Source organism: Coregonus lavaretus, assembly GCF_964263955.1.
Source record: "Coregonus lavaretus genome assembly, contig: HAP1_SCAFFOLD_2215, whole genome shotgun sequence".
In the NCBI taxonomy this organism is placed as follows: Eukaryota; Metazoa; Chordata; class Actinopteri; order Salmoniformes; family Salmonidae; genus Coregonus; species Coregonus lavaretus.
In genome coordinates, this window is record NW_028161118.1 from 7,943 (window position 1) to 80,031 (window position 72,089).

Sequence of the window (72,089 nt, forward strand, 5' to 3'; positions counted from 1 at the left end):
GATTCCGCAGTCGTAGGGTTGGTGCGGCGGAAGTGAAGTGGCCCGGGCCTTACTGAACACCACCAGGAGGTCCTGGTATTCCGCAGGAATGGCCGAGAGGTCCGAGGCAACTTTCGAGCCCCTAGGAAGATGTCCCGGGGCAGGCTGCACTGACTTCAGGCAATGAGTGTGGCAGAACGGGCTCCAGCCCATGATGGCACCAGTAGACCAGTCAATAAAAGGGGTTGTGTCGCTGGAGCCAAGAGATACCCAATACCACGGGAACCTGAGGAGACTTAATTAGCAGGAATTGGATTGTCTTTCTGTGGTTCCCTGATACTCGTAGGTTGATGGGGGTGGTATTGAGGGTGACCCGGCCTATATAGCACCCGTCCGCGCTCTAACGTCCATGGAAATTGAGAGGGGCTGAGTGGCGATGCCCAGCTCGGACGCCAGGGTAGCGTCCATAAAGCTCTCATCGGCCCCAGAGTTGATGAGTACCCAAAGAGATTTCGACTGGTTCCCCCACAGCAAAGATGGAATGGAAGGGGGTGTGAGTAAGGGGAGAGGAAAGCCTGGTCTTTTAGTGGACAGGTGGACACAAAATGACCAGTAGTCCCGCAATACAGGTAACTCTTCGTCTGAAGCCTGTATTGCCGTTCGGCTGGAGACAGCCTAGCTCTGCCCTTGTTGCATCGGCTCGGGAAGAGATGAATCGGCAGACTTCGGAGACTCTCGGGGGAACTCAGGTAGCCTCGGGTTCTCTCGGCAACGGAGCCATCGGGGACTTCCGGGATGCCTCTGAGGTGAGGTGGAATCCTAGGGCGGGCGATTGGAATCGGACTTCCTCTCCTTCCTTCGTTCCCACAGTCGCCCATCGATCCGAATGGTAAAGGCGATGAGTGAATCGATATCCGTCGGTAGTTCCCGGGCTGCAAGCATGTCCTTTACTTCCTCCGATACTCCGTGCAGGAACGTGTCGAACAACGCTTCCGGGCTCCAGGCACACGGAAATCCACTGCATAGTCTGCCACACTGCGGGATTCTTGCCGAAGCTGGAGTAACTTCTGGGCAGCTTCTCTCCCGGACAATGGAGCATCGAAAACCTTCTTTACCTCCTGCATGAACTCCTCCAGACTGAAGCACACAGCCGACTGTTGTTTCCACACTGCCGTAGCCCAGGTGAGAGCCCTCCCGGACAACAGCGTGATGAGGTACGCTATCTTAGAGCGGTCCGAGGGGAAGAAGGAGGGCTGCAGCTCGATGATGAGCGAACACTGAGCGAGAAATGCCCGACAGGTTCCCGACTCTCCAGCGGTAAGCAGGGTTCTCGGGAAACCTTGGTGGCCGGGGAGACCATGCTGCTAACAGCCGGGTTACTGAGGAGCTGGTAGTTTACCGTTGTGGTAGGCTGCCTAACAGTCAACCCGCGGAATTGCTCCAGCAATGTGTTAAACGCTCGGTCATGGCATTCTACCAAGGTCTGGAACCCTTCCATGAAACCATGAAGCAACTCCTCGTGCCTTCCAATGGTGGCTCCTTGGGAGGAGATGACGTTGCGGCACTTGTCCGAGTCTGCTGGGTCAGTCATGGCCATTTCGTACTATCACGTTTCATTAGAAGACCCAGATGCAGACAGTGTCGAAGTAACAAAAGTTTTTTACAAAAACAGGGAGCAGGCAAACGACAGGTCAAGGGCAGGCAGAGGTCAGTAATCCAGATCAGAGTCCAAAAGGTACAGAACGGCAGGCAGTCTCAGGGCAGGCAGAGGTCAATAATCCAGGGTGGTGTGACAAGGTACAGAACGGCAGGCAGTCTCAGGGTCAGGGCAGGCAGAATGGAAACAGGAACTTGAGAAAGACAGGAGCAAGGGGAAAACCGCTGATAGGCTTGACGAAACAAAACGAACTGGCAACAGACAAACAGAGAACACAGGTATAAATACACTGGGGATAACGGGGAAGATGGGCGACACCTGGAGGGGGGTGGAGACAATCGCAAAGACAGGTGAAACAGATCAGGGTGTGACAATTATTAATTTATTTCAACCATTCATCAGTCATTTGTGTCAGTGCAGTACATGTTGAGTGCCCTTTTCTATAAGCATGGTGAAAGTCTGTTGTTAATTTGTTTACAGAGAAGTAGCATTGTATTTGGTCAAACACCATTTTTTTCCAGCAGTTTGCTAAAAGCTGGTAGCAAGCTGATAGGTCTGCTGTTAGAACCAGTAAAGGCCGCTTTACCACTCGAGAATGACTTTGGCTTCCCTCCAGTTCTGAGGACAAAGACTTTCCTCTAAACTCAGATTAAAGATATGACATATAGGAGTGACTATAGAGTCAGCTACCATCCTCAGTAGTTTTCCATCTAAGTTGTCAATGCCAGGTTTGTCATCATTGAACGATAACAATTTTTCCACCTCTCCCTCACTAACTTTACAAAATTCAAACTTGCAATGCTTTTCTTAAATTATAATTTTTTATGCATGAGTACAATGGCTAACTGTTCGTTGATGGCATTTCCTGCCTAAGTTTGCCCACTTTGACAATTAAGTAATCATTAAAATAATTGGCAACATTAAATGGTTTTGTGATGAATAAGCCATCTGATTCAATGACTTTGTCTTACTGCCCATTATTTCATTTAAAGTACTCCATCATTCTTTACATCATTGATCTTGGCTTCATAATACAGTTTCTTCTTTTTTGTTGTTGCGTTTAGTCATAATTTCTCAATTTGCAGTAAGTCAGCCAGTCAGATGTGCAGCCAGACTTATTAGCCACTCCTTTTTCCCCATCTCTTTCAACCATACAGTTTTTCAATTCCTCATCAATCCATGGAGCCTTAACAGTTCTAACAGTCAGTTTGTTAACATGTGCATGTTTATCAATAATTGGAAGAAGCAATTTCATAAAACCATTAAGTGCAGCATCTGGATGCTCCTTATTTATCACATCAGACCAACAACTATTTTTAACATCATACACATAAGATTCACAGCAAAAGCTTTTGTATGATCTCTTATACACTATTTTAGGCCCAGTATTGTATAGCCACTATATTGTGATCACTGCATCCAATGGGTACGGATACAACTTTAGAACAATGTTCTACAGTATTAGTAAAAATGTGGTCAATACATGTGGATGATCTTGTTCCTGTAGTGTTTTGTAAACACCCTGGTAGGTTGATTAATAACCTGAACCAGATTACAGGCACTGGTTACAGTGAGAAGCTTCTTCTTGAGCAGACAGCTTGATGAAAACCAGTCAATATTCAGGTCCCCAAGAAAGTAGACCTCTCTGTTTACATCACATACACTATCAAGCATTTCACACATATTATTTAGATACTGAATGTTAACACTTGGTGGCCTATATTAACACCCCAAAAGAAAAGGCTTTAGATGTGCCAAGTTAACCTGCAACCACAACACTTGGAGAAATCAGCCATCTCCGCCCTCAACTTCCGGACTTGTCTCCATGCTGCTGTGCTGTTTGTTGCTACTTGGCTATCTACCAAACTTTCGGTTTTTACTTTTAATACATTTATCAACGTCTTAATTTTTTCCTCACTCAACTTTTTTCATTCAACTTTTTCACACCGGACGCTTTATCTGGACATGGTTCTACAGGACCTCCACCAGCCTAAAAAGCTAAATAGTAACATTAACATTTTGCCATCCAATTGCAGTTGCTGTACTCATAATATACAGGAGAACTATTGCCTCATGTTGAGGATAGCCGTGTTGCAAGCACAGCTTCAGATGCAATCATTAGGTAAGGGCAATTTAAGTGTAGGAAAGGATGAAACAGCGTCTGTGCCACCAGTAAGTACAGATAGTAATATAAATCCCTTCGCACAGGCCCCGCAGCCGGACAATATTCTGAAGGCTTCTGGAAAGAAATGCTGTCGGCATGTTCAACCAGTGTCGCTCATTCAGCCAACAGAATCTTTCAACCAGTTCTCCTCATTAAGCAACGAGCCGGAGTCAGAGGCCGAACATTCTCAGGTCTCTCCTCTACCCGTTACGGGGTCTGAGCCGCCGAAGCCTCTCACCATTAGCTCTGACAAATTGAAAATCCTAGTCATTGGCGACTCCATTACCTGCAATATTAGACTTAAAATAATCATCCAGCAATCATACACTGTTTACCAGGGGGCAGGAATACCGACGTAAAGGCTAATCTGAAAATGGTGCTGGCTAAGGCTAAAACTGGCGAGTATAAAGAGTATAGGGATATTGTTATCCACGTCGCCACCAACGATATAAGGATGAAACAGTCAGAGGTCACCAAGCGCAACATAGCTTCAGCGTGTAAATTAGCTAGAAAGATGTGTCGGCATCGAGTAATTATCTCTGGGCCCCTCACAGTTAGGGGGAGTGATGAGCTCTACAGCAGAGTCTCACAACTCAATCACTGGTTGAAAACTGTTTTCACCCCTCCCGAAAGATAGAATTTGTAGATAATTGGCCCTCTTTCTGGGACTCACCCAGAAACAGGACCCAGCCTGGCCTGCTGAGGAGTGACGGTCTCCATCCTAGCTGGAGGGGTGCTCTCATCTTATCTATCAACATAGACAGGGCTTTAACTCCTCTAGCTCCACAATGAGATAGGGTGCAGGCCAGGCAGCAGGCTGTTATCCAGCCTGCCAGCTTAGTGGAGTCTGCCACTAGCACAGTCAGTGTAGTCAGCTCAGCTATCCCCATTGAGACCGTGTCTGTGCCTTGATCTAGGTTGAGCAAAACTAAACATGGTGGTGTTCGCTTTAGCAATCTCACTGGAATAAAGACCTCTTCCATTCCTGTCATTATTGAAAGAGATTGTGATATCTCACATCTCAAAATAGGGCTACTTAATGTTAGATCCCTCACTTCCAAGGCAGTCATAGTCAATGAACTAATCACTGATCATCATCTTGATGTGATTGGCCTGACTGAAACATGGCTCAAGCCTGATGAATTTACTATGTTAAATGAGGCCTCTCCTTCTGGTTATACTAGTGACCATATCCCCCACGCATCCGCAAAGGCGGAGGTGTTGCTAACATTTACGACAGCAAATTTAAATTTACAAAAAGAAAAATGACTGTGTTTTCATCTTTTGAGCTTCTAGTCATGAAATCTATGCAGCCTACTCAATCACTTTTTATAGCTACTGTTTACAGGCCTCCTGGGCCGTATACAGCGTTCCTCACGGAGTTCCCTGAATTCCTATTGGACCTTGTAGTCATGGCAGATAATATTCAATTTTTTTGTGACTTTAATATTCTCATGAAAAAGTCCACAGACCCACTCCAAAAGGCTTTCGGAGCCATCATCGACTCAGTGTGTATTTTACAACATGTCTCCGGACCTACTCATTGCCACAGTCATACCCTGGATCTAGTTTTGTCCCCTGGAATAAATATTGTGGATCTAAATGTTTTTCCTCATAATCCTGGACTATCGGACCACCATCTTATTATGTTTGCGATCGCAACAAATAATCTGCTCAGACCCCAACCAAGGATCATAAAAAGCTGTGCTATAAATTCTCGGACAACCCAAAGATTCCTAGAGGCCCTTCCAGACTCCCTCCACCTACTCAAGGACGTCGGAGTACAAAAATTGGTTAACCACCTAACTGAGGATCTAGATGTAACCTTGCGTAATAACCTAGATGCAGTCGCACCCCAAAAAACTAAAAACATTTGTCACAAGAAATTTGCTCCCTGGTATACAGAAAATACCCGAGCCCTGAAACAAGCATCCAGAAAAATTTGAACGGAAATGGCGCTCCACCAAACTGGAAGTCTTCCGACTAGCTTGGAAAGACAGTACCGTGCAATATCGAAGAGCCCTCAGTGCTGCTCGATCATCCTATTTTTCCAACCTAATTGAGGAGAATAAGAACAATCCTAAATGTATTTCTGATACTGTCGCAAAGCTAACTAAAAAGCAGCATTCAACAAGAGAGGATGGCTTTCACTTCAGTGTGATGAATTCATTAACTTCTTAGATGAAAAGATCATGCTCATTAGAAAGCAAATTACGTACTCCTCTTTGAATCTGCGTATTTCTCCAAAGCTCAGTTGTCCTGAGTCTGCGCAGAACTGCCAGGACCTAGGATCAATTGAGACACTCAAGTTTTTTAATCCTGTATCTCTTGACACATTCATAAAAATAGTAATGGCCTCTAAACCCTCATGCTGTTTACTGGACCCTATTCCAACTAAACTACTGAAAGAGCTACTTCCTGTGCTTGGCCCTCCTATGTTGAACATAATAAATGGCTCCATATCCACCTGATGTGTGTCAAACTCACTAAAAGTGGCAGTAATAAAGCCTCTCTTGAAAAAGCCAAACCTTGACCCGGGAAATGTAAAAAACTATTGGCCTATATCGAATCTCCCATTCACTGCCTTCCTGAAGACAGATAATGTATACGAAATGCACTAAGACTGCACTCGTGAAGGTGGTAAATGAACTTTTAATGGCGTCAGACAAAGGCTCTGCATCTGTCCTCGTGCTCCTAGATCTTAGTGCTGCTTTTGACACCATCGATCACCACATTCTTTTGGAAACCCTAATTGATCTACACGGACAAGTTCTTGCCTGGTTTAGATCTTATCTGTCGAAAAGATATCAGTTTCTCTCTGTGGATGGTTTGTCCACTGACAAATCAGTTGTACGTTTCTGCGTTCCTCAAGGTTCTGTTTTAGGACCACTATTGTTTTCAATATATATTCTACCTCTTGGTGATGTCATTCGGAAACACAATGTCAACTTTCACTGCTATGTGGACGACACACACAGCTGTACATTTCGATGAAACATGGTGAAGCCCCAAAATTGCCTACCCTGGAAGCCTGTGTTTCAGACATAAGGAAGTGGATGGCGGCATATTTTTTACTTTTAAACTCAGACAAAACAGAGATGCCAGTTATAGGTCCCAAGAAACAAAGAGATCTGCTGTTGGATCTAACAATTAATATTGATGGTTGTACAGTCGTCTCAAATAAAACTGTGAAGGACCTCAGCGTTACTCTGGACCCTGATCTCTCTTTTGACCAAAATATCAAGAATATTTAAAGGACAGCTTTTTTCCATCTCCGTAACATTGCAAAAATCAGAAACATCTTGTCCAAAAATGATGCAAAAAAGCTAATCCATGCTTTTGTCACTTCTAGATTAGACTACTGCAATGCTCTACTCTCCGGCTACCCGGATAAAGCACAGTTAGTGCTAAACACGGCTGCTAGAATCTTGACTAGAACCAAATAAATGGATCATATTACTCCAGTGCTAGCCTCTGGCTTCCTGTTAAGGCTAGGGCTAATTTCAAGGTTTTACTGCTAACCTACAAAGCATTACATGGGCTTGCTCCTACCTATCTCTCCGATTTGGTCCTGCCATACATACCTACACGTACGCTATGGTAACAAGACGCAGGCCTCCTTATTGTCCCTAGAATTTCTAAGCAAACAGCTGGAGGCAGGGCTTTCTCCTATAGAGCTACATTTTTATGGAATGGTCTTCCTATCCATGTGAGAGACGCAAACTCGGTATTAACCTTTAAGTCTTTACTGAAGACTCATCTCTTCAGTAGGTCCTATGATTGAGTGTAGTCTAGCCCAGGGGTGTGAAGGTGAACGGCAAGGCACTAGAGCGACAAACCACCCTTGCTGTCTCGGCCTGGCCGGCTTCCCTCTTTCCACTGGGATTCTCTGCCTCTGAACCTATTACGGGGGCTGAGTCACTGGCTTACTAGTGCTCTTCCATGCCGTCTCTAGGAGGGGTGCATCACTTGAGTGGGTTGAGTCACAGACGTGATCTTCCTGTCCGGTTTTGCAATCCCAACAGGCTTGTGCGGTGGAGGAGATCTTTGTGAGCTATACTCAGCCTTGTCTCAGGGTAGTAAGTTGGTGGTCTGTTGATATCCCTCTAGTGGTGCGGGGGCTGTGCTTTGGCAAAGTGGATGGGGTTGTCCCGTGTAGCTCAGTTGGTAGAGCATGGCGTTTGCAACGCCAGGGTTGTGGGTTCGTTTCCCACGGGGGGCCAGTATATTTAAAAAAATTATATATATATATATACATAATAATGTATGCACTCACTAACTGTAAGTCGCTCTGGATAAGAGCGTCTGCTAAATGACTAAAATGTACATCTGTTATATATCCTTTTAGGGGGCATCGTCGGACGGGGCCACAGTGTCCCCCGACCCACCCCTGTCTCAGCCTTCAGTATCTATGCTGCAATAGTCTATGTGCCGGGGGGCTAGGGTCAGTCTGTTATATCTGGTGTAATTCTTCTGTCTTATCTAGTGTCCTGTGTGAATTTAAGTATGCTCCCTCTAATTCTCTCTCTCTCCCTCTCTCCCTCCCCTCCCGGAGGACCTGAGCCCTAGGATCATGCCTCAGGACTACCTGGCCTGATGACTCCTGGCTGTCCCCAGTCCACCTGGTCGTGCTGCTGCTCCAGTTTCAACTGTTCTGCCTGCGGCTATGGAATCCTGACCTGTTCACCGGATGTGCTACCTTGTCCCGGATCTGCTGTTTTCGACTCTCTCGCTCTACCGCACCTGTTGTCTCGACCTCTGAATGCTCAGCTATGAAAAGCTAACTGACATTTACTCCTGAAGTACTGACCTGTTGCAGCCTCTACAACAACTGTGATTATTATTTGACCCTGCTGATCATCTATGAATGTTTGAACATCTTGAAGAACAATCTGGCTTTAATGGCCATGCCATCTTATAGTATCCACCCGGCACAGCCAGAAGAGGACTGGCCACCCCTCAGAGCCTGGTTCCTCTCTAGGTTTCTTCCTAGGTTCCTGCCTTTTTAGGGAGTTTGTCCTAGCCAACGTGCTTCTACATCTGCATTGCTTGCGGTTTGGGGTTTTAGGCTGGGATTCTGTATAAGCACTTTGTGACATCTGCTGATGTAAAAAAGGGCTTTGTTGCATTTGATTGATTGAATTTGATTGATACAGTAAGATCTTCTCTAAGCATTACAGGGATATGGCTCTCTCAACACCTTCCCCATAAACATTCCTGTCTCCTCTACAGATGTTATATTCTTGTATTGCTACTGCTGTATCATCAAATGAATTATCTATGTGAGTCTCAGAAATTGCTAATATTTGAATGTTATCTGATTTTAGCAAGTTATTGATTTCATGAACCTTATTTCTAAGGCTACATATATTAATATGGGCTATTTCAGCCCTTTCCTGGGTAGTTTATCAGAGATAGACATAATATGGAAAAGAGCAAACAGAGCAAGATAAAAAAAAATATATATACTGTACATTCAGCAGTCCATTAATCTGTACTCCTGAGTGGCGCAGTGGTCTAAGGCACTGCATCGCAGTGCTAACTGTGCCACTAGAGATCCTGGTTCGAATCCAGGCTCTGTCGCAGCCGGCTGCGACCGGGAGACTCATGGGCGGCGCACAATTGGCCCAGGGTAGGGGAGGGAATGGCCGGCAGGGATGTAGCTCAGTTGATAGAGCATGGTGTTTGCAACGCCAGGGTTGTGGGTTCGATTCCCACGGGGGGCCAGTATGTATTCACTAACTGTAAGTCGCTCTGGATAAGAGCATCTGCTAAATGACTAAAATGTAAATTAATCAGCTGGTGTGTGTGCTGTGGGGTTGAAGCTACAAACCCATAGGCTTGGCTCTCTCATCCATTCCAGGCTTTTGGGAGGGAGGGTGTACAAAGAGCCTGTCATAGTGGATGTAAGGAAGGTCCCCACGCGCTCTGGCAGCTTTCATGGCTGGGATAAGTTCTTTCCTCTTCTGGCACACAGCTTCAGGATAGTCCTTGTGGAGGAAGGTTCAAGTTCCAGAACAGCTACCTTGTCCTTGAAACTCAGGAAAGTGACCACTATCGGCCTGGGCCGGTGGTGGGTTTTCCAGTTCTGTGGGCGAGCGCCATCTAAATATTCCTGTGGTCCATTTTAAGTTTCTCCGAGATCATTTCCCTCACTTTGTCCTCAGACTCCATCCAGGTCTCATGTGGATATTCTGCAATTACGTCCACAAACATGTTGTTCCGTCTTGATTTTCCCTCGAGATAATCTGATTTCTCTGTCATTGTTATCATGGATTTACATACAGAACTGATGTCCTCTCTCAATGTTTTACAGATTGCTGTCATCTTGCCATTCTCCTGTTTAAACTCATCGAGCTGACCCTGGGAGAACTGCAAACTGTTCTTCAGGTCCTGGACCTCTCTGGTCAGGTCGTCCATTCTTTTATTGACTCCACCAGTATTTGGACAAAATACCTGAATGTATTTTCTTATTGTTGTAACAACTGCTTTTAGAATTATTTTTGTTCGTTTAAAAGATAATTAACCTGTGATAGAGAGACTCTACTGTCCTCAACGGTACGTAACATAGGTTACGCTGTTACTCCTCACAGTTCCAGAAAGGGCAGGTCAAAGGGCAGGTCAAAGGGCAGGTCGCAGCAGGGATCTAGACAGCCACAAGCCCGGGACAATCTGCGGTCCCAGCGACAATGGCTAACCGCATCGCGGGCTGCATTCAAGCCCTCAAGAAAACCCTGCTAGCTTGATAGGCAGGCTAGCTGCTATGCCGAACAGCTCCTCAGACCAGGCCTTGGTCGGCAGGATCACAGGACAGATAGTAGCGGTCCCAGCAACTGATGCCAACCGCGTCGCGGGATCCAAACTCAAAAGGTAGAAACTTTTCAATACACTTTCAAAACTTTCCAAAACAACAAACTTTCCAAAACAACAAACCGAGCTCTCCCTCGTTCCGCGTTCAACAGGAAATGACGTGATATCAGCGTCACGAAGGCATGTCTAATGTTTCTGAAGTGGAATAATCTTATTAGGCTGTTGTTTTGGTATCGGCCACAGCAGACTGGAGCAGAGGTTGCTTCTCTCTAAATGAAAACAGACAGTAAGCTGTGCCAGCTCAGTGGTCTGTGGATGTGTGTAAAATGTAGGGATTATTCAAGGGATCCACCATCATTACAACGGCTTCCTTATGACTCCTCTAACTATTCCTGCATGTGTGTGTGTCTGCATAAGCAGGCCAAACTGGTTAATTTACTAGTATTTATTGTTAAACTCAGATAAACATGGTGTGTGTTTACCAGGAGGATGAGTGGAGGCACTCTGTCTCTATTACTTTTGTTTGGGTTAGACCAGGGAGGGAGGGAGGGAGAGGAAGGAGGGAGGGAGGGAGTTACATTCCTGAAGTCTAAGCAGGCTGGCGTGATTCTGCTGTTTAATGTAAACACAGGAGAGGGACCGACTGGCACAATGATTCAAGGGAGAGGTGGAGGAGTAGGGTAGAGATAGACAGAGGGGGAGAGATAGTAGGGAGGGAGAGGAGAGAGAAGGAAGTGAGAGAGAGAGAGAGAGAGAGAGAGAGAGAGAGAGAGAGAGAGAGAGAGAGAGAGAGAGAGAGAGAGAGAGAGAGAGAGAGAGAGAGTTAAAGAGATGTGGTTTCTCCCTAAAGTGTGAGTTGGCTCTGGTCTGTAGGTTTGTGTAAACGGTAAGTGGTGTCAGAGTATCCAGATCAGACTGCAATCTTGTCCCAATACACACTGAAACTGTATCTGCTGAATGGAGACAGTATATATTCTGTTCTGTTCTCCTTCCTCTCCTCACCCATCTTCCCCTCATCTTTTAAATCCTCTCAGAGGCAGTCAGGCAAGTTGATTGCAGTAGAGACAAAGGTGGAAGAGATGGCATTGAACAACACAGTGGATCTACAGATACAGTAAAACTTCCTTAGCATGTATAAGACTGGTGGCTTGGTGATAGCAGAATCACCTGTAATAATATTGGCCTCTTCAGTCAGTAGGGTGGCTGAGCATAAATCTGTGGTGAGGCTGACATCTGCTGGTGAAAACTGATATTGAAATGTGGTGTTGGGGAGTAAGTGATTACATGGAACAATCAGTTACATTACCAGCAAAAAGATTGTGTAATCAGATTACAGATACTTTTGAAAAACTAGATTACTTCTTGGGTTACTTTTAAATTCAGAAAGGATGTTTGCGAAAAAATACATTATGATACCTTGATGTTCTCTCAATGACATTCAATTCAGCATTGAAAAGTGGAGCAAGTGTAAGTGTGTTCCACCTGAGTGAATCTGACCACAAGTCAGAGACCACTATTATGACACACCAAATACATTTGATGGATCCTTTCTGCCTTCTTCTAATGCAAGGGTTCCATGGTGGGCCTAGTGTCTGCAGGTTTTGGTTTTTTCCTTTCAATTAAGACCTGGACAACCAGGTGTGGGGAGTTCCTTTCTAATTAGTGACCTTAATTCATCAATCAAGTACTGTACAAGGGAGGAGAGAAAACCCACAGACATTTGGCCCTCCGTGGAATGAGTTTGACACCTGTGTTCTAATGCCTCTTAAGGGGAAAGTAATCAAAATGTAACTGAAAGTAATCAGATTACATTACTGAGTTTGGGTAATCCAACAATTATGTTAATGTCTTAGAAAATTTGAAACGATTTAGAAAATTCAGATGATTTTGTCAACAGCGCCATCACTTTATATCGAAGCTGAGAAAATAGAATATGCACTAGTACAAAGTCAAAATACATAATTTAACAGAAATAACTTATTCATATCAAAAAATTATAGAAATGTTATGTAGCCTTCAAGATTATCTTACATGAGAACAACTTAATATTTCATAGAAATATGTAGCCTACATACCAAAGCTTCACCTAAAACAATTATCCAAAAACAATCAGTAGAACATTCTTACTCACATTCAGTATATGTCTTTTGGTCTTTCACTGAACATCCAGCACATGTTATGTAGTTCCTTAAAACAAGTTCATACTGGCAGTAATTTGGGACTTACTGGTAGATGCAGGTATAGGAACTGGAATATTTGGTGGCAGGTAGCTTAGTGGTTAAGACAGTAACTGAAAGATCACTGGTTCTAATCCCCGAGCCGACTAGGTGAAAAATCTGTCCATGTACCCTTGAGCAAGGCACTTAACCCTAATTGCTCCTGTAAGTTGCTCTGGATAAGAGCATCTGCTAAATGACAAAACTGAATATAAGATCCACTCCTGACGGACGCATTCACTTCCCCCATTCATCAGCTCACATTTACTTTATAAAGCCCTTTTTGCATCAGCAAAAAGAGCAAGCAATACAGAGGCAGAAACACAGTGGCTAGGAAAAACTCCCCAGAAGGCAGGAACCAAGGAAAAAACATAGAGAGGAACCTGGCCCGAAGGCATGGCCATCCCTCTTCTGGCTGTACTGGGTAAGCTGTGGTTAATACACCGATAGCTTCACAGTTACACAGTTCACAATTGCACATGAGTCAGTTGAATACAGTCAACCCCTGATAAGTGCACAATAAATAAGTGTATACTCTGTTTAAGTGCAGTGCAGGTCACTAGTCCTAATCCAAACGTATGTTGGATTTAAAACATTGCCCTGGATAACTCCATGCCTTACAATAGTGCACACATTGAGTAAAGTCATTGCATTTCTAGTTCTCCATTGGTTCTTCTGTGGAACTCAGTCATTTGAACATACTGGTTAAATATTTATACAACTCACAGTCTTCCTCAACACCATGAAAACACCTCTTAAGTCCAGCTTGTCCTCCGGCGTGGAGAGGAAAGTTAACATGGTTTCCAATGGCGCCAAGTCCAGGCAATGTGTAGGTCACCCAGTGATCCCTTCCCCTTGTCCCATCAGAAGGCAGAACAGTTCAGATTTATAGATAACATATCAATAAAATAACCTTCCATATTCTGGGTTCCAAATGTACAACATTACAGACTCCAAGATCCATTAAGAATGTGTGTTCATACAGGTGAGCTGTACTCTTCTGTGAAGCACAGAGGAAGAAATAGAGGAGAGGATTGAAAAAGAACAGGAATGAAAAAAGAGAGGAATGAAAAAGCAGACTTTAACAAAACAAACATGTTTAACTGTTTGGCCAGGTCAGCTGCAGAGGTTAGCTAAACCAACGTCAAGTTTTTGATTTTGTATTCATCCTCTGAGTTTGAGTGAAACAGTGAAACAGATACTCACTCAGCTGTCCTTGCTGCTTCCTCCCCATCTGTAAAAACAGGATGTATTTATACATGTTTTATTTTTTACCTTTATTTTAACCTTTATATTTATTGAGACCTAGGTCTCTTTTACAAACGCGACCTGTATATACAACATAAATATACACATTATACCTAAACGATATATACAGTACCAGTCAAAAGTTTGGACACACCTACTCATTCAAGGGTTTTTCTTTATTTTTACTATTTTTTACATTGTAGAATAATAGTGAAGACATCAAACTATGAAATAACACATATGGAATCATGTAGTAACCAAAAAAGTGTTAAACAAATAGCCACCCTTTGCCAGCTTTGCACACTCTTGGCATTCTCTCAACCAGCATCATGAGGTAGTCACCTGGAATGCATATCAATTAACAGGTTTGCCTTCATAAATGTTAATTTGTGGAATTTATTTCCTTCTTAATGTGTTTGAGCCAATCAGTTGTGTTGTGACAAGGTAGGGGGGTATACAGGAGATAGCCCTATTTGGTAAAAGACCAAGTCCATATTATGGCAAGAACAGCTCAAATAAGCAAAGAGAAACGATAGTCCATCATTACTTTAAGACATGAAGGTCAGTCAATACGGAACATTTCAAGAACTTTGAAAGTTTCTTTAAGTGCAGTTGCAAAAACCATCAAGCGCTATGATGAAACTGGCTCTCATGAGGACCACCACAGGAATGGAAGACCCAGAGTTACCTCTACTGCAGAGGATAATTTAATTAGAGTTACCAGCCTCAGAAATTGCAGCCCAAATAAATGCTTCACCGGGATGCTGACCTAGGCAGAGTTGCAAAGAAAAAGTCCAGTGTTCTTTTGCCCATCTTAATCTTTTCTTTTTATTGGCCAGTCTGAGACATGGATTTTTCTTTGCAACTCTGCCTAGGTCAGCTTCCCGGAGTCGTCTCTTCACTGTTGACGTTGAGACTGGTGTTTTGCGGGTACTATTTAATGAAGCTGCCAGTTCAGGACCTGTGAGGCGTCGGTTTCTCAAACTAGACAGTCTAATGTATTTGTCCTCTTGCTCAGTTGTGCACCGGGGCCTCCCACTCCTCTTTCTATTCTGGTTAGCCAGAATAGGTTAGAGCCACAAATAGGTCCCCAATCAATACTTGTAATTGCCCGAACGGCACCAGAACATCAAGATGAAATGTATTTAGCTTTTTTTTGTCCGGAAATACGGTGCAATAACACTAAAAGCAGATTGACCAAAGCTCGGTGGAGACCCTAGGAACCTCAAGATTTAACCAATCCTGTGTGCGGGTTAGGCAACTCAGGTGCCTATACTTCAACAGCAAAGTTAGATAAGACGGACGTTTATGAAGTCAGGCCTTGTAAAACAAAAAGGGAGTAATGTAGATCTTAGGGTCTTTAGCGAAGTCCAGCCAACCTTTTGATACAGGTTACAGTGATGAGTATCCAAACTGTCGCCTGTAACAAAACGAAGTGCACTATGATAGATGGCATCCAAAGGTTTAAGAGTAGCTGCAGGCTGCACTTTGATAAAAAAAATATCAACATAATCAAGAACAGATAAAAAGGTTGACTGAATAATCTGCCTCTTACTGCATAGAGAAAGGCACGATCTGTTTCTGTAGAAAAAGCTGACTTTAAATCTTAGCTTACATCTACATGTTTTTTAAACTTCAAATACATATAAATCCAAATGCCTAAGTATTTATATGCGTGAGCACGTTCGGTTGGAGAACCATCAAATAAGTGAACATGTAGTTCCTCTGAAACTTTCTTACGAGAGTTTGAAAACAACATGTATTTTGTTTTGCCCGTATTAAGCACAAGTTTTAAATCAGCAAGGGATTTCTGCATAGCTATACAATTTTACTGTAGTTTTGACACAGCTAGATCAACAGTTGGGGCAATAGCATACATAATAGTATCATCTGCATATAGATGAAGTTTACCATTTTTAACAGATTGACCAATGGTGTTTATATAAAAAGAGAAGAGAACAGGTCCCAAAATCAACCTGTCAAACATCTTTATGTACTTCAAGAAATTCAGACTTAATCCCATCAATCACGATGGCCTGAGTTCTGTCACTAAGATAATCATGAAACCATGAACAGGCGTCAGAGCTCAGGCCTATCGAGGACAACTTATTCAATAAAATTGCATGATCAACAGTATCAAAAGCTTTTGACAGGTCCACAAACAAAGCAGCACATTTCATTTTAGTGTCTAAAGCTTTGACAAGATCATTAACAACTAACGTGGTTGCGGTAATATTGCTATGCCCAGGCCTAAACCCTGATTGGTTTACATTCAAAATACATTTCTCAGATAAAAAAGAGCAATGTCATGATGTACAATAGGTATTTCTCATTTTTATCGGTCCCATTTCCAAGGGACAATAATGGGTGTTTCCACTATTGCAGGTGATGTAATCCTTACCTTGATTAACTCTGGCTGTCCGAGCCTTCCTTTCCTTGAATACAAACAGCCCAATCAGCAGGAAACACAGCAGAGCAACAGCACCAGCCACAACGGCAGAGATCACATAGTAATCAGGAGAGCCTGTCTGAGGCCTGCCTATATTAGATGAAGAGAATAACATGTTGGTTTTCATTTTCAATTGCTTGACAGAAATGTGTAAAGTTACAAATTTAAAGGAAAACTATCTTTTGGTATTTGTTTCATTAGTCCATTGTTGACATAGCCCCAAAATGTTTTGCTTGTCAGCAATCAAGTTTTCAAGATATGTCACTTTCAAAATACAGAAGTCATCCCCATATGATGCATTTTGCATCATACGATGCAAAACACAGCATCATATGAGCAAAATGCATCATACGGGGATTACTTCTGTATTTTAGATAGTTCTTGGGTGGGGTTTTCCTTTAAGGACAAAGTGACAGAGACACACTGTCTCAGCACTCACAGACAGTGTGTTCCTGTGAGAGGGCGCCCCCTACAGCACAGCTGAGGTTCAGCTGGGGTCCGGAGGAGCAGTTGACGGATATGGAACTGAAGACTGAGAACAGCGTGGTGACCGGGTCTCTCCTCCCACTGCTGTTCACTGCTCTCCAGTGGCTCTGGTTCAGAGGAGGGTTCGGGCTCCACTCAACGTCCCTACGAGGGTAACCACTGTCGGAGGAACACGTCACCAAGCAACTGCCATTGTCACAGGCCACCGTTACATTGGGGATGCTGTAGTTGGCTGTAGAGGAGGAGAGATAGAGATAAAGAGAGAGGAGAGTGGAGCGAGAGGAGGAAATGCTGGTAAGGACTGAGGAGGAAAGGATCTTAGTTTTACTTCCTGAAAACACAAAGGGCAAAACAACACACTCGCTCTCTCAGAGCTGAGAGACATATGTCTTAGTGATAGCCATTTTACAGCTTTCTTTTTTTCTTTTTTTTTGTGAATGTATCTATGGTTTGGGCCATTACACGCGCACATCTGACGGCACAAAAATAATGTTCTCTTTCATCCAGAAAGCCATGTTCCACATGTGGGAGAATAAAATAGAAAAATGAATAAAACACAAACATGGAAAGAGAGTTTGAACTGAGGTAATGTTACCTGTCACTTTGAGCTGTATGTTCTCCAGGATAATCTTGGTTTGGTATTGGATGTGGCACACGTACAGCCCCTCATCTGATGGCCGTATACTCCACAGCTTCATTGTTCGCTGTGTGTGGTCTACACGCGTACGGTTTGTGTACTCCGTAAGCTCTATGTGCTTCTTCGTATGGTAGCCGTTAATGAACCGGGAACTGTTTCCATTGGAACCAGGTCTCTGTACATACATGAAGTCCAGAGACTTCTCCTGGAGGTCTGAGGTACAGGGGATGGTCACAGACCCGCCCACCTCTCCTATCACCATGGTGACATCTGAGCAAGAGGGAGAGAGGTCGCGGGAGGGATATGCCAGAGAGTTAGGTGTTGGGGTTGTGTGGGTGTGAGGGTAGACTTTTTTTGGTGACTTCTGTAGTTTTCACTTCCCTATCTGACATGTTTGCCCTTTTCTCTCATTTGTCTGGTAGATTCCCTTCTACTGAATAGATAACATCATGGTTCAGATAGTCTTGATGTAAATTAAATCTCACAGAGCCAACATACACAAATACATACATACACTGAGTGCACAAAACATTAAGGACACCTTCCTAATATTGAGTTGCCCTCAGAATAGCCTCAATTCGTCGGAGCATGGACTCTATAAGGTGTCGAAAGTGTTCCACAGGGATGCTGGCCAATGTTGACTCCAATGCTTCCAACAGTTGTGTCAGGTTGGCTGGATGTCCTTTGGGTGATGGACCATTCTTGATACACACAGGAAACTGTTGAGCATGAATACACAGCAGGGTTGCAGTTCTTGACAAAAACATGCGTCTGGCACCTACTATCATGCCCCGTTCAAAGGCACTTAAATCTTTTGTCTTCTCCATTCACCCTCTGAATGGCACGCATACACAATCCATGTCTCAATCTCACGGGTTAAAATCCTTCTTTAACCTGTCTCCTCCCCTTCATCTACACTGATTGAAGTGGATTTAACAAGTGACATCAATAAGGGATCATAGCTTTCACCTGGATTCACCTGGTCAGTCTATGTCATGGAAAGAGCAGGTGTTCCTAATGTTTTGTACACTCAGTGTACATGTAGACACACATGCAGGCTGGCACACACAAACTCAGCCACACATATTCAAACAGTAAAGGTCTGATAAGATATAGACATGGCAGGTAATGTTTATTTATATTTTTATGATGTCATATTCATTTCACTTGGCTCGCCTCTTACCTTCACTTTGAAGAAACGGCAGCGATACCAGGAAGAAGAGGACATACCTGTTGGAAACCATAACAACAATACAATCAGCTGAGTACTGTTAGGTGAAGTCACTGGCAGTATTATAGTAGCATTCTTATCATATAATTACATATTAGTAATTCAATAGGATCTTTGTGATACTTATTTCCTATTACCAGAAATAGTACTGTCCTTTAGTTAGTGGCACACAATCCTCTAAGTATGAGACTCCAGCTTTCAGGAATGTATACTGTACCTAGAAAGCTATAGCACTCAGAAAACATACATTATTTATATTTAATTGGAGACCAACAGGGACATAATCTCTATCAGATACCATCACCACTCACAAACAAATGTAAACAAGGTGTGAAGAATCCTGACTCTAGATAGTGGATAGCAATACAGGTGTATGTAAATCAAATAGGTTCTATGCAAATAACCAGCATTTAGAGATACCTCAGCCACAATCCCGCCATATGAATCATGATCATACAGTGTGATAAGTGAGCGCTACTTACCGAAGCAGCCAACGCGCACACATCCCATTGTCCTGTAGGAAACACACACACACACACACACACACACACACACACACACACACACACACACACACACACACACACACACACACACACATTAGTTCAAACAGCAGTACTCACAACCAATGCTCAGGTTTCATATGATGATGGACACGTTCATAAATGATGCAGAGTTTACTTATTAATCCTCAGCTAATATGGTGAGATAACAAAAAAGTTACGAAAAATCTTCATTCTATATTTAGCATAATAACCAAGTTAAGGAAATAAATTAGCATTGGGAGAAATTCTGTCTCTGTGGTTACTCTGTTTCCTAATAGTCAGTCAAGAAAACCCTAAGGGAAATCCCAGGACAAGGGAATTGCTTCAGGAAACTCTTTGTTCTCTTTGGGCTACAAGTACAGTAGTCTATAAGCACATAAAGCTACTGTGTGGTAGGCCTATGCTCAAAGCCCAGTTTTTCAAAAGTGATCTATCCGGATTTCAGCTATATGCATAGAAATAGAATGAATAGAACAGGTTTGTGGTGCTGTACCAGTGCCTTGAGATATTTGTGGTTATGGTACATGATTAATCTCAGGGATCGGTGGTTAAGGATAGAAGTTCAGAGTTGTGGGTTTGGCTGACTTAGTGTCAATTTGAAGAGAATCAATCAAACAACAATTCCATTCCTCAGTCGTGTGTCTTTAACACATCCTCTTGCAAGTGAGGATTTGATTATGCGTTAACTACTTGAGAATAAAGACATACAACTATTGCATCGATGGAATATGACAGGCCAGAGGACGGATATGTGCGGGGGGCAGACAGAGGGAACTAGCTTCAGTTGTCAGATAAGTTTCTAAAAATAAGCCAAGGGGATCTCCCCAGAAGTATAGAGCCCCATTGTTATGGTATCAGCTTGTAGGAGAAGTTTCATTACCACATGTTAATGTATCATCAACAGTACAACTGTGTACAGTGCAAGTGCAGTAAACTAAATATATTGCTAGGAGGTTCGAGCCCTGAATGCTGATTGGCTGAAAGCTGTGGAATATCATGGGTATGACAAAACATTTATTTTTACTGCTCTAATTACATTTGTAACCAGTTTATAACAGCAGTAAGGCACCTCAGAGGTTTGTGGTATATTGCCAATATACCACAGCTAAGGGCTGTTTCCAGGCACTCCGCATTGCATCGTGCTTAAGAACAGCCCTTAGCCGTGGTGTATTGGCCATATACCACACCCCCTCCGGCCTTATTGCTTAAATAACACACATGAAAACACTCAAACATAAACATGTGTGCGCATAACATAGGCATGCACGTGTTTACATTCATGGTCCACTGAGCAGGTTGCAGACAGTAGTCTCACACCCACAGTCATTCTGACACAGCCTGATTTATGTTGCAGCAAGTGAGTCAGAAAGGGGTGGTACTAGAAACCTGTGAAGTGAGAAGTTCAACTTCATGTTCAGTGTGTCACTTACATCGCAGTCAACAGAAACTGAAATCAATGGACTTATATATCAAAAGTTGTTGTTTTATCAAAACACAAGAGATTAGAACTTCAGAGTAATCTGACCATATCTAGGTGAAACCCTAGGTGAAATACACTGTGTGTAAATATTTCACTTATCCATGTGATTGACAATGTTTGCAAATAAGCAATTGATACAAATACATAATGCACTGTCCATGCAACAATATTTAATTTTAAGATTTTTTTTTATTTCAACCACTTAGACAGAGATGATTATAAACTTTTATTTCAGATATATAATATGACACTATGGATGTGTTTACACAGGCAGCCCAGTTTTGACAATAATTGGTCTTTTGACCAATCAGATCAGATCTTTTGCCAATACTTGGGCAAAATATCAGAATTGGGCCGCCTGTGTAAAAGCAGCCAATGAACAGTCAGTTTCTGTGGCTCCTTTATCTGTTATCTACATCTCTCCAGATACTACTGTCAACCCAAGAGTAGAAATCAAATCTCTACAGCTATTGCTTAGGTTGAAAATCTGAAACACCAACAGCCTCCATTCATTCAATGATATGATATATAGGCACCGTGTAGCTCAGTTGGTAGAGCATGGCACTTGCTCTACCAACTCACTAACTGTAAACTGACTTAAATGTAAATATACTTACAGTTGTCTGTCTCAGTGAGTAAAACAAACTGAATACCATTCTATTGCATTATTTAATTAAACCGCTTCACCTTAACCAGTGCTGTATTCTCTAAGTAAAGCTACAACAACACTGGTACATCCAATACAAGCCAGTCTGGAAGAGCTGTACATATTTGTAACAGTTATAAATCCTATAAAGGTGAAATAAAGGCATTCTTACCACGTCCATGTTTGCTTTTCTTAACAGCCGTAATCGAGTGTGAAGTCAGAGAGGTTGGTTTGTGAAGTGTTCTCAGCAGCCACAGGCAGTTCCTCATACCTAAGCATTCTGAGGGTGAGGCTTTAGTCAGGGGAAGTCCTTTCGCTTTTGTAGTTTATAAACATTACTCACGTTGCCATAGTAGCTTATCTTATCAGCATTTGGTTCCTCACCACAGGGATGTACACTACCGTTCAAAAGTTTGGGGTTACTTAGAAATTTCATTTTTTGAGAGAAAAGTGATTTTGTTGTCCATTAAAATAACATCAAATTGATCAGAAATACAGCGTAGACATTGTTAATGTTGTAAATGGCTATTGTAGCTGGAAACTGCTGTTTTTAATGGAATATCTACAGTTGAAGTCGGAAATTTACATATACTTAGGTTGGAGTCATTAAAACTCGATTTTCAACCACTTCACACATTTCTTGTTAACAAACTATAGTTTTGGCAAGTCTGTTAGGACATCTACTTTGTTCATGACACTAGTAATTTTTCCAAGAATTGTTTACAGACAGATTATTTCACTTGTAATTCACTGTATCACAATTCCAGTGGGTCAGAAGTTTACGTACACTAAGTTGACTGCCCCTTTAAACAGCTTGGAAAATTCCAGAAAATGATGTCATGGCTTTAGAAGCTTCTGATAGGCTAATTGACATCATTTGAGTCAATTGGAGGTGTACCTGTGGATGTATTTCAAGGCCTACCTTCAAACTCAATGCCTCTTTGCTTGACATCATGGGAAAATCATAATAAATCAGCCAAGACCTGACTGGTCCATCCTTCGGAGCAATTTCCAAACGCCTGAAGGTACCATGTTCATCTGTACAAACAATAGTACGCAAGTATAAACACCATGGGACCACGCAGCCATCATACCGCTCAGGAAGGAGACATGTTCTGTCTCCTAGAGATGAATGTACTTTGGTGCGATAAGTGCAAATCAATCCCAGAACAACAGCAAAGGACCTTGTGAAGATGCTGGAGGAAACAGGTACAAAAGTATCTATATCCACAGTAAAACGAGTCCTATATCGACATAACCTGAAAGGCCACTCAGCAAGGAAGAGGCCACTGCTCCAAAACCGCCATAAAGAAGCCAGACTACGGTTTGCAACTGCACATGGGGACCAAGATCGTACTTTTTGGAGAAATGTCCTCTGGTCTGATTAAACAAAAATGGAACTGTTTGGCCATAATGACCATCGTTATGTTTGGAGGAAAAAGGGGGTGGCTTGCAAGCCGAAGAACACCATCCCAACCGTGAAGCACAGGGGTGGTATGGATGATTTTCAAGTACATATGTTGTAGAATTAAACACCTATATGCCTTAAAATGTTTATGGATTGAGAACCAGTTGAAGGGTTAATACAGAGCAGAGACATTTATGTGTTTTTCATAAACTCCCTGCAGCTGGTCTGGGTATGTCAATGACATGTGATGGCTGTGTGGAGATTGGAGTAACAATGGACCTAGTGTTATCATTTGTTTTGCTTATGACCCTATGACCTGACACATGGCCACATGCACATAACCTCAAGGGCCAGGGAGGATGGTAAATGATAAATGCCTTAATGTATGTACGTGTATTATTTGTAAAGAAAGGGTCTGCAACCATATAATGAGATTAGGGAAAGGGTCTGCTACCAATATAATGAGGTTAGGGAAGAGGCTTCCTGTGGAAAAGCGCCCATGACCTTTTGGAGTAAACCACATGTGACATTTGGACGTTGAAAGATAAGGGTAGAGTGGCACTAAAATAAGTTAATCATTTGCCCTAAGGGGAGGGACTGTATATGCTATGTAACATGATTATGCATTTGTGTGTATAAAAGGGAGCTCTAAGCCAAAGAGAGACAGTTGTTGCTCCATGGAGCAAGCTCGGCTTTGTTATGCAAATAATAAAAGTCTAAATTCACAAGTTCCAGTCTCTTGAGAAATATTTTTAAGTTGACTACTTTTTGAGTCAAATATTTCTACGACAGTGGCAGCATCATGCTGTGGGGGTGCTTTGCTGCAGGAGGGACTGGTGCACTTCACAAAATAGATGGCATCATGAGGAAGGAACATTTTGTGGATATATTGAAGCAACATCTCATGACATCAGTCAGGAAGTTAAAGCTTGGTCGCAAATGGATCTTCCAAATGGACAATGACCCCAAGCATACTTCCAAAGTTGTGGCAAAATGGTTTAAGGACAACAATGTCAAGGTATTGGAGTGGCCATCACAAAGCCCTGACCTCAATCCTATAGAAAATGTGTGGGCAGAACTGAAAGTGTGTGCAAGCAAGGAGGCCTACAAACCTGATTCAGTTACACCAGCTCTGTCAGGAGGAATGGGCCAAAATTAATCCAATTTATTGTGGGAGGCTTGTGGAAGGCTACCCGAAATGTTTGACCCAACTTAAACTATTTAAAGGCAATGCTACCAAATACTAATTGATTGTATGTAAAAGTCTGACCCACTGGGAATGTGATGAAAGAAATAAAAGCTGAAAAAAATCCTTCTCTCTACTATTATTCTGACATTTCACATTCTTAAAATAAAGTGGTGATCCTAACTGACCTAAGACAGGGAATTTAAACTAGGATTAAATGTTAGGAATTGTGAAAAACTGAGTTTAAATGTATTTGGCTAAGGTGTGTGTAAACTTCCGACTTCAACTGTAATTGCAAAAGGGTTTTCTAATGATCAATTAGCCTTTTAAAATGGTAAACTTGGATTAGCAAACACAACGTGCCATTGGAACACAGGACTGATGTTTGCTGATAATGGGCCTCTGTACACCTATGTTGATATTCCATTAAAACTCAGCCATTTCCAGCTACAATAGCCATTTACAACATTAACAATGTCTACACTGTATTTCTGATCAATTTGATGTTATTTGAATGGACAAAAAAATAGCTTTTCTTTCGAAAACAAGGACATTTCTAAGTGACCCCAAACTTTTGAACAGTGGTGTATATAAACCCTGGATTGCTGACGCTATCTATGTATTGGCCATTGAGAGGCTTTGAAGCCACCGGTCGTCCATATTGGCCCTTCCTAGTAGAAACAGTCCTCCATAGGAATGCATGGAATTCTACAGTATTTCAATTAAATGTTTCAAGGACAAACAAACATGTATTTAAGTATGTTTTGTTGGACAGTAACATTAGTAATAAAAAATATATACTTTTTATGTTTAGCTCACATATAATTTAAAAGTATGCATTAAAGTGTCTGTAACCGAATAAATGTCAAAAACAAATGTAGACATTAATAAATGCATTTCTATAGCAAGATGGCTGAATGGTGGCTTCAATACAGCACCCCGTCGGTCACCTAGGGTTTATACACATTATTGGTTTGTGTGCTGAGTTAATGTCACAGACATTTGAGACTCTCACTTCCTTATAAGTATATGTCACCTAAACTCTACAGTACTCAGAACACGAAATGCAATGGTTATCGAGAACACGACAACAATAGTGAGAAATGGAACACTGTATCAATGGTGTCCCTGATGAATGGCGAATCAGAATGGAGAATGTTGTTTGGACCAGTGGTGTTGCAAGGACTGATGCATGCCCCTGGGAATGTCCTGGTGTTTCCTGGTTTCCTGTCCTGATGTCAAAGAGAAATACAGGCTTGGCCTAAACATATCCTACTAATATAGGGAAACACTCTTTTCACTCCACTTCGATACCGAAGTGACTTTTCATAGCAGGTTAGGAGAATTTATGCAGCAGGTTAGGATAATTAATGTAGCAGGTTAGGAGACTGAGGTTAAGGTTAGGAAAAGGGTTAGGGTTAGCGAAAATGCTCTCCTAACCTGCTACGAAAATCACTTTGTATCGATGTGGCGTGTGACCTACCTAATATACTGTACCCACCCTTATCTGGAATAATCAGTGAAGTGGTTGTCCCACTGGCTATCATAAGGTGAATGCACCAATTTGTAAGTCGCTCTGGATAAGAGCGTCTGCTAAATGACGAAAATGTAAATGTAAAAAGTGAGTAATTCACTCTGTGTGCTGAAGAAGTGTGGCTTACTTAGGTGGAAATACTTTTCTGCTTGGTAGAATTTGAGTCATGTAGTTTGTCAGTGTTGCTCCAGCGATAAAACATTCCAAAGACACAATGTCAGGGTGCTGCATACAGCCATACCCCAGCCAGGTGGCTACCAACTGCAGTCTCTGCTGTAAGCACATATACCCAAGTTTTCATACCCCCAAACCAACTAACTAACTACTAAAGAATTGTGTAGGGTGGGACCTCATCCTCTCCTCACAAACAGAGGTGTGGGAAACCTCAGTACAAACTTAGTACAAATATAGTGCAGCAGGCCTGGATTGCAGAAACCCCCCACTAACTCATCCCACCTACTGCCTCGACACACTCACACACACACACACACACAGATACACACACACACACACACACACACACATCCACACACACACACACACACACACACACACACACACACAGATACACACACACACACACACACATCCACACACACACACACACACACACACACACACACATCCACACACACACACACACACACACACACACACACACACACACACACACACACACACATCCACACACACACACACACACACATCCACACACACACACACACACACACACACACACACACACACACACACACACACACACACACACACACACACACACACACACGTTAAAGGAAGTGAGGAGGAGCTCTTACACTGTGGCCGAGGTGTGTGGGAGGATAAAATAACCAGAAGAATAACTTCAAAAGAAAAACAAGCTGTTTACAATAAAAGGAGGGGTTTCTGGCAAAGGGTGTCAATCAATTTTCTTTTATGGGATTCCCTCAACTCTCTACATTTTTTTTAAAGGAGAAACGGCTCTACTGCTGCTCTCTCTTTGAACATACTGTTACAGTTTATTCGGAAAGTATTCAGACCCTTTGACTTTTTCCACATTTTGTTACGTTACAGCCTTATTCTAAAATGGTTTAAATTTTTTAAAATCCTCAATCTACACACAATACCCCATAATGACAAAGCGAAAACAGGTTTTTAGAAATGGTTGCTAATTTATAAAAAATCGTCAGAAATACCTTATTTACATAAGTATTCAGACTCTTTGCTATGAGACCCGAAATTGAGCTCAGGTGCCTCCTTTTTCCATTGATCATCCTTGAGATGTTTCTACAACTTGATTGGAGTACACCTGTGGTAAATTCAATTGATTGGACATGATTTGGAAAGGCACACACCTGTTTATTTAAGGTCCCACAGTTGACAGTGCATGTCCGAGCAAAACCCAAGCCATGAGGTCGAAGGAATTGTCCGTAGAGCTCGGATTGTGTCGAGGCACAGAACTGGGGAACGGTAGCCAAATAAATTCTGCAGCATTGAAGGTCCCCAAGAACACAGTGGCCTCCATCATTCGTAAATGGAAGAAGTTTGGAACCACCAAGACTCTTCCTAGTGCTGGCCGCCCAGCCAAACTGAGCAATCAGGGGAGAAGGGCCTTGGTCAGGGAGGTAAAGGACTCTTTGATGAAACCAAGATTGAACTCTTTGGCCTGAATGCCAAGTGTCACGTTTGGAGGAAACCTGGCACCATCCCTACGTTGAAGCATGGTGGCAGCATCATGCTGTGGGGATGTTTTTTTCAGCGACCGGGAATGGGAGACTAGTCAGGATCGAGGGAAAGATTAACAGAGCAAAATACAGAGAGATCCTTGATGAAAACCTGCTTCAGAACGCGCAGGACCTCAGACTGGGGTGAAGGTTCACCTTCCAACAGGACAATGACCCTAAGCACACAGCCAAGACAATGCAGGAGTGGCTTCGGGACAAGTCTCTGAATGTCTTTGAGTGGCCCAGCGAGAGCCCGGACTTTAATCCGATCTAACATCTCTTTAGAGACCTGAAAATAGCTGGGCAGCGACGCTCCCAATCCAACCTGACAGAGCTTGAGAATCTGCAGAGAAGAATGGGAGAAACTCCCCAAATACAGGTGTGCCAAGCTTGTAGCAACATACCCTAGAAGATTTGAGGCTGTAATCGCTGCTTGAACAAAGTACTGAGTAAAGGGTCTGAATACTTATGTAAATGTAATATATGTGTTTTACATTTTTAATACATTTGCTAAAATTTCTAAAAACGAGTTTTTGCTTTGTCATTATGGGGAATTGTGTGTAGATCGATGAGGGAAAAAAACTATTTAATCAATTTTAGAAATAAGGTTGTAACGTAACAAAATGTGGAAAAAGTCAAGGGGTCTGAATACTTTCCGAATGCACTGTATGCGAGCTTTCTCTGCAGAAGGCAGACTATACTTTCTTCCTAGTTCCTGCTTTAAAACATCATTTACATTTTTTTAACAATAATAAATACCTTAGTCCTGACATGACAGTTTATGAAAGTGATTTGATATTCAATAAACATTTAGTGAAATGTTCCATGAGCAGGACCATTCACACTACACTGGGCTGTGCTGAACCTCTCTAAGGACTTACTGTTACTGCAGTCTGTCATTTAACCTTGATGTGTTCTTCCTCCATAGAGACTGATTCAATAATTCCGAAAACTGTGAACCTGATGGGATATGTTGCACTACTATAAATTACACTGCTACGTTATACATTCCAGAGAGAGAATTGAAACCCAAGCAAAACGATGAAAAAGCCATGCACCCCATGACAAATTCCATTTGCTCTGTCTTCTCCAATAACCATCATGATGCCACCCATGTGATTTTTCTCTGGTCTATAATTTCACACAATCAAGGCCTGTTCTCCTTTGTTCTTCATGGGCCCTGCTGGGTGAACATTCCGAGTCAGAATCCTGCCATTTGAGGCTGTCACGGGGCTAAGCCGTGCCCTAGGAAACTAGGAAACACCAAAGCATCCTCTTGGCCTACATGCTCCCATACATGAATGTCTCAGTTACATCATGCCGGCCGGCACACATCAGATAACATGTTAGTAGGCCTATATTTACTTGTGTTAGCACTGCTCACACAATCCATGCATCCATGCACTTTATTCCATGGTAATTCTATAGCATTGACTTGCAAGCAGTGACTTGTTCCCGTGTCAGTGACTGGAGATGGTGATTGTACTTATTGCTGTTGAACTTTCTGAAATTGGACTTGATATAGCCTCTGCAAATTCCGTGTAGACAATTTTATTTAACTGGAAAAAACAAACATATTTGACAATGCCCATGCTTATGTAATGTGTAGTAATGGAGTGGTTTAGAACTCACTTGACCTGTTTTAGAATTAGAAAAACTTTATTGTCCACGCAATGTGGAAATTTGTCTTTGGCTTCACCACATAAAAAACAGACATTAAACACCATCATATTAAAGATTCTCGGGATCTTTAAATAAACCATATTAAGTACAAATGGGCTTGCCTGATGACTCACCCTGAATTTAATTCCGCTGCTCAATCGATCGCTACATACATTCAATCTGAAACTGCCATCCTAGAAGTGGTTTGTGTGACTTCAAAATGAGGGCTGTTGTAAACATTTTTTAGCGATTGGATCGTCTCAAATAAATCGAACCAATCAGAGTATCAAAGTTACTAACGTCATCATGTAGGCTGGCTCTGCACCAACCCATTGGTTTCTGGGACCAATCAGAACAGTCAGAATGTGTTTTCATTCTATAAATCGTCGGGGAGGGAGGCAAATCCAGACACGTCATGGAGAACAAACATCAGTTTGGCCGGAGTGGTGTGGATGGGTAGCCAGGCTACCGTACCAGCGTAGCTCCAAATTCATAGCTTATATACACTGAGTGTACAAAACAATAAAACATGTTCTTTCCATGACAGACTGACCAGGTGAATCCAGCTGGCCCATCTAGCGGAAACTGCTCAGTTTGTCTCCAGGGCAACCTGCTGCTTCCTTAACCAGCAATGTTTTGCTAATTGGGTGTTGTGGAAAAGAAAGCATAACCTATACATCATGTTATATTCTGAACTAGCATATAGCATATTTCATTGTTAGATCATCCACCACCTTTACTTTCAAAGTAGTATCACCATATCTCAGAATTTCCAAGTAGCACCAGAGATGCCATGTTTTAGCATACATGCTATGCCTTGGGATTCATTCTGTCCTGCTATAATCAAGGCATTGTATATTGTGGATCTTTCTGAGATAATTTATTGAGTATTATATTCTAAACTGAACAAAAATATAAACGCAACATGTAAAGTGTTGGTCCCATGTTTCATGAGCTGAAATTCAAGATCCCAGAAATCTTCCATACGCACAAACAATTATTTTGCTAAAATGTCCACAAATTTGTTTACTTCCCTGTTAGTGAGCATTTCTCCTTTGCCAAGATAATCTATCCACCTGATAGGTGTGGCATATCAAGAAGCTCATTAAACAGCATGGTCATTACACAGGTGCACCTTGTGCTGGGGACAATAAAAGGCCACTCTAAAATGTGCAGTTTTGTCACACAATGCCACAAATGTCTCAAGTTGAGGGAGCGTGCAATTGGAATGCTGACCGCAGGAATTTCCACCAGAGATGTTGCCAGAGAATTGTATGTTAATTTCTCTACCATAAGCCACCTCCAACGTCGTTTTAGAGAATTTGGCAGTATGTCCAACTGGCCTCACAACCGCAGACCACGTGTATGGTGTTGTGTAGGCTTTCGGTTTGCTGATGTCAGCGTTGTGAACAGAGTCACATGGTGGTGGTGGTGGGGTTATAGTATGGGCAGGCATCTTCCATGGCCTGCATACTCACCAGACATGTCACCCATTGAGCATGTTTGGGATGCTCTGGATCGATGTATGTATGTAGGTTTGGCAATGCCACTGTCAGTCAGAGAAACATGCTGAGAAGGATTATTACCACAGCAAGTAAGGTACTTGGAGTCAAACAGACAGGCCTGGATGAGATCTTTAAGGTCAGGGCCCTCCGTAAGGCTCACAAAATCATTTTAGACCCAAGTCACCCCCTGTACCTGGACTTTGAATTACTCCCCTCTGGGCGTAGGTATAGGGCACCCCTCAGCAGGAAAAATAGAACGAGACAATCATTTGTGCCAGGTGTGATATCCCTCTTAAATAGCTCGGGCAAATGTTCCCATTGACCCCGTAAGGCCAGCAGGCTAGTCTTTGTTTTAAATGTTTTAAATGTTTTATTTCTTATTTCTTACTTTTATTGGTGCGTGACTGTTATTGAAAGTTGTATTGTCAATCTTGTTTTGTATTTAACGCCACTTTAAATGTGTACATGACACTGAAACAAAATTTCCCCATGGGGACAATAAAGTAAGTAAGTAAGTAAGTAAGTATACGACAGTGTGTTCCAGTTCCTGCCAATATCCAGCAACTTTGCACAGCCATTGAAGAGGAATGGGATAACATTCCACAGGCCACAATCAATAGCCTGATCAACTCTACGCAAAGGAGATGTGTCCCGCTGCATGAGGCAAATGGTGGTCACACCAGATACTGACTGGCATTCTGATCCAACCCGCACTTTAAAAAAAAAGGGGTCTGTGACCGACAGATGCATATCTGTATTCCCAGTCAGGTGAAATCTATAGATTAGGGCCTAATGAATGAATGATTTCCTTATATGAACTGTAACTCAGTAAATTTGTTGAAATTGTTGCAAGTTGCGATTATATTTTTGTTCAGTATACATTTCCCGGTGGAATAGGTGTTATGTGTCAATGAAGTTGAAATGATGATGAAGTGAAGATTAGCAGGGTTGTTTTGTCTTGGATACTGTTGTGTCTGTTGCATAGCAACATTTGTGGAGAACGTACAGTATCTTTATAGAACAGGTGTTCATCATTATATCCCCTTGGATGACAAATCAATTTTATGTCAGAGTAATATTAAGTAATTAATAAGTAAAGTGTTTTCTAACATAACTTTTCTTTGTCTCATAAGTATAAAAATGCTCAGTTGCCCATTATTTTGGCTACCATGGCTAGAAGAAGAGATCTCAGTGACTTTGAACGAGGGGTCGCAAAGGAGCATAGGGGTGTGTGTGCGTTACCCCAGGTAACTGCCACAATAAAGGAAACGCCAACATAAAGTGTCTTAATAGGGCGTTGGGCCACCCCGAGCCGCCAGAACAGCTTCAATGCGCCTTGGCATAGATTCTAAAATACCAGAGAAATAAAGCAGGCATGATTGGGTAGGCTCATAACAGCCAATATTATTGGTGAGTGTTTGCTGGAGTCCATAAATTGCTCAGAACCCCCTCACCTTGTGGGTGAATTGGGCGTCTCCAGTATGCTGGTTTTAATATGCTGCAATGGCCTTTGGAGTGTAATATGCATTAATATGTTGTATAAACTTACTTCAGTGGTTGTATTGATGATTTTGAAGTAATTAAAATGTGCTACTCTAACTGTAAAGTGTTTCCACTACTGATGAGAACATCTTGTTCCAGCCATGTTGATTGAGGTTTCTGAAACAGATTTTCCTTGTTAAGGTAAAGTGCATGCCATTCAGCATACATAATAGACGTTGTCTTGCTGTAAAGAAAACTTCTGGATTAGTTGTTCTTTTCCCATGGCACTGTAAGGTTATCATGAAAAAGAGCACTTACTGTATCCTACATACAAGGTTGAGGTAAAGGCTTTTCTAATCTGGTATTGATAAAACAATCCTAGATTATAATTGAAATGTCATGTATTTAATTACTGCTTTTGTCCATATGTTTTCCAAAGTGTATGTGTGTGTGTGTGTGTGTGTGTGTGTGTGTGTGTGTGTACAAAATGATGATTGCCATCTTCTATGCTTTCCATGATACAGTAGAATGAGGAATTGCTCTGAAGCCTGAAGCGTGTCCACAGCTATGTTTGATTTATAATGTCTGATAACAAGGGTGATATCACACTACAACCCAAGAGAGTAGACCTAATAGAAATGGAATGCTCAGCTGGTAGAGCACAGCGCTTGTAATGCCAAGGTAGTGGGTTCGATCTCCGGGACAACCCATACACAAAAAACATTTATGCACGCATGACTGTAAATTGCTTTGGATAAAAGCGTCTGCTAAATGGCATATTATTATTAACTGCATACCATCAACTCCCATTCCTCCCAGTCTACCTGTAACCATTCATTTGTTAACATTACTTTGAAGTTAATGCGAACAGTAATGTCTGTTGAATGTGTTGTTTGTATAAAGAGTGTATGTATTGACATGGCCGACTAAACTGCAGAGACCTATTTTCCTGGGGTACATTCATTACGCGGGTTCTGTAACAAAACCGTTTACTCTAGGAACCAAATGGAAGCAAACAGAGCAAACAGAACCAAACGGGGAGGGACCTACATGGATTTGTCCAATTTTTGTTGCAAAACGTTTTCCCGTTTGGAGTATGTGGCCCATGTGACATGCCTGGATATTAACCTTTATTTAAAGTTTTTTCATCCAACTGTCCTCTTTCTTTTTACAGTGGGTAAAAAAAGTATTTAGTCAGCCACCAATTGTACAAGTTCTCCCACTTAAGAAGATGAGAGAGGCCTGTAATTTTCATCATAGGTACACGTCAACTATGACAGACAAATTGAGAAAAGAAATTCCAGAAAATCACATTGTAGGATTTTTAATGAATTTATTTGCAAATTATGGTGGAAAATAAGTATTTGGTCACCTACAAACAAGCAAGATTTTTGGCTCTCACAGACCTGTAACTTCTTCTTTAAGAGGCTCCTCTGTCCTCCACTCGTTACCTGTATTAATGGCACCTGTTTGAACTTGTTATCAGTATAAAAGACACCTGTCCACAACCTCAAACAGTCACACTCCAAACTCCACTATGGCCAAGACCAAAGAGCTGTCAAAGGACACCAGAAACAAAATTGTTGACCTGCACCAGGCTGGGAAGACGGAATATGCAATAGGTAAGCAGCTTGGTTTGAAGAAATCAACTGTGGGAGCAATTATTAGGAAATGGAAGACATACAAGACCACTGATAATCTCCCTCGATCTGGGGCTCCACGCAAGATCTCACCCCGTGGGGTCAAAATGATCACAAGAACGGTGAGCAAAAATCCCAGAACCACACGGGGGGACCTAGTGAATGACCTGCAGAGAGCTGGGACCAAAGTAACAAAGCCTACCATCAGTAACACACTACGCCGCCAGGGACTCAAATCCTGCAGTGCCAGACGTGTCCCCCTGCTTAAGCCAGTACATGTCCAGGCCCGTCTGAAGTTTGCTAGAGTGCATTTGGATGATCCAGAAGAGGATTGGGAGAATGTCATATGGTCAGATGAAACCCAAATATAACTTTTTGGTAAAAACTCAACTCGTCGTGTTTGGAGGACAAAGAATGCTGAGTTGCATCCAAAGAACACCATACCTACTGTGAAGCATGGGGGTGGAAACATCATGCTTTGGGGCAGTTTTTCTGCAAAGGGACCAGGACGACTGATCCGTGTAAAGGAAAGAATGAATGGGGCCATGTATCGTGAGATTTTGAGTGAAAACCTCCTTCCATCAGCAAGGGCATTGAAGATGAAAAGTGGCTGCGTCTTTCAGCATGACAATGATCCCAAACACACCGCCCGGGCAATGAAGGAGTGGCTTCGTAAGAAGCATTTCAAGGTCCTGGAGTGGCCTAGCCAGTCTCCAGATCTCAACCCCATAGAAAATCTTTGGAGGGAGTTGAAAGTCCGTATTGCCCAGCGACAGCCCCAAAACATCACTGCTCTAGAGGAGATCTGCATGGAGAATGGGCCAAAATACCAGCAACAGTGTGTGAAAACCTTGTGAAGACCTACAGAAAATGTTTGACCTGTGTCATTGCCAACAAAGGGTATATAACAAAGTATTGAGAAACGTTTGTTATTGACCAAATACTTATTTTCCACCATCATTTGCAAATAAATTCATTAAAAATCCTACAATGAGATTTTCTTGATTTTTCTTCCTCATTTTGTCTGTCATAGTTGACGTGTACCTATGATGAAAATTACAGGCCTCTCTCATCTTTTTAAGTGGGAGAACCTGCACAATTGGTGGCTGACTAAATACTTTTTTCCCCCACTGTATGTCAGACGATATCAGCGCTATTGATAGATTAATTATTAATGACTAATTATTACACCCTGAAACTGTGTGAAATGTGTTAGAATGTGTGAGTGTAGGACCAGTAAGAGACTATGACATTGAGCTACTATTTAGCAATGTGAGTAAGAGTTAGACCAGACAACAAAGGACAAGGAGAACTGTCTACAGACAACTGAGAAACCAAGATAAAGGGGCCTCCCAATTTATGGAGGAAAGAAACTGTTAGGAGTATGCAGGATATTGTGAGGACGGCGATAACTAAGGAATGCATGTGTGTGTATGTCTCCCGAGTGGCGCAGTGGTCTAAGGCACTGCATCGCTGTGCTACTAGAGATCCTGGTTCGAATCCAGGCTCTGTCGTAGCCGGCCGCGACCGGGAGACCCGTTGGGCGGCGCACAATTGGCCTAGCGTCGTCCAGGGTAAGGGAGGGTGGTAGAGCATGGCATTTGCAACGCCAGGGTTGTGGGTTCGATTCCAGTATGAAAAAATAAAATAAAAAAACATGTATGCACTCACTAACTGTAAGTCGCTCTGGATAAGAGCGTCTGCTAAATGACTAAAGTATGTGTGAACTGATGGTCAGGAGAGCAGTTTTAAAGTGGAAAACTACAGCCCGCCTAAAGAGGGGAGAGATTTTTGTATGAGTATAAAAGATGGACTCTGAAATTGTGATGGCAGAATTCTCAATGAATAAATCTCTGACTATGCAGACTGGGACTCTGTCCGTTCTTTCATTTCGGGAGACGCACAGAGACACTGAAATAGTTTGTTAAATAATTCCCATAACAGCTTGGTCCTTCGAGCTCGGAATCCAATACCTGCCTCTGTCATTCCAGGTAACTCTGAAAACCGTCGACGGGCGAATGATACATTCGTAAATAGAAAGTCCTGCCCTTTGACATTAAGGGTTAAGACAGGCCAGAGGACACCTGATTAATGACAGAGACGGTGACGGAATCCAAACTTACATTGAATCTCGGCTGCAAGGATAAGGTCAGTAGTCTTTATTCATTAATTGGGGCAGTCTGGGATTGCTCAGGGTGGGTCCGTAAAGATTCATGGTAATAGGCCATTACCAAAAGAAACTACCCTGTATTCAGAGAACCTGTAGTAGATTATAGAACAGTAATGTTCAACAGATAATCCGGGATAAAGAAATACAGGGAGGGGTGTACACCAGAAGGAATTAAAATAGCATGTGTGAGAAATAGAATATTAGTCAAGTCAAAAGACACAAACAACTGTAGATTTTGCCGTAACTCTATCCGTTTCATGAAACTGGAGCCTTACAAACTCCGGGTTACCGATGGTGTTAACCAATAATCATGTAAGGTTGTATACGTGTGAGACCTAATATTTGCTCAAAAGTCACATCTATGAATAATTCCAGGTGGTTGTATAGAAAAGAGGGAGAACCCATTCCTGTTGTATGAGACTGTCAGGAGTTATCAAGATTACATTGTGGGGATAAATTACTCCGTAGAGTATGAGATAATTCTGGGGGACTAGTCAAGACTACCTATACATAAAGGGGTGATTCCAGGTGTGTTGTGAAGAGAAGGTTAAGATAGAGTAGGTCTGCTCATCTCGTACGGGTGAATGGTTAGCTTGAGCGGCTGTGAGTCATTCAGTGATTAATTTAAGCACGAGTGGCTGCTTATCTGTGTGGGTGATCGGACAACAAAAATAAATCCTGTAAAAATTAGCTTTTTCTTTGTGGAGAAAGTGTAAAGGAAAGGGACTATATTTAAGGTCGTTTGAAGCTTCTAAAAGCTGGTGGAGAAAGGGCTTTCCCAATCTTGCATTGGGAAGAGGAGAATTAATGGTATGTGGATATTCATTTACCAACTGAGTGGAAAATTCACATTACTAGGAGGGGTATGATAAATCCTGGTGGAGGAACAGGTCACGTGTACGGGGGTGATCATATGACGTCGATACAATACATTTCGGTCAAGCTTTTAGGGGGGTAATTAATGTTGGGAAATGTAGAAGTAATGTAGGATTATGGTCAAATTGACCATAGTGAAATGTCAAATGTTGATAAAGGGGATGTGTTAAATGAGAGAGATTTCATAAAATTATAATTGGAAGAATAATTATATATTGACTTGCTCACCCAAACATAGATATAAGTCATGGGTGAGAAAAGAGATTGTCCTAGCAACACATAGGGTTAGTATAAGACAGTAGTTTAAGTTGCAGCTCTGGGAAAATATGTTTTGTTTGTTTTGACTAAAAGTTAAAAATAATTGGTTATCCGTTAAAGTAATGTTAGATGGAAAGTCAGCAATAGAGGTAGAGGAGACAGACGGGGAGGAGTCAGATGGGGCTGGCAGTGGTAAGGGTAAAATGGGGCAATCCTATCCCTTAATAGCCCTGCCAAACCACAGAGCAGGAGAAGACAACCAGCCTGATACCTTACAAGTATACAGAGCATGGACTCAGAGAGATGGAGTGAGAGCAGTGGAAGGGATACCCCACCCCAAGACGGGGGTAAAACAGTTCAGAAGAGATATGGAAGGGCTGACCGCCAGCTTTAAGCTGAATACAGAGGAACTAGAGAGGGCAGTCAGACAGATAGTGTTAAAGGACTGGGCGGCAGTGAGAGGAGATGGGAATGTGCAGGTCCTAGAGTGGAGATAAATTGGCACAACTCTGTGATAATCTGAGAGAATATTATCACAGACATGCCGACTTCTCCAAAGTCCATGAGTGTAGGCACGGAGACAGTGAGACTATTAGTCAATACCTAGAGAGACTGAGAGATGTGTTCAATGCAAACAGTGGGCTAATAGATCCAGGACCAGGGGCACCATCACCAACAGGGTCCGTATCACCAACAGTTAAAGATTGCCTTCCTAAGTGGAATGAGGCCAGAAATCTCTAAAGCAATAAAAAACTGGGGGACGGCTACCTTAGCTGAAGTTAAGCGTTATGCAATCCTTCATGAGCAGAATGGAAAGGAACGAAACAAGAAAAAGGAAGTGAAGGGAGCTACCTAGTGGCAGCCCTAGAGGAGATACATTTACATTACATTTTAGTCATTTAGCAGACGCTCTTAACCAGAGCGACTTACAGGAGCAATTAGGGTTAAGTGCCTTGCTCAAGGGCACATTAACGTCATTTAGCAGACGCTCTTAGCCAGAGCGACTCACAAATTGGTGCGTTCACCCTATAGCCAGTGGGATAACCACTTTACAATTTGGGGGGGGGGGGGGGGGGGGGGTTAGAAGGAATACTTTATCCTATCCCAGGTATTCCTTAAAGAGGTGGGGTTTCAAATGTCTCCGGAAGGTGGTGAGTGACTCCGCTGTCCTGGCGTCGTGGGGGAGCTTGTTCCACCATTGGGGTGCCAGAGCAGCGAACAGTTTTGACTGGGCTGAGCGGGAGCTATGCTTCCGCAGAGGAAGGGGAGCCAGCAGGCCAGAGGTGGATGAACGCAATGTCCTCGTTTGGGTGTAGGGACTGATCAGAGCCTGAAGGTACAGAGGTGCCGTTCCCCTCACTGCTCCATAGGCAAGCACCATGGTCTTGTAGCGGATGCGAGCTTCAACTGGAAGCCAGTGGAGTGTGCGGAGGAGGGGGGTGACGTGAGAGAACTTGGGAAGGTTGAACACCAGACGGGCTGCGGCATTCTGGATGAGTTGTAGGGGTTTAATGGCACAGGCAGGGAGCCCAGCCAACAGCGAGTTGCAGTAGTCCAGACGGGAGATGACAAGTGCCTGGACCAGGACCTGCGCCGCTTCCTGTGTAAGGCAGGGTCGCACTCTCCGAATGTTGTAGAGCATGAACCTGCAGGAGCGGGTCACCGCCTTGATGTTGGCGGAGAACGACAGGGTGTCGTCCAGGGTCACGCCTAGGCTCTTCGCACTCTGGGAGGAGGACACAGCGGAGTTGTCAACCGTGATGGCGAGATCATGGAACGGGCAGTCCTTCCCCGGGAGGAAGAGCAGCTCCGTCTTGCCAGGGTTCAGCTTGAGGTGGTGATCCGTCATCCATACTGATATGTCTGCCAGACATGCAGAGATGCGATTCGCCACCTGGTTATCAGAAGGGGGAAAGGAGAAGATTAGTTGTGTATCATCAGCGTAGCAATGATAGGAAAGGCCATGTGAGGATATGACAGAGCCAAGTGACTTGGTGTATAGGGAGAAAAGGAGAGGGCCCAGAACCGATCCCTGGGGGACACCAGTGGTGAGAGCACGTGGTGCGGAGACAGCTTCCCGCCACGCCACTTGGTAGGAGCGACCGGTCAGGTAGGACGCAATCCAGGAGTGAGCCGCGCCGGAGATGCCCATCTCGGAGAGGGTGGAGAGGAGGATCTGATGGTTCACAGTATCAAAGGCAGCAGACAGGTCTAGAAGGACAAGAGCAGAGGAGAGAGAGTTAGCTTTAGCAGTGCGGAGAGTCTCCGTGACACAGAGAAGAGCAGTCTCAGTTGAATGACCAGTCCTGAAACCTGATTGGTTTGGATCAAGAAGGTCATTCTGAGAGAGATAGCAGGAGAGTTGGCTAAAGACGGCACGCTCAATAGTTTTGGAAAGAAAAGAAAGAAGGGATACTGGTCTGTAGTTGTTGACATCAGTGGGGTCGAGTGTTGGTTTTTTGAGAAGGGGAGTAACTCTCGCTCTCTTGAAGACGGAAGGGACATGGCCAGCGGTCAAGGATGAGTTGATCAGCGAGGTGAGGTAGGGGAGAAGGTCACCGGAGATGGTCTGGAGAAGGGAGGAGGGGATGGGGTCAAGCGGGCAGGTTGTTGGGCGGCCTGCAGTCACAAGTCGCAGGATTTTATCTGGAGAGAGAGGGGAGAAAGAAGTCAAAGCATAGGGTAGGGCAGTGTGAGCAGGACCAGCAGTGTCATTAGACTTAACAAACGAGGATCGGATGTCGTCAACCTTCTTTTCAAAGTGGTTGACGAAGTCATCCACAGAGAGAGAGGAGGGGGGGGGGGGGGGGGGATTCAGGAGGGAGGAAAATGTGGCAAAGAGCTTCCTAGGGTTAGAGGCAGATGCTTGGAATTTAGAGTGGTAGAAGGTGGCCTTAGCAGCAGAAACAGATGAAGAAAATGTAGAGAGGAGGGAGTGAAAAGATGCCAGGTCGGCAGGGAGTTTAGTTTTCTTCCATTTCCGCTCCGCTGCCCGGAGCTCTGTTCTGTGAGCTCGCAATGAGTCATCAAGCCACGGAGCTGGAGGGAAGGACCGAGCCGGCCGGGAGGATAGGGGACACAGAGAGTCAAAGGATGCAGAAAGGGAGGAGAGGAGGGTTGAGGAGGCAGAATCAGGAGATTGGAGGGAGAAGGATTGAGCAGAGGGAAGAGATGATAGGATGGAGGAGGAGAGAGTAGTGGGAGAGAGAGAGCGAAGGTTGCGGCGGCGCATTACCATCTGTGTAGGGGCAGAGTGAGTAGTGTGGGAGGAGAGTGAGAGAGAAAAGGAAACAAAGTAGTGGTCGGAGACTTGGAGGGGAGTTGCAGTGAGATTAGTAGAGGAGCAGCATCTAGTGAAGATGAGGTCAAGCGTATTGCCTGCCTTGTGAGTAGGGGGGGACGGTGAGAGGGTGAGGTCAAAAGAGGAGAGGAGTGGAAAGAAGGAGGCAGAGAGAAATGAGTCAAATGTGGACATAGGGAGGTTGAAATCCCCCAAAACTGTGAGGGGTGAGCCATCCTCAGGGAAGGAACTTATCAAGGCGTCAAGCTCATTGATGAACTCTCCAAGGGAACCTGGAGGGCGATAGATGACAAGGATATTAAGCTTAAATGGGCTAGTGACTGTGACAGCATGGAATTCAAATGAGGAGATAGACAGATGGGTTAGGGGAAAAATTGAGAATGTCCACTTGGGAGAGATGAGGATTCCTGTACCACCACCCCTCTGACCAGATGCTCTCGGGGTATGCGAGAACACATGGTCAGACGAGGAGAGAGCAGTAGGAGTAGCGGTGTTTTCAGTGGTGATCCATGTTTCCGTCAGCGCCAGGAAGTCGAGGGACTGGAGGTTGGCATAGGCTGGGATGAAGTCAGCTTTGTTGGCAGCAGAACGGCAGTTCCAGAGGCTGCCTGCGACCTGGAACTCCACGTGGGTGGTGCGTGCAGGGACCACCAGGTTGGAGAGGCAGCAGCCACGCGGTGTGGTGCGTTTGTGTAGCCTGTGCAGAGAGGAGAGAACAGGGATAGGCAGAGGCATAGTTGACAGGCTGTAGCAAATGGCTACAAAAATGCAGAGGAGATCGGAATGAAATGGACTAAGCATCTGGGAGCGGAGAGAGCAGGGCCTCCCTTACCAAAAACTTCTACCTCAGAAACTAAAATTGTTTCACTGAACCACCCGAACAAAAAAAAACTCTCCCAACTTCCGCCTTTGGAAATCAGAATTGTTGTGAACCACAGCGGTTCAATGTTTAAAGGAATAGACTCAGCCCACTTTGTTCAGCTAGCCAACTATGACACCATAGCCAGCTAGCAGACTAGCATCCAATAACAATAACACACCGTTTAGCACCAACACTTGGTCACAACAAACCACCAATAATGTGATAACACACTAAACAGATCATTCGTGTCTGTGTCAAGTTCCTTTCATGACGCAGCAATGATTAGACGTTGGCTAGCTAGGACAAGTATATTGTGGTTAGCTACTACAGTACAGCCAGCTGGTCATGTTGGTAGCTAGCAATGGCCACTGTGTTGACTCTGTTTGAAGAACGGCTAGCTAGCTAGCTTCGTGCTACAGCCGGCACGGCCGAGGACACTGCCAAGACACAGTAACTACCCACAACAACCCACGAAGCCTAGCTATGACGCCGTAGCCAACCTGCAAGCTAGCATCCATTAGCACACAACTTAGCATCAACACCTGGCCACAACAAACTGCCAAGAGTGTGTCAGCACACCAAACAGACAATTCAAGTCCGTGTCGAGTTCCCTTCACAACGCAGCAAAATAAAAATAAAAAATTAAACGTTGGAACCAGCTCTCCAGCGTTGCTAATCGTTACCAGTAGCTACCCGCTAGCTAGCTAGCCTCGTGCCTCGATACTAACCTACAACTACCCACGGAAAGCTACAATAACAACAGCACCAACCTACAATAAATACAATACCTAACTACAGCTAACTACCTACCTACGATCTAATACATGGTTAAGCAAAAGTTAAACGTTGGCTAGGACTACATTACCATTGGAACCAGCTCTCCAGCGTTGCTAATCGTTACCTGTAGCTACCCGCTAGCTAGCTAGCCTCGTGCCTCGATACTAACCCACAATTACCCACGGAAACCTATAATAACAACAATACTAACCTACAGTAAATACAATACCTAACTACAGCTAACTACCTACCTACGATCTAATACATGGTTAAGCAAAAGTTAAACGTTGGCTAGGACAACATTACCATTGGAACCAGCTCTCCAGCGTTGTCTCTGATTGGGAACCATATTTAAACAGTCTGTTTTTCCACAGACTTTGTGGGATCTTGTTCCTGTGTAGGTTTGTGTTTTGCACCTTTGGACGTCATGTATCGATTTTGTTATTTTGTTTGTGTAATCATTAAATAAAAAAGCATGTTCGCAAATAACGCTGCGCATTGGTCCTCTGTTCCCGACGATCGTGACAGAAGAAAAACTGGACCAAGCAGCGTGTCCAGGAGCCATCGCCAGGGGAATCTCTAGCGGATCTCCGTTGCAACCTCGACTGGGTCAAGCCAAGTGAAGAGCAGAGAGGTTGGACTTTGGAGCAGTGGAGTAAGAGTCTTGACTGGGCCAAGCCAAGTGAAGAGCAGAGAGGTTGGACTTTGAAGCAGTGGAGTGAGTGTCTGGCTAGAGACATGGAGGCCTGGTCCAAGAGGAGAGCCGCCCAGAACATTTTTAGGGGGGGGCTCACGCCGTGGATGACGGGGCAGCAGGAGGCCGCGATAGAGCGGTCCAGCGGGTTGGCAGAGGAGGCCGCCAGGTTACGGGGGCCGCTGGTCACAAAGGGGAAGGAAAGTGTAGAGGCACGGCGAGAGGTACTGGGGTGTGTTACCAGTCCGGTCCGGCCCGTTCCTGATCCCCGCGTGGGGCCAGTGGTGTGTGTCCCCAGTACGGTCCGGCCTGTTCCTGTCCCTCGCACTGAGCCTGTGGTGCGCGTCGCCAACCCAGTCCGGCCTGTTCCTGCTCCCCGCACCAAGCCTATGGTGCGCGTCGCCAGCCCGGCCCGGCCTGTTCCTGCTCCCCGCACCAAGCCAATGGTGCGCGTCGCCAGCCCGGCCCGGCCTGTTCCTGCTCCCCGCACCAAGCCAATGGTGCGCGTCGCCAGCCCGGCCCGGCCTGTTCCTGCTCCCCGCACCAAGCCTATGGTGCGCGTCGCCAGCCCGGCCCGGCCTGTTCCTGCTCCCCGCGCCAAGCCAATGGTGCGCGTCGCCAGCCCGGCCCGGCCTGTTCCTGCTCCCCGCACCAAGCCAATGGTGCGCGTCGCCAACCCGGCCCGGTCCGTTCCTGCTCCCCGCACCAGGCCAATGGTGCGCGTCACCAGGCCAATGGTGCGCGTCACCAGCCCGGCCCGGCCTGTTCCTGCTCCCCGCACCAAGCCAATGGTGCGTCGCCAGCCCGGCTCGGTCTGTTCCTGCTCCCCACACCAAGCCAGTGGTGTGCGTCGTCAGTCCGGCACAGCTTGTGCCTGTTCCACTGGTGCCTGGTCCGGCACTGGTCAGCTGCTCCATGCCCCGACCTTTCATCACTGTGGGGTGTTTATAGAGGTGTGGGTATGGGGAAGTACAAGGCAGGTGGGTCAGGGACAGGATTGGGATGGCGGTTTTTGGGATTTTGGGGGACTCTGAGCTGCATCATTATGTTAACCATATTATGGATTAATCCAGGTCAACCTAAACAGGGAAATTATGCACTGATTCGATCTCGTAGAAATACTGAAACCAAGAAAGACTATTGGGGGAATGATTATTTTAATAGTTAAAGTCAGTTTAGGACAAGATGGGGGATTCAAGATACCATTCGACTTCTCCCATGAAGAGATAGGAGGTTTTGGGGGCTTTGGTAAGACGGGGGCATGTACAAGAAAGTTAGGTCCTAGAAGGTATGGTAAATACATTTGCACTGGGGAACGCTCATGTCCTTGGGCAAGGGTGTTTAAACATACCTGGGGAACATTCTATGAGAATGGAATGGATGCAGTACACCGATGGGGAATTAAACAAACTGGTGATAACGGTAAAGTCAATTATGCAAGATGACATAGCAAGGAACTATTGGGTCTGTGTTGATGATGTCGGGGCAAATACATGTGTGAGGCTCATTTTTCAGGAGAGAAATGAATCTTCCACCCCGAGACAGAACAGCAGGTAGATCTAATGTTATCTACCTTAGGTACCAAAAACTAGTCTAATACCCCTTGGAAGGCCCTCAGAAGGAATCCTAAATAGCACTAAACCACCAAGGGTAGAATATTTCCTCTTGCAGGAAATGAACCAAGGAGAAGTAGAAGGAATTTCAAATGAGAACTTCTGGGTAAGGTGGATGAACTACACAGCTAGTGTGTTGGGTCAAACTAATTGTTATGCCTGTTCAACAGGTAGGCCAACCCTTCTAACTGCACCTATGCCTCAGACCATGTTCTCTTGTGTGATAGATTTGGGATCAAACCAAACCTCACCTAATTGTTCTGATATTAAAATAACCACTCTTAAAAAGGATAATACTAAGGCACCCCAATTCACCATGAAACCCGGAGATTATCAGTGTTATAGACACCAAAGTAATGCGAATCACAGATCAAATTGGAGAAGGGTTTACAACAAAGTTTTTCTGGTGGGTTACAATTGATAAAAATGTTGACTGGATTAATTACATCTACAAATGTTTGTTAATTACACAAGGGATGCAGTGAAGAGAATCTCAGGCCAACTATCCGCCACCTCACTCATGACCTGCAGAATAGTTTGGTTCTTGAAATGCTTTTAGCAGAGAAGGGCGGATTTGCAAGATGGTGGGAGGTCATTGTTGTATGTTTATCCCCAACAATACAGCCCCAGATGGTACAGTAACTAGAGCACTGGCAGGTCTCACTGCATTAAGTAAAGAATGGGCTGAGAACTGGAATGTGAATACATACAGTGGGGAAAAAAAGTATTTAGTCAGCCACCAATTGTGCAAGTTCTCCCACTTAAAAAGATGAGAGAGGCCTTTAATTTTCATCATAGGTACACGTCAACTATGACAGACAAAATGAGAATTTTTTTTCCAGAAAATCACATTGTAGGATTTTTTATGATTTTATTTGCAAATTATGGTGGAAAATAAGTATTTGGTCAATAACAAAAGTTTCTCAATACTTTGTTATATACCCTTTGTTGGCAATGACACAGGTCAAACGTTTTCTGTAAGTCTTCACAAGGTTTTCACACACTATTTTGGCCCATTCCTCCATGCAGATCTCCTCTAGAGCAGTGATGTTTTGGGGCTGTCGCTGGGCAACACGGACTTTCAACTCCCTCAAAGATTTTCTATGGGGTTGAGATCTGGAGACTGGCTAGGCCACTCCAGGACCTTGAAATGCTTCTTACGAAGCCACTCCTTCGTTGCCCGGGCAGTGTGTTTGGGATCATTGTCATGCTGAAAGACCCAGCCACGTTTCATCTTCAATGCCCTTGCTGATGGAAGGAGGTTTTCACTCAAAATCTCACGATACATGGCCCCAATCATTCTTTCCTTTACACGGATCAGTTGTCCTGGTCCCTTTGCAGAAAAACAGCCCCAAAGCATGATGTTTACACCCCCATGCTTCACAGTAGGTATGGTGTTCTTTGGATGCAACTCAGCATTCTTTGTCCTCCAAACACGACGAGTTGAGTTTTTACCAAAAAGTTCTATTTTGGTTTCATCTGACCATATGACATTCTCCCAATCCTCTTCTGGATCATCCAAATGCACTCTAGCAAACTTCAGACAGGCCTGGACATGTACTGGCTTAAGCAGGGGGACACGTCTGGAACTGCAGGATTTGAGTCCCTGGCGGCGTAGTGTGTTACTGATGGTAGGCTTTGTTACTTTGGTCCCAGCTCTCTGCAGGTCATTCACTAGGTCCCCCTGTGTGGTTCTGGGATTTTTGCTCACCGTTCTTGTGATCATTTTGACCCCACGGGGTGAGATCTTGCGTGGAGCCCCAGATCGAGGGAGATTATCAGTGGACTTGTATGTCTTCCATTTCCTAATAATTGCTCCCACAGTTTATTTCTTCAAACCAAGCTGCTCACCTATTGCAGATTCAGTCTTCCCAGCCTGGTGCAGGTCTACAATTTTGTTTCTGGTGTCCTTTGACAGCTCTTTGGTCTTGGCCATAGTGGAGTTTGGAGTGTGACTGTTTGAGGTTGTGGACAGGTGTCTTTTATACTGATAACAAGTTCAAACAGGTGCTATTAATACAGGTAACGAGTGGAGGACAGAGGAGCCTCTTAAAGAAGAAGTTACAGGTCTGTGAGAGCCAGAAATCTTGCTTGTTTGTAGGTGACCAAATACTTATTTTCCACCATAATCTGCAAATAAATTCATTAAAAATCCTACAGTGTGATTTTCTGGAATTTTTTTTCTTAATTTGTCTGTCATAGTTGACGTGTACCTATGATGAAAATTACAGGCCTCTCTCATCTTTTTAAGTGGGAGAACTTGCACAATTGGTGGCTGACTAAATACTTTTTTTCCCCACTGTAAATGACTGGTTGGTTTGATCAAATGTTTGGTAAATGGAAAACTATTGTTGTAACTATTTTAGGCGCGGCAATCGCGTCTATGGGTATGCTTGTTCTTTGTGGATGTTGTCTTATTCCCTGTGTCCGAGGATTGGTGAACAAGGCGTTGGAGAATGCAATATCACAGCAGATGGTGAGCTACGTCCCAATCCCGGACTCCGACCAACCGAATGAAGAATATGACCCACCAGGCTTGGTGGAGGATGACGACTATTCAGATAGTTTGAGACTGGATGAAACTTTTCTTAGTTCTAATGTGTGAAGGTTGCAGTGAAAATCTGACGAAGAACTGTGACTGGATGTTTTCCTAGAACTATAAATCTCTAGTTTAAAAGTTATTGTAATGATCTTTTGTGTATTAAAGTCTTGTTTTAAGTATGATGTACTAGTTAACCGATGTTGCAGGATGTGATGAAGCAAATGTTCTTCACTATAGGCTTAGATTGTTGTTTCCAGATAGTGGGTAAACAGGTTAGGTACCATTGCTAAAGAGTAACGTTACACTTTTAATCATGGGGTAACCCTGATGAACCTGTATTGAATGAGACCATTTTTAATGTTTTTATATGCAAATCAACTTATATGCTTCAATGTGTGTGATTCATTTCTATAACAACATATATTTTGTGAGTATGTGTGTAATATTTAGTCAAAGGGTGGATTGATAGATTAATTATTAATGACTAATTATTACACCCTGAAACTGTGTGAAATAGGTTAGAATGTGTGAGTGTAGGACCAGTAAAGACTATGACATTGAGCTACTATTTAGCAATGTGAGTAAGAGTTAGACCAGACAACAAAGGACAAGGAGAACTGTCTACAGACAACTGAGAAACCAAGATAAAGGGGCCTCCCAATTTATGGAGGAGAGAAACTGTTAGGCTTTTTAAGGAGTATGCAGGATATTGTGAGGACGGCGATAACTAAGGAATGCATGTGTGTGTGTGTATGTATGTGTGTGTGTATGCATGTGTGTGTGTGTGTATGTATGTGTGTGTGTATGTATGTGTGTGTGTATGCATGTGTGTGTGTGTGTATGTATGTGTGTGTATGTATGTATGTGTGTATGCATGTGTGTTTGTGTGTTTGTGTGTGTGTGTGTGTGTGTGTGTGTGTGTGTGTGTGTGTGTGTGTGTGTGTGTGTGTGAACTGATGGTCAGGAGAGCAGTTTTAAAGTGGAAAACTACAGCCCGCCTAAAGAGGGGAGGGATTTTTGTATGACGTATGAGTATAAAAGATGGACTCTGAAATTGTGATGGCAGAATTCTCAATGAATAAATCTCTGACTACGCAGACCGGGACTCTGTCCGTTCCTTCATTTTGGGAGACGCACAGAGACACTGAAATAGTTTGTTAAATAATTCCCATAACAGCTATCCTCAGACGATATCAGCACTATCCTCAGACAATATCAGCACCATCCTCAGACAATATCAGCACCATCCTCAGACGATATCAGCACTATCCTCAGACAATATCAGCACCATCCTCAGATAATATCAGCACCATCCTCAGATGATATCAGCACTATCCTCAGACGATATCAGCACTATCCTCAGACAATATCAGCACTATCCTCAGACAATATCAGCACCATCCTCAGATGATATCAGCACTATCCTCAGACGATATCAGCACTATCCTCAGACGATATCAGCACTATCCTCAGATAATATCAGCACCATCCTCAGACGATATCAGCACTATCCTCAGATGATATCAGCGCTATCCTCAGACGATATGAGAGTTTGTCAATGGAGCCATGAGCGTACCTTGCCGGGAAATGATGCTGGAGTTAGTATTTTTATTGTAGGCAAGGCCTAAATAATTGAAATCAGAATTGTTTGTTATCATCGCTATTGAACTCACCTGTCCAAGAAGTGGCAAACCTGAATTGGGAGATTCCAAGGACATTAGTAGGCTAGATGGGTTTCTGCTTACCTGCAGGGTTCAAAGTTCAAACCAAGTATGGTGGAGTATGGACTTAGGCCGTGTTTGTAACCAAGTGGGAGATGGCAGTTGGATGCATTCACATGCTTTGAACTCGTTGAGAAACGCCAATTGGCTAATGGCCAACAAGCTGCTTAAACCATGAACTAAAAGTACAGCTATCATGCTTGTAAACAAATTATAGTGTCCAAAAACCATATTAATAGATAGCTTTTTAGAAATAATGTTTTGTTGTTGCATTTAACTGCCGAAAATACTGTTATCGAGGTCATTTCTTTATTAGGTGACGTCAGAGGTCAGCATGTGGGAGAAGTGTGAGCTCAGGATGATAGAGGAGTTTCCCACTAGTAATTACCAGTTGGAGCAGCCAGTTCAATTGGATTTTTCCCAGTCGTATGTGGTAAATTCCCACTTCCCACTTGGTAACAAACGCAGCACATTGCCGCTTTCATGTCATGTCAGAAACTCAGACCTCCGAGTTTAAATTGAACAAAAGTTATTTGAGTATAGCTTCCTATTGGTTGATTCTTCCCAAGTGGGAAACTTCCCAAGTGGGAAACTCAGGTATCATCTTTTTACAACGAGTAAGCAAGTCGGAAATGTAGGGGTTTCTGACATGACCTGAACACGGTAGAACAGTTTGGAACTTATCGTATTTTACTATGAATTATTTTCATAATAATTTAGTTTGATTCATTTATGGTACCTTATATTATGTTTTGGAGTTTGGCTTGTCTTGGTATGAAGAGGCGGAGCTAAGGCTACAAAAGTACTCACGGTAGACCAAACCATGAGAAGAAACCCTGTGTGTGTAACGTCAACGGTTTTGGAATATACTGACAGTAGCATGCTACTGTATGGAAGTGTAATGGGCATAAGCATAGTTTAAGACAAAGTTCATGCCTAGCCTAATGTTTTTCAAGTTTGTAATGTTTCATTTTGTTTCATCCTGTAGTAATACCTGGAACTCCACATTTTTTTGGGGGAAATAAACCAATGGTGACTTGCTTTTAAGCCTCCTACCTACTGGGCCAACCTTGCAGGCAAAAAAAACCCATCAAACTTTACATTTGAAATATTACAGATATTTTCCCCATCAAGTATGCATGCCATTATTGATAATGTATATGTAGGAGAGTTAAAATGGTTATTCCATCAAACTTCAAATTACTAGAATAGTACACAACGCAGAACAGAACATCCAGGTTAAGGGTCAGTGGCCCAAGCCTGCGAACAGGAATGTTCCAAGTTCAGACAGAAGGGGGGGAATCAGATCACTATGATCGGCAGGAACTTTACTTTTGGTTTATATTTTCATTTGTTGCGCTACTACTACTGCCTGTTGATGTTAAGGAGGCAGCTACAGTAGCTGGAAGATATTAACATCTTCAGGTTTTTTTTCATTGAATGTATTTTATTTCATCTGGGTGCTTACATCACCTGCTAACACCCTGGTACTACGCATAGCTCCCGTTCTCCCCAGTCAGTGAAAACACTGAGAGAGAAAGAACAAATTGTCAGATGGTCAAATCAATTTTTATTTGCCACATGCGCCAAATACAACAGGTGTAGACCTGCTTACTTACAAGCCCTTAACCAACAATGCAGTTTTAAGAAAAGAAAAAGAAAGTGTTAAGTAAAAAATAGATAAGTAAAAAATAAAAATAGCAAATAATTAAAGAGCAGCAGTAAAATAAAATAACAGTAGGGAGGCTATATACATGGGGTACCGGTACAGAGTCAATGTGCGGGGGCACTGGTTAGTCGAGGTAATTGAGGTAATATGTACATGTGGGTAGAGTTAAAGTGACTATGCATAGTCAGAGTAGCCATGCAAATAGTCTGGGTAGCCATGATTAGCTGTTCAGGAGTCTTATGGCTTGGGGGTAGAAGCTATTAAGAAGTCTTTTGGACCTAGACTTGGTGCTCCGGTACCGCTTGCCGTGCGGTAGCATAGAGAACAGTCTATGACTAGGGTGGCTGGAGTCTTTGACAATTTTTAGGGCCTTTCTCTGACACCGTCTGGTATAGAGGTCCTGGATGGCAGGAAGCTTGGCCCCAGTGATGTACTGGGCTGTACGCACTACCCTCTGTAGTGCCTTGCGGTCGGAGGCCAAGCAGTTGCCATACCAGGCGGTGATGCAACCAGTTAGGATGCTCTCGATGGTGCAGCTGTATAACTTTTTGAGGATCTGAGGACCCATGCCAAATATTTTCTCCTGAGGGGGAATAGGCTTTGTCCTGCCCTCTTCATGAATGTCTTGGTGTGTTTGGACCATGATAGTTTGTTGGTGATGTGGACACCAAGGAACTTGAAGCTCTCAACCTGTTCCACTACAGCCCAGTCGATGAGAATGGGGGCGTGCTCAGGCCTCTTTTCTTTCCTGTAGTCCACAATCATCTCCTTTGTCTTGATCATGTTGAGGGAGAGGTTGTTATCCTGGCACTACACAGCCAGGTCTCTGACCTCCTCCCTATAGGCTGTATCATCGTTGTCGGTGATCAGGCCTACCACTGTTATGTCGTCGGCAAACTTAATGATGGTGTTGGAGTTGTGCCTGGTCATGCAGTCATGGGTGAACAGGGAGTACAGAACGGGACTGAGCACGCACCCCTGAGGGGCCCCCGTGTTGAGGATCAGCGTGGCAGATGTGTTGTTACCTACCCTTACCACCTGGGGGTGGCCCATCAGGAAGTCCAGGATCCAGTTGCAGAGGGAAGTGTTTAGTCCCAGGGTCCTTAGCTTAGTGATGAGCTTTGTGGCACTATGGTGATGAACGCTGAGCTGTAGTCAATGAACAGCATCCTCACATAGGTGTTCCTTTTGTCCAGGTTGGAAAGGGCAGTGTGGAGTACGATTGAGATTGCGTCATCTGTGGATCTGTTGGGGCGGTATGCGAATTTGAGTTTGTCTAGGGTTTCCGGGATGATGGTGTTGATATGAGCCATGACCAGCCTTTCAAAGCACTTCATGGCTACCGACATGAGTGCAACGGGGCGGTAGTCATTTAGGCAGGTTAACTTCGCTTTCTTGGGCACAGGGACTACGGTGGTGTGCTTGAAACATATAGGTATTACAGACTCGGTCAGGGAGAGGTTGAAAATGTCAGTGAAGACACGTGCCAGTTGCGTCACTGGGCAGCTCGCAGCTGGGTTTCCCTTTGTAGTCCGTAATAGTTTGCAAGCCCTGCCATATCCGACGATCGTCGGAGCACGTGTAGTAGAATTCAATCTTAGTCCTGTATTGACACTTTGCCTTTTTGATGGTTCGTCTGAGGGCATAGCGGGATGTCTTATAAGCATCCAGATTAGTGTCCCGCTCCTTGAAAGCGACAGCTCTAGCCTTTAGCTCGGTGCGGATGTTGCCTGTAATCCATGGCTTCTGATTGGGGTATGTACGTACGGTCACTGTGGAGACGACGTCATCAATGCACTTATTGATGAAGCTAGTGACTGATGTGGTATACTCCTCAATATCATTGGATGAATCCCGGAACATATTCCAGTCTGTGCTAGCAAAACAGTCATGTATCGTAGCATCCACGTCATCTGACCACTTCCGTATTGAGCGTGTCACTGGTACTTCCTGCTTTAGTTTTTGGTTGTAAGCAGGAATCAGGAGGATAGAATTATGGTCAAATTTGACAAATGGAGGGCGAGGGAGAGCTTTGTATGCGTCTCTGTGTGTGGAGTAAATGTGGTCTAGGGTTTTTTTTCCCCCTCTGGCTGCACATATGACATGCTGGTAGAAATGAGGTAAAACGGATTTAAGTTAACCTGCATTAAAGTCCCCTGCCACTAGGAGCGGCGCTTCTGGATGATCATTTTCTTGTTTGCTTATGCAGCTCGTTGAGTGCGGTCTTAGTGCCAGCATCGGTTTGTGGGGGTAATTAGATGGCTTAGAAAAAATATAGATGAAAACATTCTATAGCTAAGTAATTGTAACTTCTTTGAGACAAATTAAACAACACACTAACATAGCATTAACAAAATATTCCAACAACACAAGTCTCACATCAAATAAACTTTTCCACCATCTTGTTCGACCTGTACGGAGCCACCGACGTAGCCCAACTTCTCAAAACCAGTCCAACAATGTGTTTGCTGCCAGCTTGTCTATTTCCAATATTCTCTCATTGATCGAGACAGGTGAGTGTCATCATGACAATAGGCACCTTGGAGTGGACCCACCTGTCTCAATCATTGAGAGAAAATTTGAAATAGACAAGATGGCGGCTTACACATTGTTGGATTACATCATGGAGCAAAACATTTATTTATTTTAATAACGGAGCATTTTCTCAATTTAAACGCACCACCTGCAACTGGACCTGAATCGTGAACGAAGACAGTATCGCCAAGTTAAACTTGGTCGAAAATACTATGTGCTACACCAAACAGTACCTAACCTGTAACTCCCAGTAATGGATAAGTTTGGTCGATATAACCAAAAATCTTTGGTTAAATCACATTATCTGGTGTAACAATCTGTAGCTAGCAAATATTATGATTATTATTACCATTAGTATTTATCCTACTACCAGACACCTTTACCCGTTCTATTAGCCATTTTGATTTTATTACCATTTATCCTGCTACTAGTCACTTTTACCCCTGTTTACATGTACATGCAGTGCAGTATTCACACCCCTTGACTGTGTGACAGCCTCAATATACAATTTATTAAGTTGAGATTTTGTGTCACTGATCTAGACATAATACTCCATAATGTCAAAGTGGAATTTCGTTTTTAGACATTTTTATAAATTAATTAAAAAGTGTTGAACCCCTGTTTTATGGCAATCCTAAGTAAGTTCAGGAGTAAACATTTGCTCAACAAATCACATAATCCATTGCATGGACTCACTCTGTGTGCAATAATATTGCTTAACATGATTTTGCAATGACTACTACCCCATCTTTGTACCCCACACATACACTTATCTGTAAGGTCCCTCAGTCGAGTAGTGAATTTCACGCACAGACTCAACCAAAAAGACCAGGGAAGTTTTCCAATGCCTCACAAAAAAGGGTGCCAATTGGTAGATTGGTAAAAAATAAAAAAAATAAAAAGCAGACATATGCATATCCCTTTGCGCATGGTGAAACTGTTAATTAGGCTTCGGATGGTGTATCAATACACCCAGTCACTACAAAGATACAGGGCCTTGCAAAAGTATTCATCCCCCTTGGTGTTTTTCCTCTTTTGTTACATTACAACCTGTAATTTAAATGGATTTTTTTTTTGGATTTCATGTAACGGACATACACAAAATAGTCCTAATTGGTGAAGTGAAATGAAAAAAATTAATTGTTTCAAAAAATTCAAAAAAATAAATAACGGAAGCCCCTAAATAAGATCTGGTGCAAGCAATTACCTTCAGAAGTCACATAATTAGTTAAATAAAGTCTGCCTGTCTGCAATCTAAGTGTCACATGATCTGTCACATAATCTCAGTATATATACACCTGTTCTGAAAGGCCCCAGAGTCTGCAACACCACTAAGCAAGGGTCACCACCAAGCAAGCGGCACCATGAAGACCAAGGAGCTCTCCAAACAGGTCAAGTACAGATCAGTACAGAGCAGCACTGACGCCTGGGTCTGGAGGAAACAGCTCCGCTTCTACATCAACAACGACAAACGCTGCTCTGTAAAGATGAAATGACAGTTCAACAACATAGTGCACCATAGTGCCCACAAAGCTCATCACTAAGCTAAGGACCCTGGGACTAAACACCTCCCTCTGCAACTGGATCCTGGACTTCCTGACGGGCCGCCCCCAGGTGGTAAGGGTAGGAAACAACACGTCTGTCACGTTGATCTTCAACACTGGGGCCCCTCAGGGGTGAGTGTTCAGTCCCCTCCTTTACTCCCTGTTCACCCACGACTGCGTGGCCAAACACGACTCCAACACCATCATTAAGTTTGCTGACGACACAACAGTGGTAGGCCTGATCACCGACAACGATGAGACAGCCTATAGGGAGGAGGTCAGAGACCTAGCAGTGTGGTGCCAGGACAACAACCTCTCCCTCAATTTGAGCAAGACAAAGGAGCTTATCGTGGACTACAGGTAAAGGCGGGCCAAACAGTCTCCCATTAACATCGACGGGGCTGTAGTGGAACCGGTCGAGAGTTTCAAGCTCCTTGGTGTCCACATCACCAACAAACTATCATGGTCCAAACACACCAAGACAGTCATGAAGAGGGCACGACAACACCTTTGCCCCCTCAGGAGACTGAAAAGATTTGGCATGGGTCCCCAGATCCTTAAAAAGTTATACAGCTGCACAATCGAGAACATCCTGACCGGTTGCATCACCGCCTGGTATGGTAACTGCTCGGCATCTGACCGTAAGGCGCTACAGAGGGTAATGCGTTAGGCCCAGTACATCACTGGGGCCAAGCTTCCTGCCATCCAGGTCCTATGTACTAGGCGGTGTCAGAGGAAAGCCCAAAACATTGTCAAAGACTCCAGTCACCCAAGTCATAGACTGTTCTCTCTGCTACCACACGGCAAGCGGTACAGGAGCGCCAAGTCTAGGACCAATAGGCTCCTTAACAGCTTCTACCCCAAGCCATAAGACTGCTGAACAATTCATCAAATGGCCACCCAGACTATTTACATTTTACATTTACATTTTAGTCATTTAGCAGACGCTCTTATCCAGAGCGACTTACAGTGAGTGAGTGCATACATTATTTATTTTTTCATACTGGCCCCTCGTGGGAAACGAAGCCACAACCCTGGCGTTGCAAACGCCATGCTCTACCAACTGAGCTACATCCCTGCCGGCCATTCCCTCCCCTACCCTGGACTACGCTGCGCCGCCACCCCCCCGCCCCCCCCCCGCCCCCCTCCCTCACACATTTATTTTTACACTGCTGCTACTCGCTGTTTATTATCTATGCATAGTCACTTTACCCCTACCTACATGTACAAATTACCTCGACTAACCTATACCCCCGCACATTGACTCGGTATCGGTACCCCTGTATATAGCCTCGTTATTGTTATTTTATTGTGTTACTTTTAATGATTTTTTACTTTAGATTATTTGGTAAATATTTATTAACTCTTTCTTGAACTGCATTGTTGGTTAAGGGCTTGTAAGTAAGTGTTTCACGATTGTATTTGGCGCATGTGACAAATACAGTTTGATTTGATTGGATTTGATTTGAAGGTCGACGCTCACTTCAGCTACACATACAAGTACCTCTACACAGATAAACTTCTGATCACAGGAACACCTCATCTACACACATACATGTCTAAATGACAGTTCTACAGACTTCAGTACCAGACAACAGTTTAACTACAGCGCTATACAGTACTGCACCATTGGGGGGAGATGTTCACCAAGAGATAAGGACACCTCTCTGAATGACTCAATTAGACCTGCTTCGCTGTGTGTGCTGCAGTCTCTCTGCAAAGTCTGCCTCAACACACTGTCATCCTCTCTCTCTCCCTGTCACTCTCTCCATCCCTCCATCCCCTCCCCTATCTCTCCCAGGGTATTGCATCAAAGCTGGTCCACACCCCATGACTAATAAGTGTTATCTGACCCTGACACTGACCCAGGCCATGATGATGCTCTTGTGTGATTTTGTTGTCAGCACATTCAACTATGTAAAGAAAAAAGTATTTAAGAAGATTATTTCATTCATTCAGATCTAGGATGTGTTATTTTAGTGTTCCCTATATTTTTTTGAGCAGTGTATATACATACATACATACATACATACATACAGTGCCTTGTAAAAGTATTCATCCCCCTTGGTGTTTTTCCTATTTTGTTGCATTTCAACCTGTAATTTAAATTGATTTTTATTTGTATTTCGTGTAATGGACATACACAAAATAGTCCAAATTGGTGAAGAGAAAAAAAATTGTATACTTATTTCAAAAAACTCTAAAAAATAAATAACAGAAAGGTTGTGCATGCATATGTATTCACCCCCTTTGCTATGAAGCCCCTAAATAAGATCTGGTGCAACAAATTACCCTCAGAAGTCACATAATTAGTTAAATAAAGTCCACCTGTGTGCAATCTATGTGTCACATTATCTCAGTATATATACAGTGGGGGAAAAAAGTATTTAGTCAGCCACCAATTGTGCAAGTTCTCCCACTTAAAAAGATGAGAGAGGCCTGTAATTTTCATCATAGGTACACGTCAACTATGACAGACAAATTGAGAAAAGAAAATCCAGAAAATCATATTGTAGGATTTTTAATGAATTTATTTGCAAATTATGGTGGAAAATAAGTATTTGGTCACCTACAAACAAGCAAGATTTCTGGCTCTCACAGACCTGTAACTTCTTCTTTAAGAGGCTCCTCTGTCCTCCACTCGTTACCTGTATTAATGGCACCTGTTTGAACTTGTTATCAGTATAAAAGACACCTGTCCACAACCTCAAACAGTCACACTCCAAATTCCACTATGGCCAAGACCAAAGAGCTGTCAAAGGACACCAGAAACAAAATTGTAGACCTGCACCAGGCTGGGAAGACTGAATCTGCAATAGGTAAGCAGCTTGGTTTGAAGAAATCAACTGTGGGAGCAATTATTAGGAAATGGAAGACATACAAGACCACTGATAATCTCCCTCGATCTGGGGCTCCATGCAAGATCTCACCCCGTTGGGTTAAAATGATCACAAGAACGGTGGGCAAAAATCCCAGAACCACACAGGGGGACCTAGTGAATGACCTGCAGAGAGCTGGGACCAAAGTAACAAAGCCTACCATCAGTAACACACTACGCCGCCAGGGACTCAAATCCTGCAGTGCTAAACGTGTCCCCCTGCTTAAGCCAGTACATGTCCAGGCCCGTCTGAAGTTTGCTAGAGTGCATTTGGATGATCCAGAAGAGGATTGGGATAATGTCATATGGTCAGATGAAACCAAAATATAACTTTTTGGTAAAAACTCAACTCGTCGTGTTTGGAGGACAAAGAATGCTGAGTTGCATCCAAAGAACACCATACCTACTGTGAAGCATGGGGGTGGAAACATCATGCTTTGGGGCTGTTTTTCTGCAAAGGGACCAGGACGACTGATCCGCGTAAAGGAAAGAATGAATGGGGCCATGTATCGTGAGATTTTGAGTGAAAACTTCCTTCCATCAGCAAGGGCATTGAAGATGAAACGTGGCTGGGTCTTTCAGCATTACAATGATCCCAAACACACCGCCTGGGCAACGAAGGAGTGGCTTCGTAAGAAGCATTTCAAGGTCCTGGAGTGGCCTAGCCAGTCTCCAGATCTCAACCCCATAGAAAATCTTTGGAGGGAGTTGAAGGTCTGTGTTGCCCAGCGACAGCCACAAAACATCACTGCTCTAGAGGAGATCTGCATGGAGGAATGGGCCAAAATACCAGCAACAGTGTGTGAAAACCTTGTGAAGACTTACAGAAAACGTTTGACCTGTGTCATTGCCAACAAAGGGTATATAACAAAGTATTGAGAAACTTTTGTTATTGACCAAATACTTATTTTCCACCATAATTTGCAAATAAATTCATTAAAAATCCTACAATGTGATTTTCTGGATTTTTTTCCCTTCATTTTGTCTGTCATAGTTGACGTGTACCTATGATGAAAATTACAGGCCTCTCTCATCTTTTTAAGTGGGAGAACTTGCACAATTGGTGGCTGACTAAATACTTATTTTCCCCACTGTATACTCCTGTTCTGAAAGGCCCCAGAGTCTGCAACACCACTAAGCAAGGGGCACCACCAAGCAAGCGGCACCATGAAGACCAAGGAGCTATCCAAATAGGTCAGGGGACAAAGTTGTGGAGAAGTACAGAACAGGGTTGGGTTATAAACAAATATTTGAAACTTTGAAAGCATTATTAAATCCATTATTAAAAAATGGAAAGAATATGGCACCACAACAAACCTGCCAAGTGAGGGCCGCCCACCAAAACTCAACGGACTAGGCAAGGAGGGCATTAATCAGAGCCCGGCCTGTTCCTGCCACTCGCACCAAGCCTACGGTACGCGTCGCCAGCCCGGTCTGGCCTGTTCCTGCTCCCCGCACCAAGCTAATGGTGCGCGTCTCCAGCCCGGCCCGGCCTGTTCCTGCTACTCGCACCAAGCCTACGGTGCGCGTCGCCAGCCCAGCCCGGCCTGTTCCTGCCCCTCGCACAAGCCTACGGTGCGTGTCGCCAGCCCGGCCCGGCCTTTTCCTGCTCCCCGCACCAAGCTAATTGTGCGCGTCTCCAGCCCGGCCCGGCCCGGCCTGTTCCTGCTACTCGCACCAAGCCTACGGTGCGCGTCGCCAGCCCAGCCCGGCCTGTTCCTGCCACTCGCACCAAGCCTACAGTGCGCGTCGCCAGCCCGGCCCGGCCTGTTCCTGCCACTCGCACCAAGCCTACGGTGCGCGTCGCCAGCCCAGTCCGGCCTGTTCCTGCTCCCCGCACCAAGCCTACGGTGCGCGTCGCCAGCCCAGTCCGGCCTGTTCCTGCTCCCCGCACCAAGCCTACGGTGCGCGTCGCCAGCCCGGCCCGGCCTGTTCCTGCCACTCGCACCAAGCCTACGGTGCGCGTCGCCAGCCCGGCCCGGCCTGTTCCTGCCACTCGCACCAAGCCAGGGGTGCGAGTCGCCAGCCCGGTACGGCCCGTTCCTGCTCCACGCACCAAGCCAGGGGTGCGCATCGTCAGCCCGGTACGGCCCATTCCTGCTCCACGCACCAAGCCAGGGGTGCGCATCGTCAGCCCGGTCCGGCCCGTTGCTGCTCCACGCACCAAGCCAGGGGTGCGCATCGTCAGCCCGGTACGGCCCGGTACGGCCCATTCCTGCTCCACGCACCAAGCCAGGGGTGCGCATCGTCAGCCCGGTCCGGCCCGTTGCTGCTCCACGCACCAGTCCAAGGGTGCGCATCGTCAGTCCGGCACAACCCGTGCCTGTGTTACCGGTGCCTGCTCCACACCGGAGCTTAAGCAATCCGCTCCTACGATGTCCAGTCCAGCTCCAGCCAGCGGGGCCAGACCGGACCAGGGGCGCTACGGGGGGATTATTGGAGGGTGGTGGGCAAGCCCGGAGCCGGAACCACCTCAGCCCTCCCCTGTTTGGTTTATGTTGAGGCGCGGTCGCAGTCCGCGCCTTTGGGGTGGGGTACTGTCACACCCTGGCTCTGGGGACTCTATATGTTGAGCCAGGGTGTGTAGATTCTATGTGTTTGAGTTCTGTGTTGTAGTTCTATGTGTTCTATTTCTATGTTGGCCAGTGTGGTTCTCAATCAGAGGCAACGAGTGTCAGCTGTGGCTGGTTGTCTCTGATTGGGAACCACATTTAAACAGGCTGTTTTCCCACAATAGTGGTTTGATCTGGTTCCGTTTGGTTTGTTCCGTGTTGGTTGTGTTTAGACCTAGGACGTCACGTTATCGTTTATTGTTTTGTTTATCGTGTTATCACTATTGATAATAAAGTATGTTTGCATTTCACGCTGCACCTTGGTCCTCCTCCTTCGACGACCGTGACACTTCTAAAGCAATGACATCATTTTCTGGAATTTTCCAAGCTGTTTAAAGGCACAGTCAACTTAGTGTCTGTAAACAATTATTGGAAAAATTACTTGTGTCATGCACAAAGTAGATGTCATAACCGACTTGCCAAAACTATAGTTTGTGGAGTGGTTGAAAAACTAGTTTTAATGACTCCAACCTAAGTGTATGTCAACTTCCGACTTCAGCTGTATGTATACTGTAGCTAAGAAAGTAATACTAAGTGCATGTTGTGTAGTAAGCTGTTAGTAGCCCATGTGCCTCACCCTAGTAATTTAGTCCTGTTTCCCGTCCTAATTTCGCCTAAATTACTGTTCTGACTTGGTGGTGCAAATGTAGCCTATTGCCTGTTTTAAAGAAATGTCATCATCGAATATTGAAAGAGCTTTCATTGTCTGCTTATATGCCCCCTTTATTTATCCTACGGTTCTGACTTGGTGTACAGGGAGAATACTGTCCATGTACTGAATTATGTCGCTGTACATTTCAAAAGTACTGAACAAATAGTTATATTGACTACGTCGGTCATTAATGTCTCAATCAAAATTACGGATTGCCTCTTATCCGCTCGTTGTCCCCTTATGCCATAGTTTGTACATCTCAATTGTCAGTAAAAACCACATTTGTTTAAGCAAGTCAGCCATATCAGCTTTTAAAAGGCAGTAAATGAGGCCGAATTAACTGTTTCGCTGCCAGACAAGGCTCCGCTGATAGCCAGGTGTAGCAGTGGTAAGGATACACTCCATGGTGAGGAGTACACCACATCAGTCACTGGCTTCATCAATAAGTGCATCGATGATGTCGTCCCCACAGTGACCGTACGTACATACCCCAACCAGAAGCCATGGATTACAGGAAACATCCGCACTGAGCTAAAGGGTAGAGCTGCCGCTTTCAAGGAACGGGACTCTAACCCGGACGCTTATAAGAAATCCCGCTATGACCTCAGACGAACCATCAAACAGGCAAAGAGTCAATACAGGTCTAAGATTGAATCATACTACACTGGCTCTGACGCTCGTCGGATGTGGCAGGGCTTGAAAACTATTACAGACTACAAAGGGAAGCACAGCCGCGAGCTGCCCAGTGACACAAGCCTACCAGACGAGCTAAACCACTTCTATGCTCGCTTCGAGGCAAGCAACACTGAAGTATGCATGAGAGCACCAGCTGTTCCGGATGACTATGTGATCACGCTCTCCGTAGCCGATGTGAGTAAGACTTTTAAGCAGGTCAACATTCACAAGGCCGCAGGGCCAGACGGATTACCAGGACGTGTACTCCGAGCATGTGCTGACCAACTGGCAAGTGTCTTCACTGACATTTTCAACATGTCCCTGACTGAGTCTGTAATACCAACATGTTTCAAGCAGACCACCATAGTCCCCGTGCCCAAGAACTCTAAGATAACCTGCCTAAATGACTACCGACCCGTAGCACTGACGTCTGTAGCCATGAAGTGCTTTGAAAGACTGGTCATGGCTCACATCAACAGCATAATCCCAGAAACCCTAGACCCACTCCAATTTGCATACCGCCCCAACAGATCCACAGATGATGCAATCTCTATCGCACTCCACACTGCCCTTTCCCACCTGGACAAGAGGAACACCTACGTGAGAATGCTATTCATTGACTACAGCTCAGCATTCAACACCATAGTGCCCTCTAAGCTCATCACTAAGCTAAGGATCCTGGGATTAAACACCTCCCTCTGCAACTGGATCCTGGACTTCCTGACGGGCCGCCCCCAGGTGGTAAGGGTAGGTAACAACACATCTGCCACACTGATCCTCAACACGGGGGCCCCTCAGGGGTGCGTGCTCAGTCCCCTCCTGTACTCTCTGTTCACCCATGACTGCATGGCCAGGCACGACTCCAAAACCATCATTAAGTTTGCCGACAACACAACAGTGGTAGGCCTGATCACCGACAACGATGAGACAGCCTATAGGGAGGAGGTCAGAGATCTGGCCGTGTGGTGCCAGGACAACAACCTCTCCCTCAACGTGACCAAGACAAAGGAGATGATTGTGGACTACAGGAAAAAAAAGAGGACTAAGCACGCCCCCATTCTCATCGACGGGGCTGTAGTGGAACAGGTTGAGAGCTTCAAGTTCCTTGGTGTCCACATCACCAACGAACTATCATGGTCCAAACACACCAAGACAGTCGTGAAGAGGGCACGACAAAGCCTATTCCCCCTCAGGAGTCTAAAAAGATTTGGCATGGGTCCTCAGATCCTCAAAAAATTCTACAGCTGCACCATCGAGAGCATTCTGACTGGTTGCATCACCACCTGGTATGGCAACTGCTTGGCCTCTGACCGCAAGGCACTACAGAGGGTAGTGCGTATGGCCCAGTACATCACTGGGGCAAAGCTTCCTGCCATCCAGGACCTCTATACCAGGCGGTGTCAGAGGAAGGCCCTCAAAATTGTCAAAGACTCCAGCCACCCTAGTCATAGACTGTACTCTCTGCTACCGCACGGCAAGCGGTACCGGAGTGCCAAGTCTAGGTCCAAAAGACTTCTCAACAGCTTCTACCCCAAAGCCATAAGACTCCTGAACAGCTAATCATGGCTACCCGGACTATTTGCACTGCCCCCCCACCCCATCCTTTTTACGCTGCTGCTACTCTGTTAAGTATTTATGCATAGTCACTTTAACTCTACCCACATGTACATATTACCTCAACTACCTCAACTAGCCGGTGCCCCCGCACATTGACTCTGCAACGGTACCCCCCTGTATATATAGCCTCCCTACTGTCACTTTATTTTACTTCTGCTCTTTTTTTCTCAACACTTTTTTTGTTGTTGTTTTATTCTTACTTTTTTTGTTTAAAATAAATGCACTGTTGGTTAAGGGCTGTAAGTAAGCATTTCACTGTAATGTCTGCACCTGTTGTATTCGGCGCATGTGACCAATACAATTTGATTTGATTTGATTTGAAAAGAAAGCTCTGCTGTTGGGACAGCTTTATGTTGGCCTTAACAGTTTGTGGGCACCGTTTGTCACCGTTATAGTGCAATTCATGTATTGTTTAGTGTTGTGTTGTGGGTTTGCTGGCACGCATCTAAAAACTGTTTTTGTTTGTTTGCCCCACCAAGATTTGCATGCTAAAATCGCCACTGACACAGAGAAATACAAATGGTTTTCTTGAGTTCATCTGACTAGAAAAGGGGCTTGATTAATAACATCTCCCACTATCCCTTTAATATGTCTCTATATCTGTTTGTAGGGAGATGTTTTTTGACTGGGTGTGTATGTATCTATGTCTGAGTGTGTAACATGTATGGACTATGTGTAGGGAGCTGTTGACCCCCAAGCTGCACTATGACTGGGGACTGAGGGCTCTGAAGACAATGCTGAGAGGTTGTGGCAGTCTGCTGCAGCAGCAGAGGAGGAGTGAGGCCAAGAACAAGAGTAAGACCCCTAAACTTTCACTTACTCCCCTCCCCCCCAAACATCCCTAATAGCCAAATACCCCCCTAAACTTTCACTTACTCCCCTCCCCCCCAAACATCCCTAATAGCCAAATACCCCCCTAAACTTTCACTTACTCCCCTCCCCCCCAAACATCCCTCATAGCCAAATACCCCCCTAAACTTTCACTTACTCCCCTCCCCCCTAAACATCCCTAATAGCCAAATACCCCCCTAAACTTTCACTTACTCCCCTCCCCCCCAAACATCCCTAATAGCCAAATACCCCCTAAACTTCCACTTACTCCCCTCCCCCCCAAATATCCCTAATAGCCAAATACCCCCCTAAACTTTCACTTACTTCCCACCCCCAAAACATCCCCCAAATATCCCTCATAGCCAAAAAAAATACTAAACTTTCATCTGTGGGCTCTTTCGCCTCTCTCTGTCCTTTTGCCCTTTTCCTCAAACACTGGTCTTAGCTGAGTTGTTTTCCTCCCCCATCCCTCTCTCCCCTCTTCCCTCTTTACCTCTTCCTCTCTCCCTCCCCCTCTCTCTGACCTCTCCTTGCCTCCCCCCTGATGCCTGGATGTCCATATCTCTCTGATCCCCGGTTGATCTATCTGTTTCTCTCTCTCTCTCTCTCTCTCTCTCTCTCTCTCTCTCTCTCTCTCTCTCTCTCTCCCTCTCTCTCTCTCTCTCTCTCTCTCCCTCGTTTATTCTGTTTGTCAGAGAGCACGTTTGTCCCTATGGGTCTTGCTCTGTTTGCTCCATCTATTGTCAGGCCAAATGTTCCAGTGAAAAAACAGCCTTGCTTCTGTGCCTGTAGTGCCAGCAGCTTTAGAGAAGAGAACAAAAGTATTGATGAACTCTAAATCATGACACGGGTCGTAATTAGCACATTTATAAAGCTGCTGATGTAGCTAGTAGCGACAGTGTACCAGAAGAAACAAAGAAACAAGTTAACTTTTATACAAATGAACTCCTCTCTCCCCTATGTCCCCCAGTCAAGGAGAGGCGTCTGGTGGTGAACACCAGGTCCAAGCTGACATTTGCAGACAGCAGTAGCAGGTTTGATGCCCTGGTCCAAGAGGTGTTCCCTGCATGCCGTCTACGAGGGGGCACGCCTCAAAATTATTCTCAGTCAGGTGGGGGACTATAGCCGTGTGTGTGTGTGTTTGTGACCGTGTGTTTGTGGGACACTCCCCATAGATGATGAAAACTCTGGTCTGGAGTTGTATGAGCTGTTTAGTCAAGAGGATAGAAGAAAGGATGGATGGATGGATAAAGTAGTTTTTTCTCTGTAGATGAAGAAGGCTCTGGAGCTCTGTGAGCAGTTGAGAAAGCGTATGGGAGTGGTGATTGTAGGTTCCAGCGGGGCAGGTAAATCTACAGTCATGTTCTAGTCATGTTCTAACCCCCCTCTTCTCTCTGTAGTGATGAGGACACAGATATGAGTGCGTTGGTCAAGTCGTGGCTGAAGGGTCAGCTTGATAAGTGTCGCAGTAACCTGGAGAACTAGATGGGAGACTACTTCCACAGAGGACTGGGTGTTTAAACAGGTGATACATACTGATACTGCCCTCTACTGGTCATAGTCAATAGCATTAACTGGATTTATGTAAACAAGTGGCGTTTTACCTGAAATATACTCTAGCCAATTGGAGTTTTACACCAAATATACTCTAGCCAATTGGAGTTTTACCCCAAATATACTCTAGCCAATTGGAGTTTTACCCCAAATATACTGTAGTGGATTGGATATCTTCTGACTCTCTCTCCCCTGCTGTCTTTCCTCCTCTCTCTCTCTCTCTCTCTCTCTCTCTCTCTCTCTCTCTCTCTCTCTCTCTCTCTCTCTCTCTCTCTCTCTCTCTCTCTCTCTCTCTCTCTCTCTCTCTCTCTCTCTCTCTCTCTCTCTCTCTCTCTCTCTCACTATATATATATATATACTGTATATATATGTGTATGTCTGTCATAATGACTTTATGGTGGAGACCAGTCTGGTTGGGACAGTGTTGAACAGTCTGTCCCACCTGAGTGGGGTCACAGAGCGTGGTTAGTCTCATCAGAGGGCTGGGCTGGTCGTGAACCTCAACCTCGAATCGCGACAGGACTTAGCCAAGGAGGTGAGACGAGGCGGTCAATCCATCCATTTATCTATCCATTCATCTGTTTATCCATCCATCCATTCATCCATCCATCCATTTATCCATCCATCCATCCATCCATCCATTCATTCATTCATTCATTCATTCATTCATTCATTCATTCATTCATTCATTCATTCATTCATTCATTCATTCATTCATTCATTCATTCAATCATCCATCCATCCATCCATTAATCAACTAATCAACATCCTCACCATTATGTGTGTGTGTTTCCTGCAGGTGCTTGTCTGGGCTAGAGAGCGCAATCCTGACCCGAGGAAGCCCCTGGACATCCATTATGACCCTGAGTCTGTGTAGACTCTGGAACGTCCTGACGGCCTCAGCCTAGAAGAGCTCACACACTCCCCGTCATCCAGAGCCCCGACATGCAGAGAGGACTGCACTGCTTCTCCCACTGGCTCTCCTCCCAGCACAGACAACCCTTCATACTGGTGGGGCCTGAGGGCTGCGGCAAGGGGTAAACACACACACAAACACACAGGATGTTTAATACACTTTAATCAGATCATGCACACACCCCACTTACTGTTCAGGGAGAACGGTATGACACACACTTATGTCTCCAGGCATGTTTTATTTAAGGCGTGACCTTTCTTAGAATAGCACAGCGGACTGAGGGGCAGGCAGGGGGGCAGAGACTTGTTGAATCTACAGTCATTACTGTCATCCCTGGGGCACCCAGAAGAGGGAGGACACCTCTTATTGGCTTTTACACTCCACTTGAGCCCCCCTATGAAACACACACTCTCACACACACAACCCTAATCTCGCTGAAAGGTCAGGGCGCCATGGAAACGCTTGTGTCATCCCTGTCTGATGAAAAAACATCTAATTTCCACTGCTGCCCTCAGACACACACACATACATACACACACACACACACACACACACACACACATCCCAATTATCCTATCTCAGTTTGCACCCTCACAAAATGTCCCCCCTCGCCCTGAGCTCTGTCTCACAAACTCAGTTAAACAGACCCCTGCGGCATCAACATTTTTCAGAGTTAATTCTCCTCTCCTCTCCTCTCCTCTCCTCTCCTCTCCTCTCCTCTCCTCTCCTCTCCTCTCCTCTCCTCTCCTCTCCTCTCCTCTCCTCTCCTCTCCTCTCCTCTCCTCTCCTCTCCTCTCCTCTCCTCTCCTCTCCTCTGTCATCCCCTCTTCATCCTCTGATATCTAACCTCTGTTAAGACTCATGTCCTCCTTCAATGTTATGGTCTCTGTATGGTCTGGCTTCTCTATTTGCCATTCGGCCTATGTTCTGCTCACAGTATGTGTGTGTTAATGTGTGTGTGTGTTAATGTGTGTCTCTGTGTGTTCTCCAGTATGCTGCTGCGCTATGGGTTCTCTCGCCTGCGTTCCACTCAGGAAGCAGTGGTCCGCTGTAGCGCCCAGACTTCGTCTCGTCACGTCCTCCAGAAGCTCAGTCAGACCTGCCTGCTTCTCAGTTCCAACACGGGCCGGGCCTACAGACCCAAAGACTGTGAGAACCTGGTCCTCTACCTCAAAGACATCAACCTGCCCAAGCCTGACAAGTGGGGCACCAGTAACCTCATAGCCTTCTTACAGCAGGTACACAATACAGTACAATAAAGTACAATACAGTACAATACAGTACAATACAGTACAATACAGTACAATACACTACAATACTGCCCTACCAAGCAAAAGAGCAGTAACTGCACATTTGGTCAAAATACATTAAATATACATTTATACATAAAACATACATTTATACATTAAATGCATGCTTTATCATGTGGACAAATATCCTGCCTCCATTGTGTTGTGTTATGGAGAAAATGTGGGCTCATGTTTGCAGTAACTGAAAAAAGTTACAGTGAAACCAAGGAAAAAGGCAGTAACTGTTTCACTGAGCTTTGGGCTGCAGTGTCTACAGTTTACCTCCGTATTACTTATTGTTCTTCGCACAAGTATCAAACTATATGACACTGACAGCCACATACACATAAATATATTTACAGAAGTTTGTGTTACATTCTTTTGGCATGGAAACTAATTCCAGTGTTATACTAAGCAAGAAGACAGTAACTGCCGTCTAGAGTCAAAGGTCATGTCAGAGGTCAGGGTCAATATGATTAAAAAATAACCTCATTGTAAGATAACAGATAACCGCATCTCCAATAATCTGCCTACAATTCATTTGGCTGGACAATAAAACAACTTTGAAGTCATTTTTCTTAGTTTTACTCTATTAGCAGTTACTGCTCATTTGCTTGGTAGGGCAGAATACACTACACTACAGTACAATACAGTACTATACAATACACTACAGTACAATACAGTACTATACAATACACTACAGTACAACACAGTACTATACACTACACTACAGTACAATACAGTACTATACACTACACTACAGTACAATACAGTACTATACAATACACTACAGTACAATACAGTACTATACAATACACTACAGTACAATACAGTACTATACACTACACTACAGTACAATACAGTACTATACAATACACTGCAGTAAAATACAGTACTATACAATACACTACAGTACAATACACTACTATACAATACACTACAGTACAATACAGTACTATACAATACACTACATTACAATACAGTACTATACAATACATTACAGTACAATACAGCACTATACAATACACTACAGTACAATACAGTACTATACAATACACTACAGTACAATACAGTACTATACAATACACTACAGTACAATACAGTACTATACAATACACTACAATACACTACAGTACAATACAGTACTATACAATACACTACAGTACAATACAGTACTATACAATACACTACACTACAATACAGTACTATACACTACACTACAGTACAATACAGTACTATACAATACACTACAGTACAAAACAGTACTATACAATACACTACAGTATAATACAGTACTATACAATACACTACAGTACAATACAATACAGTACTATACAATACACTACAGTACAATACAGTACTATACAATACACTAGAGTACAATACAGTACTATACAATACACTACAGTACAATACAGTACTAGACAATACACTACAGTACAATACAATAATATACAATACACTACAATACACTACAGTACAATACAGTACTATACAATACACTACAGTACAATACAGTATTATACAATACACTACAGTACAATACAGTACTATACACTACACTACAGTACAATACAGTACTATACAATACACTACAGTACAATACAGTACTATACAATACACTACAGTACAATACAGTATTATACAATACACTACAGTACAATACAGTACTATACACTACACTACAGTACAATACAGTACTATACAATACACTACAGTACAATACAGTACTATACAATACACTACAGTATAATACAGTACTATACAATACACTACAGTACAATAAAGTACTATACAATACACTACAGTACAATACAGTACTATACAATACACTACAGTACAATACAGTACTATACAATACACTACAGTACAATACAGTACTATACACTACACTACAGTACAATACAGTACTATACAATACACTACAGTACAATACAGTACTATACAATACACTACAGTACAATACAGTACTATACAATACACTACAGTACAATAAAGTACTATACAATACACTACAGTACAATACAGTACTATACAATACACTACAGTACAATACAGTACTATACAATACACTACAGTACAATACAGTACTATACAATACACTACAGTACAATACAGTACTATACAATACACTACAGTACAATACAGTACTATACAATACACTACAATACACTACAGTACAATACAGTACTATACAATACACTACAGTACAATACAGTACTATACAATACACTACAGTACAATACAGTACTATACAATACACTACAGTACAATACAGTACTATACACTACACTACAGTACAATACAGTACTATACAATACACTACAGTACAATACAGTACTATACAATACACTACAGTACAATACAGTACTATACAATACACTACAGTACAATACAGTACTATACAATACATTACAGTACAATACAGTACTATACAATACACTACAGTACAATACAGTACTATACAATACACTACAGTACAATACAGTACTATACACTACACTACAGTACAATACAGTACTATACAATACACTACAGTACAATACAGTACTATACAGTACGCTACAGTACTATACAGTACTATACAATACACTACAGTACAATACAGTACTATACAATACACTACAGTACAATACAGTACTATACAATACACTACAGTACAATACAGTACTATACAATACACTACAGTACAATACAGTACTATTAAATACACTACAGTACTATACAATACACTACAGTACAATACAGTACTATACAATACACTACAGTACAATACAGTACTATACAATACACTACAGTACAATACAGTACTATACAATACACTACAGTACAATACAGTACTATACAATACACTACAGTACAATACAATACAGTACTATACAATACACTACAGTACAATGCGCTACTATACAAAACACTACAGTACAATACAGTACTATACAATACACTACAGTACAATACACTACTATACAATACACTACAGTACAATACACTATAATACACTAAAATACACTGCAATACACTGCAATACACTGCAATAAACTACAATACAATATACTACAATACACTGCAATACACTACAATACACTACAATACAATACAGTACAATAAATACAACACAATACAACGCAACATAACACAACCTCAATCAATGCAATGTAACATAACACAACACTGAAAATACATTATTTATTGATCGATGTGTAAGACAGAAATGAGTCAAGCTTTCATAACGTGACAGAGTTCTCCTCTCTCCACCTTGTGGGTTGTAGGTGCTGACGTACCATGGGTTGTATGATGAGAACCTAGAGGGTGGGTCCAGAGAACTTCCAGGTGGTGGGCTGCATGTCAGCAGGAGGCGCTGTGGGACGACACACACTCACCTCCTGCTTCACCTCCATAGTATGCATCTGCACCATAGAGTGAGTATGGCCACACACACACACACACACACACACACACACACATTATGTTCTTCTATCCTCGTGGGGACATAAAAAAAAAATGCCATTCAAAATCCTATTTTCCCTAACTTCTAACCCTTAACCCTAACCCTAACCCTAAACCTAACCCCTAAGCTTAAAATAGCCTTTCATGGGAAATGTCACCACGAGGGAGAATTTTCCTTGTTTCACTATCGTTGTTTGGATTTTTGGTCCCCACAAGGACAGAAGAACCCCCCCCCCCTCAAACACACACACTAACACTCACCCACTCTCTCCTCTCTAGTTATCCAGACAGGGAGCAGCTTCAGACTATATACTATGCGTACCTGCAGCCTGTTCTCCAGAGGAGCCTTGGGAGCCAGGCAGCCTGGGCCAGCACTGGGAAAACACACCAGCTAGCAGGGTCTCTGGAACAGGTGTGTGTGTGTGTGTGTGTCTGTGCTGTCTCAGATGAGTTCATGTGTTATCAGACTAAAGCTTCAGCTTTAAGCTGCTCTAGTCTTTCCAAGTAGCAGCTTTAGATTAGACTGCTCTTATCACAGCACTTACTTACTGCCTCTTATATCTAATCCTCACTCTTAGGGGGGCAAACAGAAACCACACACTATACAGACATTTATTACACAGGTGGGTGTGTGTTTGCCTTTCTAACTCTCTGTTCCTCTGGTCTCAGGTGAAGGCTAAGTTCATGGAGGATGACCACAGCCTCTACCTGTTCACACCGTGTGTCCTCACCCAGTGGGTGCTCAGCCTGCTACGATATGACCTGACCGCAGGTGAGTCAACCACAACAGCACGGTCAAACCACGTGGTCAGATCACACTTCATACCACTGACTCTACTTCCACAGGGTTAAAACAACAGGGTTAAATCAACTCTCTCATAGTTCACTGGAACCTATAGTCAGACCACAGGGTTAAATCAACTCTCTCATAGTTCACTGGAACCTCTAGTCAGACCACAGAGTTACATCAACTCTCTCATAGTCCACTGGAACCTCTAGTCAGACCACAGGGTTAAATCAACTCTCTCATAGTCCACTGGAACCTCTAGTCAGACCACAGAGTTAAATCAACTCTCTCATAGTCCACTGGAACCTCTAGTCAGACCACAGGGTTCAAGCAACTCTCTCATAGTCCACTGGAACCTCTAGTCAGACCACAGGGTTCAAGCAACTCTCTCATAGTCCACTGGAACCTCTAGTCAGACCACAGGGTTAAATCAACTCTCATAGTCCACTGGAACCTCTAGTCAGACCACAGCGTTAAATCAACTCTCTCATAGTCCACTGGAACCTCTACAGGGTTAAATCACACGATCAGACCACAATCAGCACACCAAGGTTTGCCAAAATAGGGGTCGCGACCCCAC

General features: G+C 43.9%; 1 protein-coding gene across 1 annotated transcript; it reads right to left on the reverse strand.

Annotated features, from left to right (window-relative positions):
* Positions 1–11,908: 11,908 nt before the first annotated feature.
* LOC311121084 (T-lymphocyte activation antigen CD80-like) lies at positions 11,909–21,836 on the reverse strand. The gene is made up of 8 exons (XM_084195613.1): positions 21,721–21,836; positions 19,360–19,391; positions 18,830–18,876; positions 17,605–17,916; positions 16,963–17,241; positions 16,476–16,613; positions 14,033–14,060; positions 11,909–13,826 (listed from the first exon to the last, which is right to left on the reverse strand). Exons 1-8 carry the CDS (start codon positions 21,727–21,729, stop codon positions 13,790–13,792), a joined length of 882 nt encoding a protein of 293 aa, XP_084051739.1. The 5' UTR covers positions 21,730–21,836; the 3' UTR covers positions 11,909–13,789.
* Positions 21,837–72,089: the final 50,253 nt, after the last annotated feature.

Excerpts from the sequence above, each read along its gene's own strand:
- LOC311121084 (XM_084195613.1), bottom strand. Across the intron at positions 18,877-19,359 it reads TGTGCGCGTTGGCTGCTTCG|GTATGTCCTCTTCTTCCTGG; the intron begins GTAAGTAGCGCT and ends GGTTTCCAACAG. Across the intron at positions 13,827-14,032 it reads GAAGCAGCAAGGACAGCTGA|AAGAGTACAGCTCACCTGTA; the intron begins GTGAGTATCTGT and ends TGTGCTTCACAG.